Below are 71,620 nucleotides of genomic sequence, written 5' to 3' on the forward strand. Positions count from 1 at the left end.
AGGAACATGCTGCATTTCCTTCTTCATCTCATTAGTAGAAGGGCATTGCTTGGTGCTTAACTTGAAATGAGCTGCAAGTGGACAGCTCATAGCTTTTGCATTGTCTATCTTGAATCTACAAAGTACTTTCTCAATATACTTCTCTTGAGACAAGTATAACTTGTTGGAGTTTCTGTCTCTCTCAATTCTCATCCCGAGAATTTGCTTTGCTAGCCCCAAGTCTTTCATGGCAAAAGACTTGATCAACTGTTTCTTCAGCACTGCAACCCTAGAGATATTCCTGCCAACAATCAAGATATCATCAACATAGAGCAACAAGATGATAAAATCATCACCTGAGAATCTCTGAAAGAAAACACAATGGTCTGATCTACTTCTCTTGTAGCCTTGCTCCCCCATAACTGAATCAAATTTCAAATACCATTATCTTGGTGCTTGTTTCAGGCCATAAAGACTCTTTTTTAGCTTGCACACATAATCTTTTTTGCCCTTCACAAGAAATCCCTCAGGCTGCTCCATGTAGATCTCTTCCTCTAAATCACCATTAAGGAAGGCTATCTTCACATCCATTTGCTCAACCTCCAAGTTGAGGCTAGCTGCCAAGCCAAGGATCACTCTAATTGATGTGAATTTCACCACAAGAGAAAATATTTCACCAAAATCAACGCCTTTCTACTGGCTGAATCCTTTCACAACAAGCCTGGCCTTGTACCTTGGATGTGGTGTGTGCTCTTCTTGCTTGATTCTGTAGACCCATTTATTTTTTTCCAAAGCTTTCTTGCCCTTGGGCAACTTCACCAACTCATAAGTATGATTCTTATGCAAGTGTCAGATTTAGTGACCGACAGTCCACCAGGGGGTTACCCAAGTGGTAGATTTGTAGGCAACGGAGATCGCAAGACTAAGAACTCGAATGGTAACACAGAGGTGCAAGGTTTAGACAGGTTCGGGCCTCTAGACAGTAATACCCTACGTCCTGTGTTTTGGTGGATTGTATTGCTGGTATGGCATGCGAAGAGTTGAGATGCCCTTGGGAAGCGCCCCTGACTGCCTTATATAGGTTGACGACCTAGGCTTACAATTGGATAGGATCTAATCGTAGTCGGTTGTTACATGGAAAGCAATCTGAATCGGTTTACAACAAGTATGCCGTGATATCCTGGCAGAATCCATTCTCCCGGCCTTCTAGCTTGTGCTCCATGCGTTTTCATGCCTTGGTCCGCACGGTACAATCGGGCGGGCCCACTTGCTAGGGCCGACCAGTATCCTGGTCGGTGGGGACCCGTGGGTACCCTCATCCCTCAAGCCTCCGAGCGATGAGGAGTCGAACAAGAACCTGACGAATGCACAACAAAGCTTGTAGTGCTCGACTAAAGGTGCGGTGTCGTCATAGTGATGGAGAGGCTGCGCAGTGCTCAAAAAAGGAAAAAAAAATTGAAGGTTCCAAAGACGGTATGACCAAATGCGCATGGCTATGCGATTGCCGAGCTCCAGGATGTCTAGCATCCTGTAGATTAAAGGGAAGCACATGGAGGGCATCGCAAGACGCACTCCATATGGAGTAGACTCCGAGCATTGAAGTGATTAAAGTAATCGGTTCAATGGTCAAGAAAATAATATATTGTTTCCAATCAAAAAGAATCTAAATATAACACCCAACCCCTGAGCATGAGGACCGGCGGAGCCCTCGAGCGCAGTGACTGGCGGAGCCACAAAGCCACGTTGACCTGAAATAGGCACCCAGCCTTCGAGCACGAGGAATGATGGAGCCACGGAGGCATGCCGACCTAAAACAGACGTCCAGCCCCCGAGCGCAAGGACTGGTGGAGCCATGAAGGCACGCCGACCAAAGTAAGGCACCCAGCCCCCGAGCTTGGGAGCCAGTTGAGTCGCACAAGTACGCCGAGTCGCCTCCCACCCCGAGCCAGAAAGGTCGGCCGGGCAACGGGAGGCACACTGAGTCGTCTGTGGCGCCCAGCCCCCAAGCCTGGGAGCCGGACGAGCTGCAGAAGCATGCTAAGTCACCTCCCGCACCCAGCCCCCAAGCCTGGGAGGTCGGTCGGGTGGCAGGAGTCAAGCCAAGTAGTTTCTGAGCTGTAAAAGTACAATGCAAACATTATGTAGCATATTATAGAATATTTAATAATTGAATAACTCGGAGTTTTATTCGGCGTATAAATAAATCCTTGCGCGTCCTGCATTATGGCCATGTAATTTTCTCAAGTAGTTAGCATGTTACGTTTAAGCACCTAGCCTTGCTTAGCCAGCAGTCTGCTGAAAGCGGATCTCGAGGTTGTAGATGGGGCATCACAAGATGAAGGTTTCACGGATTAAAGCGTGTGCTACCCAAATACTTTAGCAACCGTTAAGAGAGACGGACAAGCCGCAAAGCAGTTGGAGCTATGCGAAAAAGCGGAAGCGTGCGCTAGGCACTTGTAGGGCGCAGCCCCGACTGCCCGTTTAGTGGACGGAACAAGCTGTATGAGCAGTCAGGGTATGACCAGAGTGGTCGGCAAAAGTCACAGAGACATAGGAGAATCAAGGTGTGTGGAGATATACGGAAGCCGTAAAATATTTAATTGAGAATAAGACTTAGCTTGATTCGTGCCGAGTCGGAGTGATCATCGTCGTGCCCGAGCGGGCAGCTAATGATCATCATCTTTGTCGTCGTGGTCAGTGAACAATTGTTGATGAAGTTAATGTCGAGTCCGGGTGGCAGCGGTGCGTGGAGCTATGGTTGCGACCATGGGACATCGCTGATGAGTCGTGAAGCTTAAAGCCGAGTTTACCCGGTGCCCATAGCTACATGAAACCTCGGCCTACCAACAAACGCGATGGCTACCCGGCAGTTGAGTGTGAATGAAGATCGCCTGCTCGTTGCTTCTCACAACACACAGCATCATGACGGTAGCAGTCATGCATAGAACAAGTTAAACGAGAAATTGATTGAACTAATCCCCATGAATGACAAAAACAAGCAACAGATTGCATCGGTTGAATAAAAATTAAAAAGAATATCATCCGCCATGTATGTCGACCGATGCATGCAACATGGGTGCACCGATCCGCCTTGCACACTCATAAATGCCACCGTCGTTGATCGTCATGGCGGACTGACCGCCTTGCACATCGAATTAGCCAGTGCCCTCGATGTGCGTGCGTTTGCCGATGTGGGAAAGTTCTTGACCAGGGACGAAGAGCTCACGCGATTAGATCGGGAACAAAAGGTATAACATGTAGATCAGTTAATCAGAAAATTAGATCGATCTGATATAGAACATTGAGAACGACTCACTCGATCTTTGAATGACTGCCAACAAATTCGCTGGCTGGGTAGGTGACTTTCATGTTGTCGGGAAGATGATGCTAGGGCGAGATGCCATCGAGTTCGCTGGGGAGGATCTTACGATCACCCCTACCTAGCGCGCCAACTGTCAGATTTAGTGACCGGCAGTCCACCAGGGGGTTACCCAGGTGGTAGATTTGTAAGTGGGGGAGATCGCAAGACCAAGAACACGAATGGTAACATAGAGACGTAAGGTTTAGACAGGTTTGGGCCTCCGAAGAGTAATACCCTACGTCCTGTGTTTTGGTGGATTGTATTGCCGGTATGGGATACGAAGAGTTGAAATGCCCTCGGGAGGTGTCCCTGGCCGCCTTATATAGGCTGATGACCTAGGGTTACAAGCGGATAGGATCTAATCCTAGTCGGTTGTTACATGGAAAGCAATCTGAATCGGTTTACAACAAGTATGCCATGATATTCGGGCAGAATCCGTTCGCCCGACCTCCTAGCTTGTGCTCCACATGTTTTCATGCCTTGGCGTGCACGGCATGGTCGGGCGGGCCCACTTGCCAGGGCCGACCAGTATCCTGGTTGGTGGGGACCCATAGGTACCCTTATCCCTCAGCAAGGAATCCATTTCATCTTGCATAGCTTTCATCCACTCCTTGTGCTCATCTTCCATTGCATCTGCAAAACACTCAGGTTCTAAACCATCAGATAGTAACACCACATACGGATCTGAAGGATACCTGGTGGAAGGAACTCCATCTCTGCTAGATCTTTTGAGTAGAAGTGTTGGTGGATCTTCTGGTACTAGTGGCTGCTGATCCAGATTATCAATTTCAGGCTCAAACTCATGCTGTTGGGGAGCATTTTCATCACCTGTACCATGCACATCATCTGGTGCATCATCTACAACATCAATTTTAGCATGTACTGGAGCTGGAGCAGCAAAAACTGGGTCTAAATCAACCAATAGATCTTGCTGAGGAACCTACACCTTTGTCTTTACAATATCCTCAATTGTTTGGTCTTCAACAAACACAACATCACAACTTCTCATAATCTTCTTTGCAATTGGATCAAATAGTTTATAGCCAAACTCATCCAATCCATAGCAAAGGAAGATACACCGCCGTGTCTTAGCTTCAAGTTTCAACCTTTCATCTTGAGGAATATGAACAAAAGCCTTGCATCCAAACACTTTCAGGTGATCATAAGAGATGTCCTTGTTGTACCAAACCCCGTTAGGAACATCTCCCTGCAAAGGATAAGACGACGAGAGATTAATAATATAAACTGCAATCATCAAAGCCTCACCCCAATAGTTCTTAGGTAGCTTTGCATGTGATAGCATGCATCTCACTCTCTCCACAATTGTTCTGTTCATCCTCTCAGCAATACCATTCAATTGTGGTGTCTTCGGAGGTGTGAATTGGTGCATAATCCCTTGCTCTTTGCAATATGCATCAAATGGCCCAATATACGCTCCTCCATTATTAGTGCGAATGCACTTGATCTTCTTCTCAGTTTCTCTCTCAACTAAGGCTTGAAATTGCTTGAATACACCTAGCACTTGATCTTTGGACTTCAAGGGAAAAGCCCAAACTTTTCTACAGACTTAGCACCACCCGTTGATCTTACTGACATTTTGCAAACATCAGAATGCACCAAATCCAATAACTCTAGCTTCTTGTGAGGAGGTAGACCCTTAAAAGTAACCCTGTGCTACTTCCCAGCTAGGCAATCTGCATATTTTTTCAAATGTACACCTTTCATCCCTTTTAAGAAATTTTTCTTCACTAGCACAGTCATCCCCTTCTCACTCATGTGCGCAAGTTTCTTGTGCCATAGAACACAAGTGTCTTATTCCTTTAATGCATTGACAAAAACACTAGAGAGGTTAGCAGAAACACGGTACAAAAGTGAAACTCTATTACCTTTTGCTACTACCATGCTGCCTTTGGTAAGCTTGTACTATTCATCTCCAAATCTGCTAGAATATCCATCTTCATCAAGCAGTCCAACTGAAAATATGTTGAGCTAAAGCGCCTCAACATACCTCACAAACTGAAGGACTAATTTGGTACCATTTGCTGTCTCCAAATGCACATCTCAAAAGATGGCTGCCCTATCATTGTTGCCCATCTTCACAACACCAAAATCACCAGCTATGTAGTTTGTGAAGTACTCCCTATGAGATGTAGCATGTATGGTAGCACCGCTGTCCGATATCCAAATTATCTCATCGCCATTCACATGGTTGATGGCTGCACCATCAGAAGCTATAGTGATCTGCTCAACAGTGAAACAAGAACAACCCTCGTTACCTTCATTTCTAGTAGCAATGACAATCATCATCTCCTCAACCGCAGAAGTAATATGGCCAGCATCACTGTCACTATCACTATATTGCTTCTAAGCTTCCTTATTTTTCTTACCCTTCTCTTTTTTCCATTTACGGCATTGCCACTTTTTGTGTCCTTTATCATGGCAATAAAAACACACCATTTCGATGTTTCTACCTCTCGACTTGCTTCTACTTTCAGCTCCACCTTTCTTCGGACCTAGGCTCTTGCTTTTCCCCCGTGACTTAGTGACTAGCACCTCAGAATGAGAGGAGCAAGTTATCTTTTTAGCAATCCTTCTAGTATCTTCATTTAACACCTTTGTCTTGACAAGGTTCCAAGTAATAGTACCATTTGGGGCTGAATTGCACAAAGTGACTTTCAAAGTCTCCCAAGTGTCCGGCAATGAGCCAAGTAGCAGCAAGGCTCTAACCTCATCCTCAATGAGATTCCCATAGAAGATAGCTGACTAATAATGCCTTGAAAAGTATTCACATAATCAGCCACAACCCTCTCGGTACCTCAGATTCATCAATTGTTTGATCAACAACATCTTGTTAGTACCTTTCTTTTGGGCATACAACTCCTCTAATTTCTACCATAAGGTATGTGCATGTGTCTCCTCACTGATATGGTTCAAAACATTATCATCAAATCATTGTCGAATGAACCCACAAGCTTGACGATGAAGAACTTGCCATTCATCATCAGATTTATCATTTGGTTTTGCCTCAGCAAACACTAGCTTCCAATACTCCTTGACATAGAGTAAATCTTCCATATTACCCTTCCAAGCTTGGTAATTTGTACCATTCAATAAGATCATTCAGCTGCTATTTGCTTCCATCTTCAACACAAGGCAAATTAGCAAGTAAATCAAGTTTAAATCAAACTAAACCAAATACTCTGATACCACTCTGTTGGGATAAATGGCAGCAACAATATACCAATTAGTCCATCATCTTGTGATGAACAATGAGAAAAACATCTACCAATAGATATGCAGCGGAATAATAATAATCACATGCACAAAGACACAATGATTTACGTAGGAAAACCTCCTCAAAGTGAGGAGTAAAAACCCACGGGACCAATCGGTCCACTCCAAACTTCCACTATAATTAAAAAATGGTTACAAGAAATATTCTCTAGGACCTCTAGAGGATTACACCAGAAGTAACACATTCACCATAATGCAACTTGGCATTTGCAACAACAACCACAACCACTAAAAAGAGGTATGACTACTGTCAAATAGAGAATGCACAGATTCTGTTCTCTTCGGTAATCAGTTTGTATCTCACAAACTACATGTCCACTATACATAAATAGCATTTCAATTCCTCAAGTCCCCAAATCATTGACAAAGTTTCAAATCAATCGGACACCATTTCAGCACCCAAACTGATCATCTACCGAAATTGCACAGTACTAAAACTGTAGTCACCTGAACTAACAAAACTACTCCTAAATCTGATGCTCTGCTGAATCAAACCTCAAACCAACTAAACGATCAAAGTACTCTAAGTTTAGAACAATCTCACCAAGTTTGGTGCAAATCCAAGCTCGTTTGAGCCTCCAATCACGAGCTTGAGGTCGATCTGCCTAGAGCCACCAAAATTTTGGCAGATTTTCTTCTCCTTCTCTTTCCTCTCCTCTCTTAGTTGTGTTGTGAGTGTTCTGCTCTCTCCCCCTCACCAAGTGATGTCCAGCACTGGGAGAAGATGGGGGCTAGAGTTTTCTTTGCTTCCTTTCTCTTGCAAGAAGCGATCTTCACCATTGATTCCAACCAAAATCAATGGCTCACAAGAATTGGGCTTGTGAGCAGCATTTGGGCTGTTTTCTTGAACATTGCTGGGCTCCAAGTCATCCTCCATGTGGAGGGATAGCCCAACAATAGGCGCATGAGTGTGCTCATGCAAAAAATTTTAATATCAACTGCCTCAATATTCGGTCACAAATATCATTTCTACATACGGTTAACACATCCGATCAAATTTAAGTATTCAAATTTACTCCAAGGTTGGTTTGAAAGTCTTCAAATTTACTTACTCCAAGATCACTCTATCCCAGCCCATAACCACCCCCTTTTTGCCCGCCTGCGTTTTTCTCAAGTGCAGTTAGAGTTGACCCTTGGACGTTGGCCGATTGGACTATGGTGGGGAATGAAATGGCTACTGGGCCACATTCCTGCCTGGTGGATGGCTCAGGATGGGCTCCAATTCTTACAGGCCTCGTGTTATCTCCGCTGATGACGATGATGAGGGGGCTGCCCGCTATGTCCGCCAGCAAGAATCATGCCTACATGATTATTTAAGTGAAAATTTATATGGTCTTGGTAAAGTATGCTTGTTTAATACTTCATTCGTATTTGGTTGTTTTGACTTTTCTAGATTCATAAATTTTATTATGAACTTAAATATACCCTATATCTATGGCCCTGTTTGGCATGGCTCCAACTCCGGGTGGAGCTGCTCCACTCCAGAACTCCACATGGAGCCAGCTCCGCTCCAAAACTCCAGAACAAAAATGGGGTGTTTGGCTAGATGGGTGCTCTCAGCTCCAAAAAAGATCGATTTCAGTGTGGATTGCCATTGTTGCCCCCCAATTAAGACCCCACTTGTCTATCCCATCTTCTTCTTCCCCTTTTTCCACTGCACTGTGCCGCACATGGGAGACCCTCCACGGGCGGCAGGGTGGGCGGCGACAGGGGCGGCGCGGGGCGGCGACGGGCGGCGGGGCTGGGCGGCGGGCGGCGGGGTGGGCAGCGCTGGGCGGCGACGGGCGGCGGAGCAGCTTGGGCGGCGACGGGCGACGACCGGGCAGCGACAGGCGACGGGCGCGTCGCCGGGCGGCGACAGGCGACGAGCGGCGGGGCCGGCCAGCCACGGGGGCGGCGACGGGCGGGGCTCTGGCGGCGAGTGGGACTCGGGAGAATAGAAGGGAGAATAGAATGAAATATTTTTTTTGTAACCAGTGGTATTGGTGGGTAATTACCCACCAACTCCACGAGGAGGTTCAAAAGAGAGGTTTCTAGAGCAGCAAAAGAGGTGCTCCAAAACTCCACCTCCATTTGCACTACAGCTCCATGGAGTTGGCAACTCCATGGAATTTTGGAGTTGGGGTGTTTGGCTGAATTTTTTGATGGAGTTGCTGGAGTTTAGGAGTGGAGCCGTGCCAAATAGGGCCTACCTGATAGAATTTAGGAATCTACAAAAGTTAAAAATCTATAATTTGAGACAAAGTGAGTAGATCAGATACGTGCACTTGTTTGTAGGTGACATGTTCTAAATAAAATTTTAACAATCCGCAAGCTTTGTAACCGCCTATCATTCACTCTTGATGCGGACATTGACTTCACAATGTGCACTATGAAGCCATACCATTGATGCTCTCCAACAGACGGATGGAAAATCATAGGGAGTTTTTTTTTCCCGTTTGTGGTATGACTCTTTTGAGGCAAATAATGACGGTCTGAGGCTGGACATATTTTACAATAACCAGTCAACTAAATGTAGGATAAATGATTGTAATTATCGTGATCTAATCCAGCCTCGCTCATTGAAAAAATTGATTCCGTTGTGACCAAGACCGGTGACTTTGACAAACCTCCATCATGTCACTAACCCTTATTCTAAAAATGCAGCGCATATCATATCCTTGTCAGCAGTACATCGAAAAATCACGCGCCACAACAGTACGCTTTGGCAAGCAGCATTCGCCATGCATGGCAGCTCCTTCACTTCGAAGCAAGAAGGAAATTAAACAGCAATATAATCCGCTAGCCACTCAAGTGTTAACACGCATCGCTGGCCAATCAGCTGTTTTTTCAGTTTTTTTCTAGGGCGATAATAAGTTTCTTTTGTTTGGTCAGATGAAAGGCACAACACAGTATAAAAAACGTACGGTGATTATACTAGGCCCGGATCCGGCGCCTGCTTAGTCTTTCATCGCATTAATCAATTGATGGTGATGAACGACGACTGTGACCATGTGTTAGTGAATATTCAAACAAAGATAAGAAAACGAGCACACAGTGCTTGGCAATTGTCATGAGCTTGCCCGGGGCGTATATGTGGTGAGGTGTTTACCTGGTGTGGTGAGGGCATGCACAGGTGGTATGTGGTTGGGGTAGTTTCTTAGCCAGTCTCCAGCACTGGTGGTATCCCTTGATAACGTGCCTAATAAAACAAATTACTTTTTCTGACTTAAAATGCACGTCCATTTAAAATTCCTGTGATTTATACTTCTTCAACTTCAACCATAAAAGTATAAAGAATTATACATTGACAACAATACACTTCTCATCCTCAAAATACAAGGACGTAGGATTTCTTATGTTGTTGAGGAGAGAGGAAGGTTGAGAACGAGGTTGTTCTAGCCGCCTATAAGGTAAAATTTAAAACTATAAGACTACAGCCTCATTATCGTACGAATTGTTATTGCAACTCGCACAATTTTTTTCCTTTTTCTATGCACAAATTAATATATTGTGTAATTACTATATATAAAACAACTTAGAAAATTGAATACAAAAGGTTTTCTATTAAATCGTTGCTATTATGTGGTAATGTACGTGCACCTGCTAGACAACTTCCATGTACTTCTCTAAAATGTTAAATTATTTTCTAATGGAGTAACCATTGAATCAAGACTTGTTCTTTTTTAAATTAAAAAAATACACATTATATTTTTAGACGGAAAGAGTGCACGATATATGCAACTAGATATATCGTGGAAAGAACTTTCAAATATGATCTCCTTTTGAAATTTTCTAATTCTATTTTAATATTTAACCAAAGCAATATCCTACACTGCACGTATTTGGAGTCGGAGAGAGATCATTCTTGTTTTTTTATAAGAGGGGCGGTCATTCTCATTGAGAAAGGTATCTACTCCCTCCATCCCAAAAAGACTATTTATTTAGCCTTCAAAATTTGTCCCATAAAGAGTGTTCATATAATTTTCAGACCATCCAATAAAAGTCGTCATAATACTTTCTGACCCAGTTAACGAATTAATCATTTACTCCCACAATCAATGACTAAGCCAGACTCGCTAAATAAGGAAGACTAATAGGTCCGACAATTACTGCAAGCGTGCATGCATAATTAATTCTACTCGGTAATTCATCCGATTAAGAAGAGTTATTAAGGATATTTTGGACTTTTAGCATTGTTATTATCTTGTCAAAAATTTTCTAAACGAACAGCTTTAGGGCATGTTCAGCAGTTTAGATGGCTATCGTCTACAAGACCAATGCCATGTCACATACAGATAGTGAAACAGACAACCTGTATAGAGTTCTGTCTTTTAGGTTGTCTGCGAAGTATTTAATCCATTTGTGGGCACATAAATCATGATGATCTAGTGTAAATTTGATGTGTGTAGCCATTTTGTTACTTGTATAATAGAATGCAATTTGGGTATAATCATTGACACATGAATTTGACATAGAAGCATAAATATAATATATATTTATAATAATTGATATTTGCAATACATAATATGATTATATAATAAAGACTCAATATATTAGTCATAAAGACTTAATAGATTACTTATGTAGGTCTAGTTTTCCTTGCAGCAAATATGCTCAACCAAATTGTTCTTGAGCTGCTTATGTGTAGAGCGAGCACGGATAACCTTGTTTCTCTGAAGTACCTCTACGAAGCATGGGTTAGGATCATCACTTGTCCTCACTTCCAGTGGTAGCACAATTGTTGCGCTCAGATTGTCATTCAAATCCAATGGAATTTTGACCAACTCCTTCTCATCTTCGACTATCATACAATGGAGGATAATACAAGCTTGCATGATGTTAACAACATCATCCCATTTCCATAATCATGCCAAATGTTTAATAATATCAAAACGAGATTGCAAGACACCAAATGCGCACTCGACATCCTTCCTTGCCCCTTCTTGATGTTGTGCATATAATTTGTGCTTCTCCGTTTGAGGTTTTGATATTGTCTTCACGAAGGCAACCCACTCTAGATAAATCCCGTCAGCAAGATAGTGTCCTGTGTCATATTGCGTTCCATTTACAATATATTGTACTCTAGGGGCTTCTCCTTTTATCACCTCAATGAATAGCGTTGACTTATTCAGCACATTCATATCATTATAGGCCCCAGTACCAAAAAATGCATGCCATATACGAAGATCTCGTGATGCAACTGCTTGAAAGATCATAGTAGGAACACGTTTGTCACCATGAGTAAACATGCCGGCCCAACCTTTAGGGCAATTCTTCCACATCCAGTGCATATAGTCAATGCTTCCTATCATACCCGAAAAACAACGGGACTCTTTATCTTGTAGAATTTTTTCTAGTTCATCACTTCTGGAGGGCACATGTACTCCGCACCAAAGCACTCTATCACTCCATGGGAAAATTTTCCTAAGCATAGTAAAGATGTGCTCGCTGCAATCTTCAATACCTCATCAAGTTGGTCAGCCGGTGACCCATATGCTAGCATTCGAATAGCTGCAATACACTTTTGAAGGGGTGAGTGTCCATCTCTACCAGTTGCATCCACTCTTCGTGTAAAAAAAGATCCCAATTACTGAGCTCTGACACAATTTGAAGGAATAAAGGTTTCGACATCCGGAATCTCCTACGGAACATTTCGTCGGTGTAGATAGGATTTGCAGAGAAATAATTTGCAACAAGATCATCGTGACCAGCTTCTTGGTTACGTGGTATATACCTTCTCAACCCACTTTGGCAACGGCGAGGTGGTTTAGATGATTCCCCTTAAAACTTAGCCTTAATCTTGTCGCCGATTTTTCTCCAAAATTTTTCTAATCTTGGGTCCTCGACAATGAAATCTTCAAGCGTGTATACCTCCACTGGATCAAAATCTTCATGTTCAGCGAACAGGGCTTCACCGGATCGGGCTTCAGGTTCCCATGCTTCCAGTTCTTCATCAGTGGATTTAGTCGACATTCACAGGAACGTGGAGAAAAGAAGTATCTATGCATAGTGCCACCGATGGTCATGTATTTATACTGGAATATGTCACAATAAGAATGTATGCATTCATTTTCACACGGTGCCATTCCACCAGCCATTCACATAGGATATCAGCATAGTTCACATTGAATATATGATCAAGTTCACATTCAGAAAATAGCAGCACACAGGCTTACTCAAACTGAAGATAGGATAACAGTTTGTAGATAGGATAATATCTGCTAGATAGGAAAAAATAATTTCTTCTTCAAAGACTTCATTGTTGCTGCATGATCAGCCTTTTCTTCATTTGACATTAGTCCTACATCTTGCGAGAGAAGATGGTTATAGGTTTCAAACATCCTAGCTTCAGCTTTATACCTTTTTGCTTCCTTTTGGTCTTTTGCTGCCTCCTTTTGCTCTTTTGCTGTAAGATGAGCAAGCTTTGCTCCTTCAAACTTGTCAGATGATAACTTTTTCTGTACTTCCAATACCTCAACCCGGTTTGCATGATCTTCATATTGGATTCTTCCCAGTGTATCAAGCTCCTCAATATCACTATCACAAAGCTTGGACTTAGTTTTATTTTTCTTGGCGGCCTTTTGAGCTGATTTTTGCCCAATTGGCCTAGGGCATTGTACATTCTCCTCAACATCTACAACATATGGATCTTTACCTGCCACTTTCTTGTCTGACCCTTTCTTTTACGTGCTGCCTTTAGCCCATCATTCTATGCTACCCACTTTGCCTCATTTTTGACAGCATACCACACATCCATTAAAACAAAAGGTCCAAGTTCATTGTCTTCCATATAGAAGTGATGTGTCTTATTAATCCACATTTGATCGTTATATCCACTAGTGAAAACTCTTTGAGCCTTAATCCAAGCATTGTGGAAAAGGTCGGTCCATCTATTTATCTTGTGCCATCTGTTCTTGGCTTGCTTAAGATTTCTTTTCCTATTGCCAAGAGTAGTCTGGTTGTACGTATCAATAACATCAAACCAATATTGCTCATTCTTCCTATCAGCTCCTTGGGATGAGACCGTCGAATTAAGCAACCAAGAGCTCATTTACAATCGTATAGAAAGTATTATATTGCTGTAATTGAATTACAATGTAATTGAAAAACAAAGCAACTAAATTAAGTAACTCACTAGCCTAACATCTTCTTCTTGTGTCCACAGGATTCGCTTCTCACTCCTAACAAGTTCATCCCCACTATCGACATTAATACACTTATCATTAACCAGTGATGAACGGGGGTGTTGCTGTTTCTTCTTGTGATGGTGAAGTGTCCAAAGGCTGTGGCGGCTTGAATGGGACAAAATGAGAAGGTCCCATTAGAGACATCTGAGGATGATTCTTGATAAAGTTTGTGAAGCCACCAGGTGGTGTTGGATCATGATCCCTGCAGAACATAGTACAATTGGATAAAGGATTAAATTACTAAACCACCATTGACACATTAACATTTGTATTTTGAGAGAATTCCCACTTCTCAACATTACAGGACTGATCAATATGCTAATAAACAAGGTTCGATGTAAGGACATATTATTTCCTTATTGAATGGGTTTATGTCTAGAGGAGACATATGACAGACCAATTTTCATAATCAGGTAATCTTAGGTGGACAAATCATTGGCCACAGCAGTTGGTTTACACAATTATTTCATAGAGAGTTTCTCTTAACTACATGAAAGTACTTCAAAAATAATCCATTCCACTAAAAAATGAATTAGGTAGGCCCCAATGAAGTATCAGTAACTACTCTGAGCTAATGCTTCTTATCCATCGTGCTTAGGCTATAAAGGTGGAAATATTTTGAGAGAAATTCCTACTACTCAAAATCACAGGACTAATCAAAATGCTAATAACAAGCACTTATCAAAAATTGAGATTGATTTGTTACCATGTTGATGGATCTAAAGCTTGAGGACGCATCCATGGATGAGCAATCGAACTACCACCAATTTCTTGGTTCTAGAAAGCTCCATTCAGCAAGACAATGGAGGTTGGGGGCGTCGGTGAGGTTGGGGGTGCTGAAGGACGATGGAGATTGAAAGGAGCTAGTACCTTCTGCTACTGCTGCCGGTGAGGTTGGAGCACCGTTGAGGTTGCGGGCGCCTTCCTACTCCACCACGATGGCCGCCGCCACCCCCTTCCCCTTCCGCAATGCCACCGCCACCCCCTTCTGCTGCTTTTCCGACGCCGCCCCCTTCCACTCCCGCAATGCGGCGGCCTTCCGCTTCCGCCGTGCCTCCGCCTCTAGCAAATCATGGGTCGCCACCGTATCTAGATCTCGACTCATCTTCGATTGAGCTCGAGGGTTGAGAACGGATTGGAGAGCCGGAGGGGAAGCAGTTTTATGGGAGAAATTGGCGTGGAGGGAAGGATTTTTACCCGCGTGGCCCCGCGAAATCACCAGCGCCGCAGGGGATCGAGCTTCACCGTCGTCTTTGAGAGCGGGGGCGCACAACGGTACTGGAGCAAGCGATATGGCTTGGGAGCACGAGCCCCAATTGTTACTTCGCGAGGTGACGGCGCGCCCGTCTCTCAGCTGAGTCGAGGTGCCTTTTACAAAATTAGCGTCTTCCAGACAGTAAAAAGACGGGCGTTGTACATGCTCTTGTGGGGCCAAATCGATCACTTTTTTCACGGAGGGAGTAGTTATCTTTTATAAGCGTGTTTGACTTTGACCCACCTGCAACCCGACCGGCGAATCCCACAGGCACCGGGACCCAGCAACCTCACGTGGGCCCCATGCTGCTCGTGTGCTATACAAATACCACCCCATCCCAGCTCGGTCTTCTTCGCTTCCTGCGAACCAGTCCGCCGTCGCATTCCATTCCCCCCGGCCGGAATCCCAAGCACACACGCTACTGCGCCTGTACGCCACCATGGCCCTCCGCGTCTCGGCCGCCATGGCCATCTGCCTCCTATTCTCCCTCGTGGCCATCGCTCACTCCATCCCCCTCAAAGAAGCCGGCCTCACCACCAACGCCTCCTCCGCAGCCGCGACCGCGGCGGAGGTGCACGCGGTTCCGGATGGGGAGGAGCTCCTCATCTTGCCGCACAGCGACGACATCGTCGTGCCCGATGAGGTTGAGGAGGCAGTGGAGCCCGTCGCGGAGCCGGACCCCGATCGGTCGATCCCGTCCAGCGACAGCGAGGAGGAGGAGCTGATGGACAAGAAGTTGCAGGCCGCTGAAGGTCAACAGGGTGATGAAAATACGGAGGAGAAGATCGAAGACGACGATGAGGAGCAGGAGCAGGAGAAGACAAAGAAGAAGAATCACGACGGCGACGACAAGAAGGAGAAGGAGAAGCAGCACGGCTGCGACGGCAAGGGGAAGAAGGAGAAGAAGATAAAGAAGCACCGCCGGAGCAACGACGACGACGAGGAGGAGGAGGAGACGAAGAAGCAGATCCACCGTCACCGCCGCGTTGAGAAGAAGATGAAGAAACGGCCGCATCACAGCAAGAACAACAACGGCGACGACAGCGACGACGAAGACGAGCAAGAGAAGAAGGAGAGGCGGTGGAGGAAGAAGGCCATCAGTAGGAGCATGTTCGGCCACGGCCGCCGCTCCCAACGCGAGGAGGCTGCCAAGGAGGAGGTGAAAAACTAGCTGTTCTACATAGCGGCGACTGGGCCACCTCTGTTGTGGTCAACCTAGCACTGCGTTTTCATGTCATCGGTTTACTCTGTATCAGTATATATCATCCCTCGCCTTTCAGCTTAATTACCTTTGTGGGGGTGTCTGGCTTGCTTGCTCCGTCCATGTTGATTCTGTTGGATGTGTTTGGTTTGAGGAGCTCAGTGTGTTGATCATGTGATGTGATGTGCAGTGTTGTTGTTGTTGCTTTTGAGGATTAGTTGTCGTCTTCCTGTTGGGGATAGTTAATAAAGCTATGTATGCTGATCCTTCTGCTAATTTCTGGTTACTTGGTACCACGATCAAGCAGATCTTCTTAGATCAGAAGACTGGAATGTAATCTTCAGAGTCACATATATAGAGGTGCCACTCAGCATGGATGTGTCATGATGCTGAAGAAGCACGGATAGTTAGCTCCATTTCTCCGTTTGCATGGGTGGATTAGTCGGTCAACTTACCAGCGCACTGTCAAGCTAGAGAAGAAGTGCATTGTCTGACTCTGACCTGACCACGTTTGTGGTTGCGCTTGGTACTCAACCGATTCATATCTCCTTGCTGCCACAAATGTTTCGATCGATCACAAGAGGAAACCAACTAATAGATTGAGTGCTTGATACTAATTTCTTTCTTTTTCATATTTACGAAGCATCGCAAAAATACAATTACATACAAAAAATTTTATGACTAAAGCCCACATATCAACCTGAACAATGAATATGTCAAGATTCTAACCTTTAGCTTTGCAAACCAGATCATTTGACCACTTCGACTCAATATGATGGTACAAGTCCTTTAATACATGTTAATTATAAACCCAAATTATCAAACAAATTATAAACCCAAATTTAGATCTTTTCTGTTTCCACCCCGGATTATTATTTAATCCAATCCAATCTTATAATCTATAAGCTAGGGAGGGATATCCTTTTGGATTAAAATAATTTGGCATGTGCATGCATTAGTATAATCTCGAGCCTATTTGTTTTAGGTTATAGATTAATAAGCTCAACTATATAATCAAGGACGAAAACAATAAGCCCACCTTCCTCCCACAATGGTTTTGGGTCCAATCGAGGCTCATCTTCCTCGCACAAATCTTCTATTTGCACTCCACAAGTTCACACCCGAAGGCACCTCATCAAGAACGGGCCTTTTGTCGTATTTCCTAGAGTTTAGCAATATGCATATAAATTCAGGATATATACTTGAAAGCATGTTTAATGTAGTCTTCAAGTGGTGCATACTATATGAATGATTATATATGATGAACAATACCCTTTTTAATACAACAGGCAGCTCTCATGCCAATTCGTTTAAAAAAAATGATGAACAACACCACTAAAATATAGAGTAAAACTTGGGCATAACTACCGCCAACAACTTGTCTGGTGACAGTTGGCGGTATCTCTCTTAAAGCTCCATAAAAAAAGTTATATGTTCACGCATTATTGTGAAGCACACATATTGTGCTAGTTGACTCAAAAAGTACAGCTATTTAGCTCTTGTGAATCATGTTTATGGTTTTTGTACAAAATGATCAAATACAATTGTGTTTCAAAGCTAACTGGACAATTATATAAATGCAGAGAAAATTGTGTCTCCTCTAATCCTAAAATAAGCGCTCCGCTGATATGCACACGCTGCAAGAAGTCGTCTACAACTCTACACCGATGGTAAGGCATCTTCAGCCGGCAGTCCCTCTTCACCAGCCGCCGCAGCAGCAGCAGCAGCTTTTACCGCAGCAACTTTCCGCTGCGATCGTAAGAGGTTGCACCGGCACACAGGGCACGTCCGGTGCGAGTGCAGCCACATGTCGATGCACTCCACGTGGAACAGGTGCTTGCACACCGGCAGCTGCCGCACCATCTCGCCGGCCTCGACGTCCTCGAGGCACACCGAGCACTGCTCGCCGCCAGCTGCCGCCCCGGACTCAAGGTCACCGCCGCCACCGCCCTCGGCGCCGTTAACCGTGTAGGCGAACGTCGGCAGCGCGTCGATCGCGGCCTTCGGCATCCCGAACCGTCGCCGCGCCCGCGCGGCGACGACTCCCGCTGCACCCGCGGCCGCGGCCTCGCTATCGGCGCTGACGCCGCCGTCGCTCGGCCCGGCGCGCCAGCTCGCGGGCGCGAGGCAGCCGGCGACGCCGAAGGCGACCAGGACGAGGCCGCCGAACGCGAACGCCATCCAGACGCTGACGGAGGCGGCCAGGGCGCAGAACAGGAGCAGCGCCACCGTGCAGGCCGCGATGCCGTAGCACGCCCTGTTCCCAGCCCCGCCGCCGGCGGCGCGGGTGCCACGTGACCTCGCCGAGAGCAGGGTCGGCATGATCTTGATCAAACACACTTGTTCGGACAATCGGACGTGCCTGTGTAGTGTGTACTAGCTAGCAGGTTGCAGTTCGTATGGTTTTCTGTATGGTTGTGCAGTTGTGCTGCGGTGCGCGGCGGGAAGAAATTAATAGGCGTCGCCGGAGCTCGTGGATTAGCGCACGGCGACGGCGTTCTCATGTGGAGAGCGCCGGCGGCGGGGCAGAGAAATACGGTGGTTGTTTGACGGGAGACACGGAGGGTCGAGGCGTCAATTCCGGTCAAGTTTCAGGCGCCCGCCGTCTGCTAATTTTTATCATGGAGATGGAGGTCTCTCGTCGTGGGATGGTAAATGATTTTGTTGACGGCAGAGCGACGGAGAATGTTCGACGGCGACGCATTGCCGTGCAGTGTAAAAGTACGGCAACATGGCAGGTCAGCAAGAGCTCAATCTGGTCAACTGAATAATACTGCTAATGCAACCGAGAACGAATGTTAGGTCCTCCACATTGGTGAACTGGTGATCTAAAGTGAAGCTTCGAACGGAGAGAGAAGGTTTGGGCACCGGTGCACACACTGCAGCTAGTGAAGCCAGTGCTAGAGAATTTGGGAGCTATGAATGTATAGGCGCCGGTGCCAACTAAATCAAAATTTCGACGTGCAGTTAGGTTAGGTGTTGCAACTTCATTTCATTGATGTTCAAAGTGCGGCTATCCATGGTCACAAATAAATCAATTGATGTTTCTTCTCTTTCTACGTGCAGTAATCAATGGTTTGTAAACGACTAGAAGATTTTAAAAAAAATGCACGGTGCCAGATGTTTCTGCTTATAAAAATAGCTTAAGCGGCCTTTTTACACATTACCTCTTGACAGTTTAATCTAACAAAAACACTAACAATAAGTACCAATTCAGGCTTTGCAAAGGTGAAATTGCAGGTTCTTTGTTTAAGAATACATGCTCTTTCAAACCGAGTCATCACCACAAATGAGGGTGTTGCGATCCTTACTTATTTTCCTTTTTTATGGACATGCAGCCATGAGGTTTCTGATTTCTACTGTTTTTAACACCATATCAAAGTTATATATTTATTCTTTGTAAAGTCCAAATTACCTGGCAAATTAAACGCTCTAATGTTCAATTGCTTCCAACATAACTACGACCTCATTGACTGGTTCATGGATTTTTCTACCTTTTGCGGTCAAATTTGATACTGTGTACTAATTTCCTACTCCTACCTTTGTATAGCAGTTGTTCCAATAATTTGCCATGGTGCCGTGCCAACATAGGTCAAGATGCTAATTCTTCAACAACCATAACAATGTATTGATACAACACAAAGTTTTCCTCTTAAGGGCACGGCATAACAAAAAAGTAACAAACTATGCAGAGGGAGTTACCATTTCCTTCAAGCTGCATTGCAGGTCTGTGCTTTCTCACTCTTCTTAATTCTTGATTTCACAAACTTTCATATGAGCATGTGACCAGCAGCCACCATATCAATATGAAGGAAGTGTTATTTCGTGCAGCCTTAATGCACGAGGAAACCAGTCTTGGTGGTATCTTTGGATGCACCTCTTTGAAGAGGACATTGTTGTATCTGGTCCAGGTGTTTGGTCAAAACTACAAAATCAAGGTTAACCTTCTACTGCCAATCCAACTTGAATATGTTTATCAAGCGACAGCATGTAATGTGTAACTCCTAAGTTATATATGCAGGTATTGAATTCCGGAATTGGACGTTCATCCTTCAGCCCTAAGACATGAAGGAGCTATTAGGAGCAGTGACGGATCGGTAGCATATATCATGTGCTTATACAAAACTAAAAATCTATTAGAAACCATTTTTGAAACGGTTAAAGATCTTAGTGGTTGCAATATATATGTGGTTTGTTTCCTGAAATTTATGTTTCCTTTATTAATAACACCACTGCACTACCAATGTCAGAAATTTAGGTATGCAGGATAGACAGCTTCTTAATAGAGCCTCAATTCTTACCCATGCCAACCATGTATACGTATTCAGTAAGCCAGGCAAAATATTATGATGATGAAATTTCTTCCCCTGATTCTTTTGTTGCTTCAATTTCAATGAGTTTCTCCTCTCAACCAGAGTGCTTTACTCATACTGCAATATGAAAGAATTTGATTCTTGCCTTTGCATTCATGTTCTAATATGATAAAACCCAAAGTACTGACTCTTCATATCTTCCCAGTGTACCCTACTTGATTTCACTCATTCACTATGTTTAACATTCAGACAATAAAATAGGAAGCACGTTGCTTTGAAGCGGGCGCGCCAATCTTCCTAGTATGTACATAGCCACACTAAGCTGGTTACACCGGCGGCAATTCATGATCATCAGACGACTCCAGCGCCACCTCCTCGGCCGCAGCGTCTTTCGGTGTCGTCACCTTAGCCACCGGCGAGACCTCGCAGCGGCACATCGGGCACGTCCGGTGCGAGTGCAGCCACATGTCGATGCACCCTACGTGGAAAACGTGCCTGCACGCCGGCACCTGCCGCACCATCTCGCCGCCGCGCACGTCCTCCAGGCACACCGAGCACACCACGCAGCTCGCGGACGCCGCCTCACCCCCGCCGCCGCCCGCCTCGACCGGGCACTGGAACGCGAACGCCGACGGCGCATCCTTCACCTGAGCGCCACACGGGTAGCCCGGCCGCACGGCGCCCGCCGCCGCGACCGTGACGACGACCAGCTCCGCGCCCGCGCCCCTCCGACCGCTCCGGCGGAACCACCGCCTGGGCACGTAGCAGCCGGCGGCGCCGAGCAGCAGCGCGGCCAGGATGGCGAAGGCGCACGCCTTCCAGACGCTGACGACGGTGGAGACGAGCACGCAGAACACGAAGATGGTCACGCACACCACGGCGATGCCGTAGCCGTAGAAGGCGCTGTAGCCGTCGTCGTCCACGTTCTCGTCCTCGCCGTCGTCGACGGAGCTCGCCTGGAGCTGGAGCCTCGGGTACATGTTGAGCATGGTGATCGGCGACGGCGTGTGCAGACTAGAATGTACAAGTTCGTTGCGGTTCAGCTTGCTGCTGGGACTGGGAGTAGTCAGCTTGAACCAGTATGGAGTGTCGCCGTGAAGTAACATTTTGGCCCCAATTTATAGTGTTCGCCTCGCGGATTCGGCACAAGGATTTAGAGAGTCGCCGCTGCTCTGCAGCTTGGTCAATTTTGTAAGAGCAAATTTAAATATCAAACAATAAGTACTGGTAATCATCTTCTTGTTCAAAATATGTTGCTTTATCTGAATGAATAGTTAATGGAATAAAGGTGTTATTTCCTTCTTTCCAAATTATAATTTCCAAATTATAAGTTGTTTTGGTTTTTTAGATTCATAGATTTTATTATGAACTTAGATAGATGCATAATAGCATCTATGAATCTAGAAAATCCAAAACGATCTATAATTTGAAACGGATGGAGTATTTAATAACCGCCGCACGGCAGAGTTTAATAACCGCCGCATGGCAGAGCTGAGACGTACAGCGACGCCATGGCGTGTTGGCTCCGCGGCGTCCAGATGAAGGCTATATAGGAATTGCATTTCCATGACCCTTCGGTTTTCCTAATGGCAACTGAAGAGGAGTTTAGACAAATTGATTGACACGAATAAACGTAAACAGTTAAATACACTGAAAAAGATGATTCCTGAAACTACACTGCGTTTGGCAAAAAAAATTATCGCAAGGTACAAAAAGAGCAGATGAAGCACATATCAGCTAAACATTATATTACAAAAATTATATCTAAAGTTTCCCTGAACAGGCAGTAGAAAGCCTAAGAAAGCCCAAGACAGACATCAATCCCAAACACAACTACTAAAACACAAGCCCAGGCTAAAAACAGAGCACATTGATTCAGCATCAATCCAGCTAACTAAGCACTAACTAGCCGCAGGACCCGCCCGCCGACGCGAAGCTGGTGGCGAGCTCGGCGCAGGGCCACGGCTGCACGCCGAGTGCGGCGCCGCGCACGTCCCTGCACCGCCACGCGGCGCCGGTCCTCCACCCGAAGAGCTTCACGTTGTCGAGGCAGATCCGGGTGAAGGGCGAGTTCCTGATCCCCTCCAGCGACCCGGGCTGCTGGATGCCGACGCCCCACACGTTCCTGATCCGCACGGCGTCCACCATCGGCACGGCTCGCTGGCTGAACCGCCCGTCGGGGTGGTCGCCGGCGTCGCCGGCGATGCGGACGCCGCTGCGCACGCGGCTCATGCGCACGTTGTCGACGGTGACGTTCCGGATGTAGCCGCCGCGGCCGACGCTGGTCTTGATGTGGATGCCGTAGCCGCTGTCGAAGATGCTGCAGTCCTCCACGAGGACGTCGCGCACGCCGCCGGAGGCCTCGCTGCCGATCGCGATGCCGCTGAACGGGGACGAACCGCGCACGCGCCGGATGGTGATGCCGGAGCTCGGCCGGCCGTAGGCGATGCCGTACTCGTCCCACCCGCTCTTGATCGCCACCAGGTCGTCGCCGGTGGAGATGTACGAGTCCTCGATGCACACGTTGCTGCTGGAATCTGCACGAGGACGTCGGCCAAATGAATCATTGCAGGCAAAGGCAACACATTTCTCTGAGCACGGGCCACGAAAAGATGGAGATGGAACAGCATACCTGGATCCACTCCGTCTGTGTTCGGGGAGTCATGTGGTGCCAAGATCATCATGTTGGTTACGACCACATTCCTGAAAGAATGAAATGCATATATAGTATGATAAGTGTTTCATTCTCTGTGGCACACATGTCATGGTTGTATGCAACTGAACATCGTCAAATTAGTAATGATTAGGATTCATATTACTAATTTAAGGCGCCTTTTGAAACATCCAGGTGAAGCTACCTAGGATAGGATTCTAGATGGACACTCTATGAAAAGAAAGAAATTCTAAAAATTCTTAAAAAAAGCAAAACATTTGACCATCAATCGGTAAACTCAAATCATCATAGCCATTGGATCTATTATGTTTTCTAAAAAATTATCTACCTATGCCATTATGAAAATAGCCTAAAGTAACCCCCTAAATCTATATCTAAATTACCCACCTGCCATTATATAAAATAAATTAAAGAACCCCCTAATATTCATCAAAATTACCTACTTATGCTATTATAAATAATATTTAAAATAATTTCTAAATTTGCAACTAAATTTCCAACCACTAATACTCCAAAAATAACTTAAAATAACCCCTTAAATTTGTGTATATATATATATTACCCACATATGCTATTATAAAAAATAACATGAGGTAACCCTACATTTGAATCCAAATCACCTTAATTAAAAATATACACCAATATATGATTCTAAATCGTCTATTTCATACACTATCTCTATTCTATTGAGAATATAGATTTCTATGTTAAAGTTGTAGCTCAAGCTTATGATCCATTAAACAAATTCAAGTGCATACCAGCGATGCAAAGTGAAAAATTAAAGATTGTAAATGTGGATGAAAACGTTATAGAGTAATTACTAAATAAAATCTATCACAATCAGATGAAGATTATAGGTATGTATCTATATAAGTACTGTGTTCCAATATTTAACAAATGAGAGGTGGCTCCAGGTAATAGTTTTGTAGCAAATGCGGCCTCATTTTTTTTTCCATTGGAGACTCTGCATTAGTTATCACGAGACTTACATAAATCATAGAAATTCTCACAATAATAAGAAAAATCAAACATCAATCCTGTAAACTCTAATAATCATAGTTATTGGTTTATATTTCCGAAAGGTTACCTACCACTATCATTATGAAAATATTCTAAAATAAACCCTAAACCTATGTCAAAATTACCGAGTCCAATATAAAAAATAATCTAAAATAACCTTATAATCATCATTCAATTTACTCATGCATATCATTATGAAGCATAACTTAAAATAATATTCAAAATTTGTATCTAAGTTACCCATGTATGTTGTTATTAAAAATAACCTAAAGTAAACACATAAATCTTAATCTAATTATCTTCATGTGCATCATACATAAATGTCAAAAAGTAAACTGATTCTAAATTACATATTTATGTCATGGTTAATGTATATACGCATGATGAGTGTCTTTATATAGACCATTTATACATGTATGTGAGGAAGTGATGAAAAATTACTGATTTTTATGCTCAACACAATGTATGGAGGTGCGATACAAAATGAAAAGAGTGTAAATATGGATGAAAAAGTGTATAGAGTAATTACTAATTAAAAATCAATTACAATTGGATAAAGATAAGTACATGTCTATATGAGTATTATGTTGAAATATTGAAAAAAATGAGAGAGTAGTAGGTATGATTGTTAGCTAGAAGTTTAATTTATAAATAATTTTTAAATACAATAGATTTTAATTAGCCCGTGCTGGAGCACGGGTCGATAGACTAGTTTGCATAATGAACTTTATGATTTTTTTTGCTCGTGGGATTTCGATCAAGTCTGAATTACTATTCTGTTTCCAGAACCACACTAACTGGTAATACTGAAAAGCAACATTTCTATTTACAGGTAGCTAGAAACGGATGATCGTGTCGACTGTGCGCTTACTCGCAGTAAACAGGATGGATGTTCCAGAAGGGTGAGTTCTTGAGAACGATGTTGGAGATGTGGATGCCAGTGGAATGCATGAACTCCACGAGGTTTGGCCTGGTGTGCTGAAGAGTCCTCCGCCTCCACATGTTCCACCACACCTCCCCTTGGCCGTCGATGACTCCCTTGTCACCTAATAATGCGGAAAAAGGGAGGAAATCACAATCCAAGGATACTGTTTCTGGAGCATCAGTTTCATGAACCCTTCTGGTGAATGTTTGATCAGGCAAGTTCTCTGGAAATAAAAAATAAAACCCTCGTGCTGCAACAATCAGCACGGAGTGAAAAACAATTAACCAATAGTTGCACTATTAGACTGGGCCACAAGCCCACAACCCACAAAAATGCTAAGGCAAAAACATCCAGGCCGTGACTTCCCAGCATTCGTGCGTGCACATGTTGTACTGGGGTGTTGAGCAAGATTCTTCATAAGATTCAGCAAACAGCAATGTCTAGGTTTCTTTAATAATTCACCATGACAGCATGGTACAATTTAGGCTCTGCAGCTACCAGTATGGGTCTGAAACTTAGTTTAACAATAACAGGCCACTGATGAAAGTGCTGTGATCCAGTGCATATTTTAACCCGTGGTACCACATCAGACATCTCCCATCTGAACTTGTGCTACCAAAACCCGTCCTGTTCCCAGTGCTCGGCTTAGTTTTTAGAACCCTAGAAGATTGTCACAACTCGGCAGGTTCACTTTGTTCACACACTCTCATCATGCAGTCCGTGTCGTGAACATTTTGACACTACGTATGGCAAAAATTCCTTTTGCGCAGAGGATGATTGTTTCGGTCTGCTCTGACGAGGAGACCTCGTGTCTACTGACCATCGATCAGGAGTTTCAGGACTCTCGAGCAAACAGTAGCGACGTGAGCACGACTGCACGACGCGACATGGACGGAGAGCAGAGGGAGCCTCACCCGTGATGACGACATCCCGGAGGCCGTCGCCGGTGATGAAGCTAGCGTACCTCGGCCCCGGCAGCTCCCGCCCCCGCCCGTACGACGGCAGCGGCTCCACCAGCGGCCACCCCCGCGTGTCCCCCGTGGCCATGAGCACGGCGCCCCTGGCGAGGAAGAGCGTCATGTGGCTGGTGAGGTTGAAGCTGCCGGTGAGCCACGTCCCCGCCGGCACGCGCAGCTCCGTGCCGCCGCGGCGGCGCTGGTGCTGGATGCGGTACACGGCCTTGCGGAACGCCCACGTGTTGAGCGTCCGCCCGTCGCCCACGCCGCCGAAGTCCGTGATGGATATCACCTCCGGCCGGCGCTTCGCCGGCGCCACGCCTACGCACGTCGCCGCACCCGCCGCCGACTGGAGCAGTGCGAGCGCGCCTAACAGCACGACTAACACGGCGAGGCTGCTACCGCGCGACGACGGCGCGGCCATGCTGCGAGACCCAGCGGCAGCTTTGCGACGAGGGGGAGAGAGGCCAAGCAGAGGGCTCCAAGAAGGGCTTTTTCTCCCCCCGGCGTGTGGTGTGGCGATCCCTAGGAAAGCGCCGGGGCGGGAGCTAGCGATCAATGCAAATCTCGGCTGGGCGGTGGTGCCGGGAGGTAGAAGAAGGGAAGCTCCAAGTGCAAGAATCCAAGGACGGTGTGAGCATGCCAAGCAGATGAGTCCAGAGGGAGGGATGGGGGGGTGGCTGCTGGCACGAGGGAGAGTGGCTAGCTACTTTCAGCAGCTTTCAGAGAGTGAGTGTGTGAGAGTGAGGAGTGAGGACTGAGGACTGAGGAGGGTGAACCGGTGAAGGAGCAATGAAATATCAAATGTCTTGTGAAGAGAGCCACTTCTGGCCTGCAGTGCAACTTTATGCAGAGATCTTGCTGGTGCACATATGACAGACATACCCCAGTTGTTATCGGTTTTCCCCCATTTCAGAACTTTGGGTGGAACATGAATAGGCCCTAAACATGTATACCAAACTTCAAGGTTGAAGCCAGTCTGACAAGGATCATATCAAAATGTAGCTGGTCTGCCATGGTTGGCACTGCAAAGAATTCACCTAGCTTAATTATAACCCAATTTCATTTACATCCGTTAATCATTTTGTAAACATGAACTTAGTTTATCTTAATGCATGCTCCTTAATCGCATCTGCTTTTCCAATTGCCTTTTTCAGCCTGGCAGCATGCATATGCATGGCAGGATAAGATCCATCTCTGCATCGGAGAATGGAGTATCAGAAGGGTTCACGGGCTCGGGAGGAGACGAGACAGCCTGGGTGAGGTCAGGTGTGGTGCGCAATCTTATGCGTGCCGTTTATGGTTTGATGCACAAGGCGTCAAAGGACTCAAAGCAGAGCCAGGGACCAGACCAGAGCCATTTCTTGCGGTTATCTCTTCTTGGACGCTTGTGTGCACACGTTCCACAGTAACCATGTACTACTCCCTCCCCCTCGGGTTACAAATGTTTGACGATTTGGATAGTGGCACGATCGTTAAATCATTAGCTTTTACCATAATTTTATGTTGTATAGTATTTGTAGAACCTGATGAAATTATGGTACTTTTAAAGTGCATTATACGTATAAGAGCTGCGCATCATTTTATTAAATAGAAAGGACAAAGTTTTACAGACTTCGCGGAGCGTGGCTCACGCTAGACACTTGCACGTTACAGAGGTATGCAAGATGGACAACCGGCTAGACACTCACTGTCCTGCTTGATGCGCTGCATAAGCTCATGGGTAGTGGCAGGAGCGAGGCACCTAGGTCGATCTCTGCTGTTTCTGGTTCTTTTGGCGATCATTTCAGAAAGTGTTGGAGCGAGTTGGGAAACGGACTTCCCATCGATGCAATTATCAATCCAGAACAGTGTGCGTGTAACACCTAAAATTTAAAAGAATTCAAATTCACTAAAAATTTGCTCAATTAGGATGTTATTTAAATTTCTAAGCATTTAATTTCATTTTCTCAAATTAAAATAATTCACTATAGGAGTTTATTGTGCATTCATGCTGGTGCATAATTTTTTGTTGCTTGTGTTTGAATCAAATTTAAATCTCAAATTCAATTTCCATTTCAAAATCCTTCCTTTTCTTTCTTTTCTTTCTCCTCTTGGGCTGCATTCTTCCTTCTTCTCCTTTTTCTTTCAGCCCAGCTCCAACTCCTTGCAGCCCAACGCCACCAGCTCCTCAGTCAATTCGCTTCTCTCGGCCCAACTCGCGCCAGCCCAGCTGTTTCACCTGCTCGCTGCCTTCTCTCTCTGTCGTGCGGGCCCCACCGGTCAACGCCATCCCCTACCTTCCTTTCTTCCTCCCCCAGCTCTTTCCTTTCCGCGCGCCGCACACTTTCCTTTCTTCCGCGCCCGAGCTTTCCTTCTACCCGGCGCCTCCTCTCCGCAACCGAGTCGAGGGCGGGCGACCTCCACCCTATATAAGCATCGCCTCTCCCCCGACCTTAGCACCAAGTCCCAGCCACCCCTCAAACCCTAGCAGCCGCCGTCGAGTTTCTTTGCTGCCGCCGCTAGATCTCGCAGCAAGGTGAGCTTCGCCGCGCCGCGATCCTTCCTGATGCGCAAAACGAGTTCGCCGCAAGCTTCTCGATCTTCCGGTGTAAACCGCGCATCGAAACGCGGCCTGGAGCACGTTTTCACGCTCTCCGGTGATGCGCCACCGCGCCTCGCCTCTCTGTCGCCGCTCACCATTGCTTACGCCAACAACCCAAGCGCTCGCCGTCGGATCCTGATCCGACGCTCGGATTCCGTCACCTCCGGCTCCAAGCCGCGGGCCGAGCCGAGCCTTCCGCAGGGCTCAAGCCAAGCCGAGCCGCGCAAATCTCCGCCGCCTACTGCCGATCTGACGGCTCAGATCGAGCCTCACCGAGCCGTCCCTGTTTTCTGAGCCGCGCTGCTAACTGTTTTGCATTTAAGCCCTCGTATTTTTCGTAAATCAACCCGCAGTCCAATCTAGTTTAAAAGCATTTACAAGCCGGTCCTATTTTCTTCTGTTTTAAACCCTACTCTTTTGTAAAATTAACCCACCATTCTGAGTTACGTTTTTGCGCGTTAAACCTTCAGTTTATAAGCGTAATTATGCATAGATCCTTGGTTTTTCGTAGTTTAGCCCTGAAAGTTTTGTTTTTCTCGCAGAAAAGCCTTGAAACTTGTTTTAATCATGTCTTTTGCATCTTAACTCTGTTTTTCGCGTTCTTTATATCCACGTGTTCGTTTTAAAGCGTAGATTAGTTTTTCAAGCTTGTTTTCTCTGTTTATTATGGTTGGTGTATTGTTTTTCGTATGTTATGTATTTGTTTGCTTGTATGTGCTCGTGTGACGCGTGTATACGGTCCGCAGTTCGAGGGATTTGAAGATCAAGCCTTCGAGGAGTACGAACAACAAGAGCAAGGCTAAGAAGGCAAGTCGTGTCCTTGATCACTTCTTTAATTCCTATTCACCTTTACTTTCATGTTCAATACAACATTGCTACGCACTTAATAGTTTAAATATGTTGGGTCATTAAGGTTCGCCTATATTTTATTTACCTTTGCCTTGACCAACCGGGTTTACTTTTATGTTGGGTAGCTCATGCTAATTGCTTACTTGGGATATGGTGGTTTAACTGAATTCAATGATTAATCCTGCTTTACTTCTGTTATACCTTTCATTAATATAAGATCATAAATGTTTAATCGAAACATGAAGCGACCACCCAGGAAAATAGTGCTACCACAAGACTAAATGGCTCTGGTTTTGGCTGAATAATTAGAAACTCTAGTTTGAAGCGGTCTTACCGAAAGGGCAAGAGGGGAAGATAGTAGTTGGTGTATAGCACTCGCTCTCTTGGGAAGTAGGATTTGCTAAGACACTATACCACTAGGGGACTGTTATACACTGCGCCGATCATGAAACCTTAGCGGACCACTTCTTATTAGGGAATCTTTGTAAAGGCCTCGTAGCGTCCCTATGCAATCACACTTCAGAAGTGTGGTATGGTGCCTTGGAAACACCGCATGGTTGGGTCCGAAGTTCTTTTGAACTTTTACACGACTTGTGGGTAAAGATGTGCGACCTCTGCAGAGTGTAAAACTGATCGATCAGCCGTGCTCATGGTTAAGAGCAGCCTGGACCCTCACATGATAGCATTATCGAAAGATGGACTTAAATCGTTGTTATTTCATTCATGGTTATGCTATTACTTTATTTATGTTCTTGTTTAATTTCGGGTGGTATAAACTTACACTTAGTTAATTGCTAATAAAATTTGACCAACCTAATTAAAAGCTGATGCTGATTAAGCCTTAGCCATACCTTGATTTGCCTTACACTACACTGTTCCCCATGACTTGTTGAGTACCAACCATAAGTGTACTCACCCTTGCAAAACCGCTGTTCAGACCAAGATAATCTGGTGGAGTACATTAACGACTTTGAGGAGTTCTAGGCGTACGGTTCTTCAGTCAGCTGCCTGTGGTGTCGTCGTCGTCTTCGGAGTCCGCTACGTAATAATTTAGGCATGTGCTTTAGTGAGACTTTCAGTCATGTAATAATTGGTTAATTACTCTCTTTATTCAATTTGACACTATCTTTGTTATTCACTTATGTCATACATGTATGTAATTTGATCCTGGCGCACATGTATTCAACGCACTCAGTTTTGTCCTTAAAATCGAGTGTGACATTGCGCTTGCCATTCCCAATGCTGACTGTTATTGATGCTCTGAAAAAGGCTTGAACTTCAGGTTCAACTTGGATTTGGAGAGCTGACCATGAGCGCCCTTCATCCACCTTCTGCAGCCAAAGCCACCGTGTTCGCAATGCGAATCCAACAAGCTTGAGATCAGTTACACCCAGCCCTCCATACATTGTCGGGCGGTAAACAATGGGCCAAGCTACGACGTTCTTCCCTCTTAGGCCTCCTTTGGAAGCATTGGGGCCACCAGCCCCGAGCAGCACATCCCCAGGTTGATTTTCCTGGGCCTCCGCATCCCTCCCCAGGTAGGGGAGAAAAGCCTCCCTCCCAGCTTCGGCTATTTGGGGCTCCAAGGGCAGCCCAACAGGGATAAAAATTGATTTGTGATTTGGCTGGCAGGATGAAAGTGAAATTGCCAGGATTACTGAAGGAAATAACCAAATTGGCTAGCTTACTGAAGGAATAAACCACAATAATCAACCAATCAAGGTTCTGTGAAATTTAAATCAGCCACAGATTATTGAAAGAATAAACCAAACTGAGGGTCTGAATAATATGCAGTAATCCATTGATTGTTGTAGCCTGAACTGAAACAAAAAAGCCAATCACATAGAACAAACACATCCAAGACAAATTAGAATTCTCTTGTCCATACATCCATATATATTGCAATTCATGCAAAGTTTAATTCAAATATCAACCAGATCCAGCAAGTATTTGCTATATAAGAAATTCTAGCATCTCATCACCCCTTCCAGTCGATGAAACCACCATTATCCACCATTATCCAAGAGATTAAGAAAATGAAACCACCATTTTCCAGTCAACACTCACTGATTTTAAAAAATAAACAATAAAACAATAATTAGGATCAATTTTTCATTATCCTGAGACAATAAACACCAGTAATTTGCTACCAGGCATGAACATTCAGATAAAATTATAAGAAGAATTGAAGTTGCCGATTCAGTTTGAAAAAAATAAGACAAAGGATAAAATACCAAAGTACTACTGTGTTCCTCCCAGGAAGCACTAGTCAGTATTATTATATATATAAACTGTACATGCACATATGGAATGGAACTGAAAGGTAAATTTGAATAAAGAACTAAGCATAAGCAGAACACATGTACTAAGCCATGAGACATGCATATATGGAATTTGTTGATGACAGACCAAATTAACTTATCTGACTCAAATGAGATATCTAGTTAAATAACCACCAAGCATCCTAGCTAGTAACTGGCTAACTGCTCCTAAGCAGCCTGCCTCCTCTAGACACATGTCAGTACAACATTTCAAATGAAGCAGATCATAGAAATAGCCTAATCCAACAAACACACCTAAGCAAAGGGAAAGGGAACATACCTGAGCAATCTTTTTCTTCAACCAAATCAGTCGGACATTTGGGTTTTTTGTGTCCACCAATATTTTTCTGTTTGTTTCACTTTGGAAAACTTCATTTGCATCAGCTTTTTTCATCCGATAGCCCTTCCATGGCATCCACAATATCAATACATTTCTCGGTTGAGAAGTCTTCTTCACGTCTTTTCTTCTCTTCTAACTTTTCTAGAGTTTTTCCAATCTAATCCTTTCTAAAGTCAATGTAATCCCCAAGTTTTGCAGCCATCTGACTTTTATGTGTTTCTTTCCACCGGTAACATCTTGGCCCTCTGAATTATGACTAGCTGGAGCAGATTGAACTTCTATACTTTCTACACCACCAAGTCCAAAACTGAGTGGATTTCTATCAATAGATGCCATGCTATGATTGCTTTGCTCTGAGATACTTGTTTGGGGAGTGGGTTCAGTTGGCAGCTTAGTTCTTTGTGGTGGTGGCTAAATTGATGTAAAATTTAAATCCCCTGTGGCCACACTTCCTATTAAACAAATAATCAAGGTAACAATATCAACATCTTAGCATCTACAATAGCAAGAGTTCAAACTAGGAACATGATCTACAATGAAGTGACTCTCTAAAGCACCATCCACACCATAGAACTAAAACAAGGAAGATGAAAGGATTACCTTCATACAATAATTCCAAGCTGTTATATAAAGGAAATGGCTTCTTGCGGAATTTGGCAACTTTGTGGTTATCTTATTGAAGTACAACAAAAACATATGATTAGATGGTTTGTATAAAAGTTAACTGTTATATAAAGGGCTGCTATATAAAGTTGATTCTCCATTTAAGGGACCTAACCTTAATCAACTTTTCCCAACCTTTTGGTTCTACGATGATCATACCCAGAGTGTCGTTCCAGCCAACACCACTTTTCCTCGCTCCTTTTATTATCTTATAGTTTCCTTTTAGCTCTTTCTTCTTTTCTTGCACTTGCTGCTTCGTGAAATGTGTCATTGGAAACATATCATTGAATTTGTTTGTGATATTCGTCCACCCTTCAGTTGTCCACCCATTTTTTCCCTTAAACATTGGGACGTTGGTAAGCTCTTTCAGAATATCCACAAGTCCCTTCTTGTACGTGTAGCTCCATGTGGCCCTTTTCGTTGACATGGCTGCAAGAAATAAATAAGATTAGATAAAGGATGTCATGAAAATAATATAGAAATAAGCAATCAAGCAAAAAAACAATGCAGGCTATCATGACAATATTTATGCTTCACCTAATTATTACGGGCAGCCCACATCTGAAGAGCAATTTGGTCTCGTAGGGTGCTTCCTTCATTTGATTGCAGTTCATTTGGTTAGTTGTTATCCCCCTCTGGCAACTCAACATAGTCAGATGGGTTGATATTATTTGGTTGGTGATCCAGCCACACTTCATCCCCATTTAGCCCTCTAATGAGATTATGAAATACTGCAGCTGCCATTGGAATTTTAATTTGATTCTCTATTGGATGAAATGTCCCAACTTTCAAGATTGGAAACCACTTTTTTAGCATGCCAAAGGTCCTTTCAATATGATTGCGTAGTTGCCTATGCTGATGGTTGAACAATTCTTTGTAATTTGCATACTGATTTCCATATCTCCTAAACTCACTAAGGTGATACCTTACTCCTCGGTATGGAGCAATGAATGAGGAAGTATTTGCACATGCACCATCTACAAGGTAGAACTTCCCCACAGGCACATGAAAACCCTTCGCACGTGTATACCATAGGACCCCTGCATCGGATGCAGATCCTTCCCAACCACATGAGATGAAAGTAAAATTTAAATCAAAGTCACATACACACATGACGTTCTGTGACAAGGTTCCCTTCCTATTTCTGTAGGGAGTAGCTCTTTCTTGTGCAATGGTGATAGGAACATGAGTGCCATCAATGACCCCAATGTAGTTCTGGAAGAAAGGCATAAAGCAAGGGTCTGATGCAATCTTTACATGTGTATGGTTCGCATTTGGGAGCTTCAAGAATCTATGAGTCAATGCTGGAATTATTTTGAAGAACTCTGTTATTTTCCTATGAATTATTTCACCACTATGTTGGAATTCCTTTTTTAGCCTATCGGTGCTTGCATTATGAGAGAGCATGAACATACACATTCCCAGCTACTCCTCAACTCTAACACCACGGGTGTCACGTAATAAGTTCTCCACTCTAAGATAATTTGTTATAATTTTAAATATCTCAGGTTCCATCCTGAACTCCACTTTGCACCAATTCTCGTGGCCTTCCAAGATTTGTATGACTTTTTTAGCACCAGGCAGAGTTGAGGTGTGCTCCGGCCTTTTATCCTCATATAAACACTGCTGAAGAGCGGGGACCATAACTAGGAATAGCTTGTCACCCTCTTCTTCCTCCTCTAGCATGAATCTCCTAACTTCATCCTACCAAGATTCCATTATTTATATCTATGTATATGGTAAGGCAAGTTAACTATGTTACTCAAATGCATATGGTCTAGAAAAAAAGAAGAAGAAACAACATAGATGCTCTCTTTGAAACTTTAGTCAAGGTCAATGGAAAACAACAAATATGCTCTACAGCCAACCAACATAGATTCTGTCAAGGATTTGTTCACACTGAGGCTTTAACCTCAAACAACCAAGCGCCTCTTAATTTTTTTGGGAAGTTTTGCTACAGTTAAGTGAATCAACTAACCAAATGAGCAGCTCTGTTGTTACTACTTCATGTGATAAAAGATAATTTTTGAATTGTACAGTACTATACTGCTCCTCCACCAAACGATCTATGCCAGGTTACTATACTGCTCTTAGTTGAGCTATCAAATGAACTGGACAAGGACCTGAACAGAGCAAATGATTGATGATTTCTAGCATTCACTTCACAACTAGCAGTAACATGACAAAAGCATTTTAAGTCGAATGCTCTGCAGCTCAAGAAATCGCAGCCCAAACTAATGAAAATAAGCACTACAGGCTGCAAATGAATTATTACAAGCAAGAGGCATCACATGATGATGAAAGAAAAGAAGAAAAGTGAAATGCTCGAGTCCAACCCCAACAGAAACAATATGTAACTTTCCATGTCACAGTTAATGCTAACAGCAGCTCTACTAAGAGAAGCATTTACCGAGTCATAGAAGTTCTTCAGATGCATTTTTAAACTAACTGCATGAATTCTGGAAAGGAGAAACAACATAGATGCACTCTTTAAAAATTTAGTCAAAACACAATCCTAAACTTAGAAACCTATCTATTTTAGTGCATGTAGTATTCTATTTTAGCTCTCACTCAAACTATTTAGAAACCTATCTAGATATTAAGATATATTTTGGGCAACTAAAGAATGTCACAATTTGTCACAATTTGTGCAACTAAAGAATGTCACTCAATTGTTTTCCTTTGTGAAACATCAAAATACAAACACAATCCTAAACAGTACATTTTTTATACACTCAAGACTGAATAAACAATCAAATCACAGCAGCACAACCCTCTCTTCATGATGAACAATCAAATCACATGATTCTGCATCAACCCTTTCACAAATAGCATTCAGCATTCAGCACATAACAGATCAGCAAGCAGTCGTCAAGGTTGTTGACGTCGTAGCTGAAGTTTACCTCGGCGAGGATGGCCTAGAACTTGAGCTGACATCAAACCAAAAAAAAACTTCAGAATTAGCAGATCCAGGAGATCTAGGAGATTGGCGCCATAATCTCCCATAGCACCTTGACTACCTCTTGCCTGCGCCCGTCTCATCACCGTATGAATTAGACCTAGGTCAGACCTAGGAGAGGAACTTGGAAGGGTTCTTGGAGCTAACCTGGAGTAGATCTTGAAGCTCGGACGGAGGTGGTGGCGATCGTGAGGTCAGCGATAGAGATGAGGAAGAAGTCGGCGAGGGGTGAGCACGACGGCAGTGGCGGGGGGTGAGCACGGTAGCGACGGCGGTGGGGGGTGAGCACGGTAGCGGCTCCTGGGTAGGGATGGGGACGTGGAGGGGGGTGGCAGCACCTTAATGATGATGCACCTGGACGTGGAGGGGGATGCGCCGCCAGGACCCTCGAGGTGAGGACGGCTCGCCCTGGGGAAAACTCACGGATGCGGTCAGGCCTCCCCGTTTGATAGGCTCCCAAACGACGAGGCGATTCGGCCCGTGGTGAGTTGCCCGCGTGGGCTTCCAGCCCGTGGAAAATGATGGGATCCCCTTGGGGTTCCGAGTTCCCAAAGGAGCCCTTACCGACGTGTCTTTCCCGGTCCATAGGAAATTTCTTCTAATACTGCCAAGTTTCTTGATCACCCAAGGCGGTAGTTTATCAGACATTGTCAAGTACACTGGCATCGCAGAGAGCATCGATTTCACCAACATCAACTGACCACTTTTATTCATTAGCGGTCCTTGCCATGCTCGCAACTTTGCTGCTACCTTCTCAACCAATGGCATGTATTGTGATCGCGAGAGAGCTCCAATGGAGAGGGGTGCTCCAAGGTAGGTAATTGGAAATTGTTGTGTTGTGCCAAAGATTGACGTGATGGAGTATTTGTCAAAGTTCATCCGTAGGCCAGATGCATCCCCGAAGAGCTCCAGGATACGACTGATTGCTCTGGCATCTCCTACCGTTGGTTCAGCTAGCAGTATCACATCATCAGCATACATACTGCAATGGTGGTTGATGCTCGGCACCCCTAGTAGCTGTAGAACACCATTTGCACTTACTCTGACAAACAACCGATTCAACACATCCATTGCTATCACAAATAGCATTGGGGAGAGGGGGTCACCTTGCCGCAAGCCCCGTCAATGTTCAATCGATGAGCCTGGCTGCCCATTGAGCATGACGCGGGTTGAGGCCATGGAAAGGAGAAGAGAAATCCAATCTCACCATCTTGGACCAAATCCCCAACCTTCAGGAACTTCCAAAATGAACTGCCAAGACACAGTATCGAAAGCATTCGAGATATCTAGTTTTAGCAACAGCTTAGGGACATGGCGCTTCTTCAATACAACTGCTGAATGCTGAACATATTTGAAACTCTCTAGGATAGATCTCCCTTTGATGAACACGCTTTGATTGTAGAGAACAAGTTCATTCATGTGTGGGCTCAATCGGTTGGCCAGCAACTTGCAGAGGAGCTTGGGAAAGCTATTGATCAAGCTAATTGGGCGGAAGTCCCTCAGCGCTTGGGCGTCCGGCTTCTTGGGAACTAAAGTGAGCAAGGCTCCATTGACATACCAGAATCCCTGCTGGTCCACCGTGAAGAAGGCATTGATCACCTGGAGGATGTCCATCTTGATGACAGGCCATGCCGATTGGTAGAAGGCACCCGTCATGCCGTTAGGCCCCGGTACCTTGTCAGGTAGCATGGCACGAACTACCTGCCACACTTCCGCTTCAATGAATGGCAGTTCCGGCAGTGAGAAATCCCTCGATGCGATTCCCAGTGCGTCCAAGTTGACAGAGCGCGGCCTGTCATGCTCTTGCCCAAGCAAACCATCGAATTAGTTGAATAGTGCTTCCACCATCTCATCCGCCGTGTAGACCATGCCATTGTCTTATCGCAGCTTGGTGATGAGGTTCTTCCGTCGATGGCCGTTTACGTGTAGATGCAAGAATTTTGTGTTTGCGTCGCCTTGGCTCAAGTACAGAACGCGCGATCGCTGCCTGGCAATCGTGCGTTCCAAAGAAGCAAGGCCCAAGGACAGCTATTTCAGCTGGCTTCTCAATTCTAGCTCTGCCTCAGACAGCATCCTCAGCTCCTGGGTGCGGTCAAGCTACAGGATTAGCTCCTTAGCAATCAGGAGCTATGATTTTATCGACCCCATCTTCCTTGCCGACCAGCTCTGTGTAGGCCCCATTAGGTGATAGTTTGTGATTTTGGTGATTGAGTGACAACATAGTCATTGGGACTAATGCTTTGTCTAGTAGGTACCTTATAGGTTTTCTAGGTCCCAAGAATGCAAACCAAATTATGGCAAGGTCCAAATGATGGTATTCTTGATATCCAAGTCATGGTATTCGAGTATCCAAGCCATGGTATTCGAGTATCCAAGCTATGGTATTTAAGTGACAAGGCCATGATATCTAGAATTATTCTATAGTATTGAAGCATCCAAATGATAGAGAAAATACAGAGAGAATAATTCTAGACCATCCAAGTGACAGTATCTTTGGTGCTTGCATTGGACGAATTGGAATAAAAAATGCACCATCGGATGTTCCGATGCCCCACCTGAGAAGCGTCGAAGCAACCATTGGAGCAATTAGTCCAACGGGAAAAATAGGAAACAATCTCGAGTGCACGGATGATCCGATGGGGGTAATTATACAAGCGTTGGAGCAATTCACTAAGGAGGCAGAGGAAACTCTATAGCATTAGATGTTCCGATGCCCTATGGAGTTGACCATCGGATGAAGCATATTTACTTTGAAATCACGCAGAGAAGTTTTGGCCAGAAAACCATCAGCACCAGATGATTCGATGGGGGCATCGGATAAAGTGTCGGATGAATTCCTGAGGAACTTATCCATGGGAAGCCAACGGCTAGTTCCACCAGATGTTCCGATGCAGGCTAAAAATAGATCATCGGAACATCCGATGGTATCCTTTTTCACTAGCCGTTGGAGCAACGGCTCTTTGAGCCCTCAGGACTATTTATAGCCCCACCACTCGCCTATTTGGATGTGCTGGAGTGTCCTAGGATGCATTGAAAACCAAGACTCATCAAGAATATATCAATGCCACCAAAAGTGTCCTAGAGAGAAGTGAGAGGAAGGTGTGCCGACCTTGTGATCAGGTTCTAGAGTGAACCATCGCTGTACAAGAGGTATGCTGGCGCCTTGGAGCCTTGGTGGCTCATCGGCAAGTCTTCGACCCTCCGGCTTGGTGTGGAGCAGCATCGACGATCTTGTGCGGGGGACGTGGAGACTCTCTTCCTTCATGGAGAAGCTCCTTAGCGGAGACAATATCAAGGTGACCGAGGGACTTGACGTGAGCTTTAGTGGCTGAGCCTTTTATGGCAAGTCAAGGGGCATCTTTGGAGAGACTTGGTGACCGGGAAGCAATACTCTTGTGTGAGTGCTTCAACAACATGGACTAGTGGTGGCTTAGTGCCTACCGATACAATGGGATAAATCCTTGTGTCAAGAGTTTGCTTCCCCCCTCATCCCCTCCTTACGTTTCCGCATTTCATTCTTGCAACTTGTGTGCCTTTACTTTTCTAGAGTAGTATCTTGATAGGATTGGCTATGGGTTGCAAAACTTGTTTTGAGATGAGGGTTTCATACTAGACCAACCGTAGATTGCACATCTAGATAGCATGATCAATTTTACATTTTGATGCAACTAGTGGAATCCATAGGTTTAGCTTTTAAGTTGCCTAATTCACCCCCTCCCCCTCTTAGGCTACGAGCACCGATTCCTCTCACTCTGTAACTCTCTGGCTACGTTCAGAATTAAGCAATTGAGGTGCCTGAAAGCGTTCATCACATCTTCCGAGCAATGCCACCCTCTGGTGAAATCTAGGCTTACTCCAAATAGATGTGTTTGCTTGCAACAGGAGTGGAAAATGATCACAATCGTCCGAGGATAGCGCTTCCAGGAAGCAACCGTTACCAAGACCCGATCCAGCTTGACCAGGGTAGGATTAGCTCGTTTGTTACTCCAAGTGTATGTGCGCCCATGGAGGTGGACGTCTCTGAGCTCTAAAGTATCAACCGTGCGACGGAACCTTGCCATGTTCCTTCTATTTACGCAAGCGTTGTTCTTGTCAGCCGGGTCAAGGATCAAGTTAAAATCTCCCACCACGACCCAAGGTCTGGCACATTCATCGCGCACCGCCTTTAGCTCCTCCAAGAACAGCGCTTTGTCTCCATCATCTTGTGGCCCGTACAATGTCGTGAGTCACCAGAATGGCTCACGGGACATCGGGGTGATTTTCGTCGTGACGAAGAAATAGCCAATGCGGGAGTCAGAAAGGGAGGCAATGCCACGTCTGCAAGTGATCATCGCACCCCCTCTAGTGTTCAATGCCGGCAGGTACTCAAACTCACTGAATTGATTACCTAACATAGATAGGATTACTATTAGAGTTGATCTTCACCGACTCGGTCCAACGACCGAGTTGGACCCTGATCCCGCTCCCTGATCGGGGGCACACAACCAACTCATGGTTGCGGCCCCCGTCGCGCAGCACTATAAAGAGAGAGGTGGGGAGCCAAGGGCACGCATGCCAAGGTTGACCGTGCCCACCAGACCCACCTGACAAAACCCTAAGGCCAATCTACTAGGCGTTGTAACAGCGGGACGCACCACCGCCACCTGCACCGCCCACTCACTGTGCTGCCGTCGCCCACACTCGCTGCCGACGTCGCCGTCACCACCATGGTGAGCTCGTCCTCCAAGCCCGATGGTCGGTGTTCCTACTCTCTCTCTCTCTCTATCTCTCTCTCTCTCTCCCTCTTGGTTATTCTTGATTAGCCACAGAACATGTTGTTTTTAGACAAAGGATCAAGTTGATTACCCGATAGATTTACACCTAGAGATCCAAGTAATATTATCAATTACATCACGGGTAATTACCCCCAATTTCATCTCCTTCAAGCAAACAATCAAAGCTCTAGAATCATCAACCATCACCCGCACGACATCGCGCTGGGCCCTGATGTTCACCCCGCACACATTCCAAGAAATCAGGATGATCTGATCCATGGAACTTCTACAACCATGGGCACAAGGGCGTCGTGGCTACACCTGCAACCCCAGAGCTGGGGCAGCACATCGTAGGGACAGTAGCAGGTCTCACACCAAAGTGCTTCCCTCGTATCTCGTCTGCGTAGAACTTCTTTATGCTTCTCTCACTTCAGAATTGACTGGAGAAGTCTCAGGCACAACGTCAAACCGATGCAGCATTACCACCTCAGCATGCTTGGACGAGGCCACTTTGGTGAGTGGGTGGTTCGCAAGGCGCTCGTAGCGTTTGGGGAGGTCGCGCTTGCCACCACCGAGCTATGTCGGCACTACCCACTTCGTCTTGACTAGCCTCGATGCAAGAGGGGAGCGAATCTTGCGCTATGCAGCCTTGGTGAATGCTGATAGCTTCGCGCCGTCATCCGTATCCCCCTCAATTGCCGGATCGGCAGCAATGGCCTATGGGTTAGGGGCCGTCGGGTCCCAGGATTGGCCTCATGGTCCTAGCTCCTTGAACTGCTTGGCCCAGCAGTCGTCTCTCTTGTAGGTCCATCGGCCCAAGCTTGTAATGGACCTAGGCAGGCATTCTCTGTCCCATTGAGGTGGCCCATCACGGGATCAAGGATCACTGCCGGTCCCTCCTCACAATGTGCTTACACCTATAACAGGGCATAGTAGTCATAGGTGGCCGCACCGATCCATCCTTGGCCACGTGGTGTCCCTTCGTTGGTAGGAACAGTATGGCCTCCAAGCACATCGGATCCTGCTTCTGGGGCTGCCAGAACACCTAGTGATAGGAATGGCGGGTGGGTTCAGACCCAAAACCCACGGCGGGTGCGGGGGCGGGTCTGGTTTCTCCCCCTTGGGGCTATGGATTCTAGACCCTGAAATGGGTCGAGGTAGGAGCGGGTTTTGATTTACGCCCACGGGTCTCACAGGCCCCCGAAGTTAAGTCCAGCCAGCAGTCGTCCCTCTCTCCCCATCTCGCCGGCTGCTCCTCCCTCCCTTCTCTGCGTTGTTCACCTCTATGCCCGCTGTTCCTCCCTCTCTCCTCTGTGCCACCCACCGATCGCCTCCCTGCGGCGGGGATGGAGGGCATGGCACGGCCGCCGGCTAGGAGGAGGGTGCAGTGGTGCTAGTAGAGGTGAGGGGCGGCGGCGGCGTTGGCATAGGTGAGGGGCTTGGGTTTCGGAGTCCCCGTCAGGTTTTGGGGCCCGCGGGGTTTGGGGGTGGGTGCATATTTTTACCTGAAATGAGGTTCCAGGGCCAGGTTGGGTTTTATTCTCGGTTTCGAGGGCGGGTCCGCGGAAGCTCCACCCAACCTGGACCCGCCCTGTTGCCATCCTTACCTTGTGGCAACTGATTTCAAAAGCACCAGCATGATGGGACAAGCCGCACAGCTGTCTCTGGTAAGTCACAGACTGCACCAATTCCTTGACCGGGCTGGGCACTCTCTCCAGGGATGATCCGACATTGTCTTGTCTTGCACGCCCGTGTTCCGCTGCAAAGTGAATTCAGCACCGACAGTCGTCATCGCGAAATGCCTGTTTGAATCCACTTTAGGAAAGTGCTTTTGCAGCGCGGGGGCAGCTGGCAGTTTGGTGCTCTCACTTGGCTGGTTGCGCACTATCTGGCGGGTGGTGATCCCCCCAGCCGTACTTCCACCTCCAGCTCTAGCATGGCCGGCCAGACTGCCACCCCTCCCACGACGAGGGAAGGCCGTCAACTGTGGTCCTGCGGCTCCTTGCCGGAAACCATAGGACCAGTCGAGGTTGCCATCAGGGCCACTGTCGCTATCATCCGAAGGGGAGGAGGGTCCTGACATGGATGACGATCTTGGCGTGAAGTCGACAATGCTCTTGAGGTGGAACTCCAGAGGGTATGCGAGCATACGCTTCTGCCTGAGGTAGGGGGTGAGGCTGCCGAAGATGAGCTGCATCTTGGGGTCTTGGAATGGCCATAGGGTCCAGGGTCCAAGCAGTGAGCATGAACTAGGATATGTCTGCTTTGCTCGCCGTCACCGGCACGAACCGCTCAACCCAACAATAAGCAACAAGGATCTTTCTCACCTTGTCCAAGTCCCAAGCGTGCGCTCGAATCCCGATGAGCTCCAACTTCATCTTGGAGAACGCAGTGACAGTCTCCGCATGAGCCAGCCGGTTCCATGGCTGCAGCGCTAAGCTGGTGGCTGCTAGTGGAATTGGACTGGCAGCAAGGACACGGTCCCTCGTGGCCTGGTTGTGGTAGCTCACCATGAAGCTCTCCGGATGAAAAGGCATGACCGTGACCTCGTCATCTTGGAGGCCCGCCGCAGCTACGATGGCACACTTGGCATCGGCCGACTGGAACTCAGAGGACATGCTGCCCACCTGAGTGATGAAAGAAAGGCACAGCCTTGCCTCCACGCTATACTCCAAGTAGCAGCACGACCACCACGCACGGTGCGGTGAACTCGTCGAGGTGCCCACAGAGGAATCCATCAAAGTGTGAGATGGTGGTGGCGAAGGGGTGGGGCTCGACACCTGTGACACCGGCGGTGTCGGTGGCCCCTGGTCATGGTAGAAGCGTCGTGGTGGTGGCGCGTGCCGTGGTGGTTGCGCCACCCTGGCCGCAACCCGAGTAGCCAGCAGCGAGCGAGGCCGGTTGTAGTTCTTCGTGAGGTGGCAGAGGCCATGACATCACAGGCACCGTCGGGGGAGCTTACATGTCGCCACCAATTGCGTGTACGAGAGACAGTTCAGGCAACGGCCCTCGAGCTCGGGTGGGATCGCCGAGGCGGCGGTGAGGGTGGTGACTGCACCGTCTCGCGGTGAAGCCACCGCTACGTTGATCGAGAGACATACTCCTGGAAGTCGTTATCATCCTCTCGAGGTCGGCGGCGAGGACCAGTGCCAGTAGCTGGGGCAAGCACAGGTCCGAGGCGGGCAGCAAGCTCGCGCGACAACGGTCGACCGTCCCCCGCGCAGGGCGAGGCGGCAACCAAAGGCGGGGGTGGGTTTCTTCTCCGAACACAGCGAAAGGGTTGGCGGTGCTTCTTTCTCGCCCTAGGCACAGAGTCTCCACCGCAGGCACCATCCTTCCCTGGGACCACCTGGTCCTCGACGGCCAGCGGCATCGCCGCAGGGGCCGACGAGCCCGAGGCAGGGGCGGGGGAGCGAAGGAGGGCGTCACGGTAGCTGGCCGGCGAGTATGAAGGAGAGAGGGTGAAGCTGTAATCAATACACTCCATCTCCTCTTCGTTGACCTCCAGGGAGAAACCAGCAGGGACCCGCCCGGAAAGAACGGTCTTGCCGCTGGAGAGAGGGGGAAGAGGTCCGAATGGGATTTGAGCCCAGGCCGGCCGCCGGAAGCCGAGGAAGGAGGGGGAGGAGGGGCACTCAGCGGTCAATTGGTGGTGGAGGGTGGTCGCCGTGGCTAGGGTGGCTGCTGACGAGCTAGGCTGGGCAGTGGTGGTGGCCGCCGGGACCGGAGTGGCCGCTGACGCAGGGGAGAGGGAAGGGGAGGAGGAGGAGGGGAGCGCCATCCTTGAAATGAAAAAGGTCTTTTCAACGTATGACATCTTAGACAAGGTAAATTAGTTAAAAAAAATTCATACATTTGAAAAATGGAGGGACTGTATAATCTTCTTGAATAATTGGTGCTTTGGTCGAGCCATCACCCATGCCCTCCATCGAAGTGAACGAGATGCGGCATCGAACAAAAAAACAACGTACATATCTGGCAACAGACAAACGTTACGAGCAAATCACGAAAGAAATAAGACACATTATTGTGAGTATAACGAGTAGTACAGCTAATTGCAGAAGGTCAGTAGGTTATGGCCAAATCCCACTTTAATAGGGCAATGCGATGAGTCTCTCTCGGTAGTGGGCTTTTAGTGGTGAGCCGGCTGCTGGTCATGTGACTCTCCCTAGGCCCATTCTGCGTGCACTTTCTGGGCCCCCAAAAGTTGGAAACGACGGGGGATATCGTCGTCCGTAATATACTGCGAGTGGTCCATGAAGATGGAATTTCGTGGACTCGTAAGTACATTTTCTGTTGCAGCACTCATTTTCTGCCAAGCCAGTTTCCAGTGTCGACCATTTTGGTTCTAGCTATCTTTTAGCTGGCAAGACGCAGAGATTTCAGCTCTCCTTTCAAAAATAAAGGCAGATCTGATCTCTTTGATAAGCAAAGAATTACTCCCTACGTACAAATTATAAGTCGTATTGACTTTTCTATTCTAGATGAATAATTTTATATATGTTTGGATATAATAATGTAAATCTAGATGCACAATGAAAACTACGTGGGTAGAAAAATCGAGACGGTTGGTAGTAGATAAGATGTTCAAAACACATGAGTTTTTAATTAGTATAGGTAACTAACGTGGTATATCAAGATGATTACTGAGAGATCAAGTGTCAAAATTGATGACCAATTTACATGGGTAAGTACGTGTGTAAGTAAGCTGAAATGTTGGAGGGGATGTGGTGCCGCTTGTGTCGGCACGAACGTCTCCATCAACTGTAAAAGATACAAATCAGCCTCCAGAGTCATGATATATTGATAAAAACAGCGTCTCATTCATGCCTGGTGACTTCTACCGGTCGTGGCGCTGCCAGCAGGATGCAGGTCACTATATGGATTTGGATGCCTGTACGATCCAAACAATTCATTTTTTTTCCTCAAAACTCTATCCAGAAGATTACAGAAGTCGACACCCTTGTAAGCTCACGTACACGTAAGTATACTCACACATGTGAATACACGCATCTTGAGAGATTGAGCCAGCTTGAGATTGACGAAGTTATCCCAGGTGCCTCACTGTTGACGGGTATATGTTGCCTATCACCGAAAGAACAATGCCAGTTAAATTCTGGAATAAATCCATAAAAATTCAAATACATGTACTAAGTCGAGGACTCAAACCCAAGTGAGTAGATTTCACCATAAGAAACCTTAACAACTGAGCTACCCTCAGTTCGCATCTAGAAGATATCTTTAGCCCCACCCTCAACCTTTGTATTTTGCACGCAAAGGTCCAAAGCTATTTAAAAGGTTGATCATCGTGCGTGATTTTATATATAATATATATATTTCTTATGCTAAAATGAATTGTAAGTTGACAATACCATCATTATTACGTTAGTGACCTGCGGCCCTATTATGTCATTCTCGCACTAGGTTGCATTTTACTATTTATGTAAAGTGCCTCAGCTCACAGGTTCCACAAAATGGTTGCCTGAGTTCGCCACTTGCATCATCAGACTTGAGAGTTGCACAAACACAGATGTTCATATACAAGCACATACACTTGCTCCTACGAACACACGCACGCAACTAAATCCTGATGCGTAGGTTTTGCCAAACCTATACAACCAACTAAATTATGTATTTTTTAAAAAATTTCAAACCTCCATCCAAAAAAGTATCTTTAGTCCCCGACCTCATATTTTGCTGGCTGAGGTTCAAAGATTTGACTATGCCTTTCTAGCTTGTGAGGCCAACGTTCATGATCAAGCATCGATCGGTCAGCCGCCAAATTAATTCCGCAGCCCAATGACTGTTTGGACAACCCATGTGATTTGAACACCACGGATCGTCCTCGCGGTGGGAGCCACTGGCAGGTGGCCCCAGCGACAATGGATGAGGCTCCCCTAGCTCATTGGCTGGGCAAAGTTGATAGGGATCATGGGCCCCTCGTGCCTTGGGCCACTCATTGGTGGTGGTAGCGCGTTGAAAGACAGCGATAGGAGAAGGCACCGTCCATCCATCATCATGACCGGGGCTGCGCGTGGGCCCGTCCAGCCCAGCTGCCCGGGAGGTCACGGAAAATTTATAAAGTTAAAAAAATGTCATGTTGTGTTTTCGTCAAACAAGAACGAGATAAAGTTTGTTTAACTTGTACTTATATATGGCCCTATGGGTCGAAATCTTGCAAGGTCAAAAGTTGGACAAAGTTTTCTTTCTGGCATTGAAAGGCCATAAAAGGATAATCATATCTTTTGGCATCATTCTAGCTATGGTGATTTCGTTTTGCACTTTCATCAAGTAAACATCATTTGACCTTTGAGAAAAATATTGGGAAATAAATTGAGGAAAATAAAACGAATACACAAACTTATAAACTGTACGAGCAACTTCAGAGAGAGAGAGGAAAATGTATCACATTTGAAAATTTTATACTAAAGTGCGGATTGTTTTCAGGAAATTGGTTCCGTCCGATTTTAGTTCTATAAAGTGTGTGTGAACAAAGCCGCAATCTTCTGTTGTGGAAGGAACGATAGGGATTGCATTCCACTTGAATTGATTTAAGTTACGTAATAAACCCTAAGTTATTCCAATGGTCATGTTGTTCGCCTATAATGAGCTGGTTTCTTACTGGAATGAGAGTTGCATAAGATAACAAATACGCCGCAAAGTCTAGTGTTTTTTTTTGGCAAAGTCTAGAAGTTATGCACAAATACTTATGAAAGTTTAGGAATTTTTAGCATCTTCCTAATAATTTAGAATTTGTGGTATTTCCTTTGTCAATTTTCTATGGTTTTTAGTACTTTCTTGACAATCAAATGACACCAATAGGACCAAGTGGAATAAAAGGACGTAGATGCAGTAGTAATGTGAATTATGGAAAAAATATTGGAAATGAAATTCAGAAAAAAAGTAATTTTTGGAAATAAATAATATCAGCAACTTCTGAAAGATCACTTACAAAAAAATAATAAAATATAAATTCTGTTCTAGAAATTGGTTCTAGCCGATTTAGTTCCATGAACTTTAAGGTGAACAACGTCTCATATACTCTATTCTTGCGACCAAATGATAGGGACTCTTTTATCAAAAAAAAAAATGATAGAGACTCTCATGTACTCGAATTGATTTTAAGTTATGCAGTCACCCCTTAAGTAGTACCAAGGGTCAAGCTACTCCCTCATGGTGAACTGCTTTCACATTGCTAGGAGAGTTCAGTTATACTATGCACTTTTAAAGTTAAGTAATATAAGAAAAGGTTCCATTGCGAAACTCTTCCAAAATTTAAAAGAAAATGTTATCCATGGATTCTTCTGAAACCTAAGGAATTGTATTATCTTCTAATTTTAAGGATTATTTATGGTATTTTACTTTACGAATTTCAATGGTTTGTTTCCGACAATCAAACAGCACCGACAAGACCGAAGTGGCAAAAGGAAAAGAGCATAGATGGAGTAGTGAGGGAATAATCCTTGGCAGAAAAAAAAAATTTAAAACGCTGTTCCTTGTGAATTCCTATGCTCCTGGAAGTAACATTTCCAAGTGGAAAGTTAACACCGCAAAACAGACTTTACTAGTGCTTGCAAAAACACATCATGAAGGCTCCACTAGTGTCCTTACGTCAAACTTTGCTGCCCACAAAAACGGTTAAGTGAAGAAAAGGGAAATCTCTCTCGTGGTGGTAGCATGCAATTGAAACCATGACGATTACCTTTCTTTTGCCACTGAAGTGACCATCAGACACTAAACGCCAAAAGATCGAGATTGCCACTAATAAAAGCTAAGCAAACAAAATATGGAATATTGTAAACAATGCTGCACCATCAACAGGTTTTCAACTTCACGAGGATTTGATTCTCAATAACGGAGAGTTTCAAATCATGCTCGATTTCTAAAGTTTCAACAGTTCCCCATTTCAGCTTCACATAATGGGCCATCTATGTTGCAATATGCGATCTAGAAGTTGCATGGAAGGCCTAGGATTTTTTTTTCCTTTTCTTTTCCCTTGATCATTGGAAGGGTTGGAACTAGGGAGAATCCAACAAAATTAGGCAGTAGAAAACATTTGGACTTCTCAGCATGCTTGGCGGCACCACCCCATCGACCACTTTTGCCGAGGTCAGCAAAGCAAAATGCTTGGGAGCTAGTCTTGTTTCTCCATGGAAACCAAGTTCAACTACAGTACCTCTCTTAATCTAAAAAACTACAGTACCTCAAGAAACTAACAAGGGTTCTTCCTCGACGATCACAATCATAGCTGATTCATGATTCCCTCTGAAATTGCACAAAGGGCATGTATTTACACCAATCTACACAACAGAGAGAAGTCAGTATGCAGCAATCTAGAGGGAAGCTAATTACAGAGAAACCCCCTAGTCCACATTGATCAGGTTGCAGATGTTCAGGGTCTCACAGTTCTAACTTTTTTTTCTCTTTTACTTCATCACTACAATAACACAGCATTCTATTCTTCTCCTTCGGCGACATACAACGCTGGAGAAGAACAGCAAACACAATCACAAGGAGGAAACATAATTTTGAACACAGCACAGCAGTAGCACTTCCTCAAAACTCTTTTTCATGCAAGTTCCAAGAACCTAGGGGCTCCATTGGAGAATAGCTCTGCACAATCTAAGGAAAGTGATGTTCCGAATCGACCCATCTCCATCACCGGTCAAGGGGCTCCGTTTGATCCCCGGTGACACGGTTCTCTGACACCTCCGCGAGCGACTTGAGGTTGCACTTGAGCAGGGCCTCCACGAAGTAGCACGTCTCGTCCTTAGTGTTGCCGTCGGGGACGTCCACAACGAAGGACTCGATCACCAGCGTCCCTGGCCGGCCGTCGATGACCTCGGGGTGGACGGTGAGGATGGAGGAGTAGTTCTGCAAAGGAAGATGACAAGAACGTCAATTAGATAAGAGTAGCTAGCGCAACAGGAAAGCTGGTGCTCGTGCTCCTCAACGAACTTAAGAGGCGCGCGGATAACTACATCATCCCTTAGATTCAGACAAGTCACAAGTGGCTTGCACTATCCAAATGCAGTGCATGTGACCATAGCCACTTGTTGCCATCGCTGATGAGAGCAAATGGATGGAGCACGACAAGGGAGTGACAGATCCTCATGCAACGAATTCGGCATGTAAGGTCAAAGGATGGTCAGTCAGTGCCATACTTGTTAGTCCAAGCAGTTGAGAACATACAAACATCACACATATATAACAACAACCGGTGCTTGTTTTTTCGTTAGAGGACAACAGTTTGTTGGGGCTATCAGATAGCATGGCAGCACATCAAGATGAATCAGGAGACGTCAGGATGGGGAGATGAGGTGGAAAATATCTCCCATGTTCAACCACCCCATAAGCTGAGACTAGAGGTGCTTTGCATTAGAGCACTATTTTATTTGCAAGCGATAGGTTAAGCCCACCATTATTTGTGCATGAGCATATTATTCTTTATCGTTGGTGGAGAAGGGCACAACAACAGATGCCAAGAACACCTGTCATGCGTTTCAAGTGTACGCCGTTTGCAAGTACAGATGCATTGTACCTAAGGAAAGGCTATTGAAGGAAATTAGTGGGAATCAACTTGTCATGTGCACACAATTTGACCTTGCAATTAAAAAGGGATTAAATCAGTTTCATGTATTCCTTCACTTGCATATTACGACATGCAGCTACTGAGCAACAACTAAGAAACCAATTTTTGCATAACTTTACTGAATGCATAAAAAAATATGCGGCAGTTAGGCCAATAAATCTGTGATAGCCACATGAAAGTTGGTGATGACCTTTTGAGATTAGTATGCCTGATCAATGAATAATCCTGACAATACATATGACCCTATGTTCACAAAGTATTTAACCTTTTGTTGAGCATATCAAATACAGAAGTTGCAAGCAAGAGATCATTATCAATATGATTGATGCAAACTACCATATCAAGAACTTTGCATCTTGGAACTACAACCAAGCCTGAACCAAACGAATTGTAAGATGAACATTGGACAGTATAGATCAAGAACAGAACATACCTGCAGCCTGTGATCACCTCCAACAAACTTGACGCTGAGTATGTGCTCATTGTCATCTAGCAGCTCCAGTCTCTCTGTGCTTCTTGTGGCTGGCAGCCCAGACTTCACATTGACCTCCCTCACACTGCCAATCTCAATGTTTCCTTTCATTTCGCACCGGCTCACAAAGGGCTTGAAAAGCTGTGGTTGATCAAACCGCCTCACCAGAGACCAAACCTGTTAGACAATTACTTGATCAGATTATGATTAGGAAGGTGACGAGGATCAATTCACACGCATACATGTAACAATCAAGAAATAAATTTCCAGCGCACAGGTCAATCTCTATTAACTGTGCTACATAAAGACCCTAACCAGCTAACTATACCTGATAACTCAACCTGTCCTATCAGTGAACAGCTGAAACGAAGCCAGAAATTATCACAAGAATGGCAGGAACAATGGTGTATAAGTCCACTAAGCACGATTGAAGAACATGACAGCTCTTTTAATCAGAGGTACACAATTATAAAATGAGGTATAGTGCCTTGAGAGTGCTATGGACTGTATACACATATTCACACTTGGAAATTGAGGCAGCATCCTTTCAGCATATGCTGGTAACTTTGGCTGGAAAGTGGCCCAAAAATGATGGTTTCCTTTCAAATAATCAACTCAATGCATCACAAGCTAGCATCTCATAATTCTGCAAAAGCTGCTTCTTTTTAAGATTACCAATTGCATCTAATCTTCTGGCAAGTGCTGAACCCACATCCAAAGGAGTGGAGTCCAAGTGAAGCATATCTCCTCCTCCACCACCATCTCTATTAGATTACTTGCCGAATAAAGCTACAAACCTTCAAAGGCCTAAAAAGGAATACAGGGCAGCCAATGCAAGAACACCTAGAAATCCCAAAATAATCTCGCGAAAAGCAGATTCAGCGGGGATCTCGAGGTGGCGGTAAGCATCTTCCCACGTGAGACGAGGTACAGAAAGGCGAATTAAAAATCCGCGAGGCTTTGCTGGCTATCATTCGCGACCAATCATGCATCTCATGTTCATCTCGGAAAGCCACACCTTACACGGGAGCAAAAGCTGGGCGACGATTCAAAAAAAATAAAATAAAAATCACAGGCTTCTTGCGAGGAAATGGAAATCTTATCTTTCAGCGAAAGCGACGTGGTTCCGATCAATTGATCCCCCCGACCAATCACAAGGAAAAAAGAGTGTCGATGAGATAAACAAGAAGGCAGGACCAGTTTAAGTCGGCCTCCAAATCAGGCATGGATGTGCCCGATTGAAGAAATGGGCCAAACGAGCGGTGACTCTGAACCAAGTCGGCATCTTTCCTAATCAAGGAGAGACGCATCAGCACTCCAGAACGGGACCAAACAAAACGGAGGAGAAATCGAGAAACCGATCGGCACGACATCGCCGCGGCGGATCGACGGGGAAAGATCCGGACGCCAAGAAACAGAAGAAGAAGAAGAAGAAGAAGAAGCAGCCGAAATAGATTGTATTCAGCGGCATGGGGAAAAAGTAAGCAGGTTCAATTCAGAGGCGCTTACGAGGTGGACGGGCGCCTTGATGTGCTTGGCGACGGCGGAGGAGCACTGGTGGTCGCGGGGCTCGTGCCGGTGGAACCGCCGCACGTACTCCGACTCCATGGCGCGCAGGTCGCACCGCTCGTCCACCAGCCGCCACAGCCGCGGCGCCGGCGCCGGCGCCTGCCCGCCGCCTCCTACTCCCACGGCGCCATCCATCTCCACCATCTCTGCCGCCGCCGCCGCCCAGACGTCACCGCGCACAGCCCCGGTTAATGGAAGGCGAGGAGGAAAAGCAGGGGACGGGGAGCGGAGGAGGTGGGGTTTTGCCTTTGCTTTTCCTCGGCTTGGTTTGTTTATGCCGCGACGAGAGGGAATGGGAGGGAGGGAGGGGACGACGACCCCTGGATGGCAGTGAGGCCGCAGGCTCAGGTGTGGTTGTCGTGTTATGCTATTGGGCGCTTGCAGGTAAGGGCCTGAAAGAATTAGGAATGACAGATATGCCCTCACGGTTCCTCACTTTTGCTTCAGTTCAAGGTTGCTTGTGAATTGATGGGTGGCCCCACGGCATTATCTCTTTGCCTTTTATTGGTTTGTTTTGGAGGAGATAGGTGCAGATATGTTTCTTTTTTCCCAAACTAGGTCCCATGCATTGCATAATGGCGGTTTTAAGATAACCAGGATGTATTTGCACAATTTTGCATGTTATCATGTCATGATGAAGTCACTGCTGCTAGTGACTACATTTAAGCTTGAACCTAACAAACTATATACGCCTCCATCTATTACGTTACGAAAAATATACTTTATTTTCATGAAATTATTATTAAAGCTTTATGTTGTGGAAAATTATATCACCATGATAACATGAACCATATTGTTGATCTTTTGGATATTTGCTTGAATCTACTTGTCCACCTTTTTATATGGATGTGTCCGTTAACCGTAAACACGCTATTTTGTAAAGTTCACAAACCAACACCTTCCTCTTGTATTTTTTAGTGGCACACACACCCCTAGTACAAAGAAAACCAATATATGCATGAGCACAAAACAAATTTTCTTACATATTATTTCAAATTTAAAACACACAAATTTAACATCCATCTATGCATCGCAACGTGTTTACCATTACAACTACATGTTCAATGGAAAATATTATCATACTATAATGAATAACAATAATGCTCATTGATATATTTTCTTAAATTCTTTTGTTCAAATTTTTATATGGAGGTTCAAGATCTAGATATTACAACATTAGAAGGTGCAACACACAAAAGAGTGAAAATGAAAATACAACAAATCATGGGAGTGGTGGGCCCACCACAAATGGCAAGGATAACAGTGTAGCCCCACTGTCCTGATGATGCTTACTAGTATTATCATCGTTGTCTCCCAACCTTTTATTGAAATTACAGTACAAACCCCCATCTTTTTTTTTGGCGTGTAGCTACCTCATATAACTACGGCCAATATGTTGGACACGTGGCTGCTCCTGATTGGCTTGGTATGTGCTACAATAGAGGCCCCACCATGGGAGTTCTCTATGCAGGACACAAATATGGCAGGTCCGATCCGAAAGCAACATTACAACTCCATTTCCGGATTCAACACATGTAAATCGATCAGCTGATAAAGATGCATGAATGCACATAAGAGTAATTATTTTTTTCCCTTCGTCCTATTTAGGATTGCATGATAACTAACGCCATTAATCTAGTGTTACTTTTAGACCACCATGCCCCCCAAGCCAGAGAGTACTTTGGAAGTTTTGCTTCATGATTATTTTCCATTTAACATCTTTTAAAAAGTAAATTGCACTCATGATACAATAACTTGTAAGATTGTGTGACTTCAAGGCTCCTAAGTTTCAAAACGTGCAATCATAGGTAGCAAATAGTTTTGTTGTGTGCATATATGGTTTCGGCTAGGTCATGTCAACGTATTTTTGCCATAATGGTAGTATGACGTAGGTTGGCGTGGTAGATAGTTTTGTAGGTGGACTGCTTGGACTATCGGTCGATATTATATAAATAACACCCTATGTTAATGTCTAAAAAGAAAAAAAAGAAAAAAAAAGCCTACCCGCGTCTAAAACGAGAGAGAAAAACTCAGTAAAAAAAGGGGAAAACACCTCCACTGATTTAAATTTGAGCCCATCTCTCGATCTCTCTCCCCTATTTTTCACGTACAGGAAAATTTCCCACCACGGCACCATCCAATCATTTGAAGTCTCTCCTGCCTGCTCACCCTAGCAGCAGACCGCAACCATCGGCAACTGAGTGACAGCCGGCGAGAGCCAACAAACACAACTGCGACACCACCCTCTTTGACGAAACCACGTGTGCCCTGCCTGGCCTCCTCCACCATGCACTGCACTCACGAGCCACCGGCCCTGAATGACGGGCCATGGGTAGATCGTGCTTCGTACTCTCCAATCCCGTGTCGTTCCGTGTCGGTGTTTAGACCCGACAATCTAACAAAAGATATCCTCAAGGTAGTAGATTGGTTGGTGGGGCGCGCCGAGATCAAGAACTCAAAGATGAATGCTGCACACGATTTAGACAGATTCAGGCTGCTGAATAGCGTAATACCCTATGTCATGTGTGTTGTATTGCATTGGTTGTATTGAATTATTTTGGAGGGGTCCCTGCCTCGCCTTAAATACACAGGGTAGGGTTCCATTTCGGTTGGTTACAAGGATACTAGTCGCATACGACTAGAGTAGTCCTACTCTTATTACAGCGAGTACTTTTCTAATTCTCGACTAGTTTCTTCTATTTCATGTAGACTACGTCGCCCTGCGCCACAGTCTCCATGCCAGACATCTTGGTGTCCAACCCTATATTTGGAACTGTCTATACCTGCTGGAGGGCTCATAGATATATATGCGACAATCCCCTCCCCCCGACCTCAAAAAAATGTGGACGGACCTACTATCGATGCCTGCCCAGCCTGTCGGCACCAGTGACACCTCTTCTAGCGCACCTAGTGGACGTCATCGATACTATAGCATGAGAAGGATACAAATCCCCAAGGTAGTCCATTGCTTCGACGAGATCTTGTACCAGGGCGGCATCCTGCAAGTCCATGCATTGACACCAGTTTTGGCTTCGATGCTGCCTACTTACAACCCTTGAATCTATGTAAGTTGCAACTTCCCTTCAACCCACATGGTGAGAATTGCTATCTTGATTGCAATTTGACTTTCTTCCCTTCCCCATTTATTGTAATTTTTTAGTAATTTTCTTTTCATGCTCTCTGAATTCCCCACCAAATTTTAAATCAAGAATGCGTGGAAGAAGAAATAGTTTTTATCGTTACATTGCTAAATTCTGTTAAGAGTAAATTGCACACATTACAACCTTTTTATGCACATAAACCTCTACACCCATTAAGGCAAACAAGATGTGAGTGGCGGCAGCAAGGTAGGTCTGAGGGGATTGGCGGCTGGAGGTGTGGGCGCAGGACGATTGTGCAGAACTTAGGGTCTACTCCTGCTTCAACGATTGTGATGGAACCACGGAGACGTGCGCCAGATGGCCTTTGAAAGAAACATGGCCCCATAGGCAATAGTTTGGGATTTGTGTGATTGAGTGACAACATAGTCATTGGGACTAATGGCTTATCTAGCATGTACCTTGTAGGTTTTATGGCTCCCAAGAATGCAAATCAAACCATGGTAAGGTCCAAATCATGGTATTCAAGTGATCCAAATCATGGGAAGGTCCAAATCATGGTAAATCATGGTATTCAAGTAAGCCAAATCATGGTATTGAAGTGTCCAAGCTATGGTATCTAGTCTTATTCTATGTATTCAAGTGTCCAAACGATGGTATTCATGGTGCTCAAATGGCGGCATTGAACTCAGAAAAATTAGTTGCACCAAATGATCCGATGGTCCATTGGAGCAACCATCGGAACAATTAGTACAATGGGAAAAACTTCAAGTGCACCGGATGATCCAACGGGGGGTCTTTTTACAAGCGTTGGAGCAATGCGCAGAGAAGACGGAGAAAATCCAACAGTACTGGATGTTTTGATGGCTAGAAGTTGAAGCATCGGACGAAGCATAATTACTTTGAAATCATCCAGAGAGTTTTCATGGAAAACTGCTTCAGCACCGGATGTTCCGATGGTGCATCGAATGAAGTGTCAGAGTAATCTTAGGTAGGGGGTCCAACGGCTATATGCGTTAGCAGAGGGCACCAAATGATCTTATGCTTACCCAAAGTGATCCTCAGATCATTCGATGCTCACAGATTTTACTAGCTGTTAGAGCAACAATTCTTTGAGGTCCTTGAGCTATTTATACCTCCTCTACTCGTCCATTTGGAGTTGTTGGAGTGTTCACACATCCATTGAAGACCAAAACTCATCAAGAACACATGCATGCCACCAAAAGTGCTAAAGAGATAATCCAAGACTTAGCACAAGCTTAGAGAGTGATTAGTGCTACGATAGGCCTAGAGAGAGTGAGTGCAAGTGTTGCTTCAAGGAGTGAACCACCATTATAAGCTTGATGTGCCGGCATCAACGACCGTGTGCGGGGGACGAGGAGACCCTCCTTTGTGGCAATCTTCTCATCCAGCTTAGCGAGAGCCTTTGTGGCGAGCCCAAGACCTTGACCGGAAGAGACTTCGTGACCGGGAGCATATCCTTGGTGGAGCTCCAACGTGGACTAGGGGTGGCATTTGCCTATTGATACCACAGAATAAAATTGTCGTGCTAAGTTTGCATCCTTCCTAACCTACTCCTTTACGTTTCCGCGTTTCATACTTGCAATTTGAGTGCCTTTACTTACTAGAGTGGTATCTTGATAGGATTGGCTCTAGGTTACAAGACTCCTTTTGAGTGGGAAGGTTCACTAGATCAATTGTAGTTGCACATCTAGATAGCATGATCTAGTTTATATTTTATGAAAAGTAGTGGAAGCCATAGGCTAGGGATTTTAAGTTTGCCTAATTCACCCCCTCCCCCTCTTAGACTACGAGCACCGATTCCTTATAGCCTTCCTCCAGAGTACCGTTAGTTTATGTTCCATGCTTTTGGTCCTTGTAAATAGTGATTCTGGCTTCACGTTGATAGATTGCAAAGAAAAGGAGTTTGATGATTAAGGAAGTTTATGAGATTGGTTTAGCAATATGCAGATGCAATTTGAATTGATTTCATGTTAGGGTTAATGCTATGTTCGTGTAGATGTGGTATACATAAAGCTTGGCTTTTTAGGGCTTGTAGTGATGGTGCGCATATGATTGGTACAACATCAATAATTTATTCTGACATGTAGATGTGTTGTGTGATGTTGTCCATAGGTTCATGTGATGAGTTTTTCAGTGTGGAGATACATCACTCAGGGTTATTTTGTGGAATTGGGAAGAACATGACATACCTAAGGGAGAAGATCGATTGATTTGATAACTACGGCAATAATACTTGATCTCTTTTATATGTGGAAGATTTTTTGAAGCAATTGGATATTGTTTTTGTTGGATATGTGAGGGTGTAATAGTATTTGCCAAACAAGTCAGTTTATATACATATCCGTAAGAGAGTACTATCACGTACTCCCTTTATTTTTAAATATATAAAGTGCAAAATAAGATGAACCAAGGTGGTAACTAAGTTGATGTACGTACAAGATTCGCTTAGGAACACATACTTTTGGTGGCAGCGCGTACCCCGTATATACGGTGTTAAATGGGTGCTCAACAATTCAGTAGTTTGCAATGGTGCTCAGTTAATCATTTTGCACAATTTATGCGCATAGTCTTTGTAATCATGCATTTTGCAGGCAGAGCTTCAACATGGGGATTTCACTTTCATAAATGCTTGAAAGTGCCACGTGAAGAATTGATGAAGGGAACAATACTGAATGATGGCAGGTCGTGGTTAATGTGTTTTTAAAAAAAACTTAGGATGAAAAACAAAGTGTAACAACTTGGCTCGAAAAACACCAATTGAATGTAATAATGCAATTTGTGGCTTTTTCTTTGCAAGACATCTTGACTGATAAGGACAATTTTTTTTTTGTATATTAACTTTCATCCCACGTACCATTTAGGCGCATCCAGTGTCAAATGGAGCTCAACAACCTGGCGATTTGCAATGATGGATTAGTTCATCATTTGGATCATTTGTACACGCAGTCTCGTAATCATATTCACACTGCAAAACTTCATGATGGAGTTCCCCAATAAATGCTTGAAAATGACTCACTGAAAATGAAACTATGAGATGCGCTTCGTATATAAGGTGAAAAGGCATACCCATATACACTACACCAGAAATAATTTATGCTGGCACAGGAAAATTAGCGTGCTAGCGGGTGTGATTGGCACCCGCTAGCATAAAGCTTCCTTGGGCCGGCGAAGGAGCACCCGCCAGCACAGTGGCCACTGTGCTGGTGGGCGACCTAATCCCACCGCCAACACAGATGGGGTGATCTGTGCTGGCGGTTGGCTTATGTCGCCCGCCAGCACAGAGCCCGCCATAAATGCTCCTGTTCATCTTCTTCCCCAGGCAACCTTCCATTTGGAGCTTGCCCGAGAGGAGCTCGGGAAAAGCTCCAAAAACACCAAATCTAAGGGGGAAGGTTTTGCTCTTGATTTCCTTGGAGGAGGTGGCTATATAAGGTGAGTTTGTGCCATTCCAACCTTCTTTTTGAACTTCTATTCATTATATCTAGCTTTATTAGCTTGTCATCTAGATCTAGATATAGAACTAGGAGAGAGAGAGGAGGGAAGAGAGAAAAAAACTAGAAATGGATTCTTTTTGTGAATAAAATTCTATGGTCATAGTATAACCATTACAATGCTATGTTTGTCATTTTAATGTAATATAGAATTGAGTTTGATTATATTTTTCCTTCTTATTAATTATTACATCCATTGTTTTAATTAATGAAGTTGATTATCTTAATATATAATTGAGTTGAATTTTCCCTTCTTCTTATTAATTATTACATCCATGGTTCAATTGATTCTCACTTAGGGCAATATAGAATTGGTTTTTATTATATTTTCCCTACTTATTAATTATTACATGCATAGTTTCAATTAATGAAATAGATTGAATTAATATATAATTGAGTTTGATTTTTTTTCATTCTTCTTATGAATTATTACATCCTAGGTTTAACTGCTCAAAAAAAAGCTCCAAAAACACCAAATCTATGGGAGAAGGTTTTGCTCTTGATTTCTCTGGAGGAGGAGGTGGCTATATAAGGTGAGTTTGTGCCATTTCAAATCATTTCTAGCTTCATTAGATTTGGGGTAATATAGAATTGTTTAATTGAGTTTCATTTAGGGTAATATAGAATTATTTTTTATTAAATTTATTCCTACTTATTAGTTAATATATCCATAATTTAATTTAGTTTATGGAATAGCTCATTAAATTAGTTAATATAATATAGAAATCTTATCATAGTTGTTAAAGATGGATCAAAGAGCATGGATGTATGGCATACGGAGACATTCGCCTACTTTCATGTTAGAGGTAGCGAAAGGCTGCAAAGAAGAACGCTCGCATTTGCAAGACAAAGCAAATACGTTATCCGTGTTTGGACTGTAGCAACAAAATTGTATGGGAGGATATTAATGTCATCAAGAGGCATTTGATAAAGTGAGGTTTAGTGGATGGATACATAATTTGGTCCCACCATGGAGAGGCAGGAGGTACTTCCAACAACACAGACATCGATACTGGCTTTGATGAAGTGGGTGGTGATGATGTAAACGAAAATGATCATATTATGATGGATGATGATTACGATCGTAGAGATTAAATGGTGATCAAACAGATCTGCGTGTGGAACCATAGGTGGACGAGGAACGTAATGTTGATATGGAGGATATGTTGCGCCACATTGAACCGGAAGTGTTGCTAGGGAGTGCTAAAGGGTTAGAGAATTTCGAGATGCTCAAGAAGGCAGCAAAGGATCGTATGTATGTGGGATGTGGGAAGGAGTGGACAGTGTTGCGTTTCATCCTTCATCTTCTGAATGAAGGCTAAATTCAGCTGGTCAGACAATAGTTTCAATAATCTCCTTACTCTGCTGGGCAATTTGCTCCCGAAGCCTAACTTTGTGCCAAAAAACACATATGAAGCAAAGAAGATTATCAATGTATTGAAGATGCGTGTGCAGAGAATACACGCGTGCAGGAACCACTACATATTGTACCGTGGTGAGTACGTGGTATTGCAAAAGTGTCCAAATTGCGATGCTAGCCGTTACAAAAGTAATGCCGATTTCTGTGAGGACCATGCCGGTTCCTCCATCGAGAATAAGAGGAAGAAGGTTGAAAAGAAAAGTGTTGGTGCTCAATGGAGGATGAGTCCTGCATAGGTACTGACACGACAACTCAGCGCAAAGTCTTTGCCTTGGTGATGTGGTACTTGCCGGTGGTGGACCGTCTGAAATGTTTGTTCTCAAACTCAAATACCGCTAAAATGACGCTTAGCATGCTGATCGCCTAGTAAAGGATGATGGACAGCTTCAACATCCTTCCGATGCTCGCCAGTGGAGGACCTTCGATGCCAATCATCCAGAGTATTCAGATGAAAAAAGGAATGTACGGTTCGCGTTGAGTACAGACGACATGAATCCGTTTGGTGAAAGAAGCAGCACGCACAGCACATGGCCAGTGCTGATGACCATATACAACCTTCCCCATGGCTTTGTTATAAGAGAAAGTTCCTTTTGCTAACCATTCTCATACAAGACCCGAAGCAGCCTGGCATTGACATAGATGTTTTCCTTGAGCCATTGATGGAAGATATGCAGAAGCTTTTGGGAAGATGGAGTTCGGATGTGGGATGAGTACAGACATGAGCACTTCACACTAAGGGCCATTATCTTTGTTACCATCAATGATTATCCCGCCCTGTTTGCCCTGACAGGTTAGGTAAAGGATAAGACAACATGCGTAGTTTACCTAGATGGAACATCATCTATGTACCTTAAGGGATCTATGAAGATAGTGTTCATGCAGCATAGGTGATTCTTATTGAAGACGCACAAATACCGTAGGATGAAGGATTTCTTCGATGGCACCAATGAGAATGACTTTGCTCCAAAACCGGCTACTGGTAAAATAGTATTTGAAATGTGCGAGAAGATCAAGTTCAAACTCGGTAAGAAGTCAATAGGTGGTGCTGATAAGTCAAAAAGGGGAAGGAAGCAGGCTGAAACTACAGACATCGTAGATGTGCCGTTTAAGAACATGTCTATATTCTTTAAGTATTTGCCATCCTGGCAAGAGCTGCCTCCCTCCTCCCCGCTGCGACATCATGCCGCGCTACCGCTCCTCCCCGAGCCGTGCCTCCTCCCCGACCACCGGCACCTCCGTGAGCCGTGCCTCCTCCCTGACCACCGGCGCCTCCCCGAGCCGCGCCTCCGCGCCGCCGCCGGCCCTCCCCGAGGCCTCCGCACAGCCAGCCGGCACTAAGCCTTGGTGAGTTTAAAATCTGAAACGATTTAAACTCAAAGATATTTAAAATTTGAACTTTGAACTCAAAGATATTTTGCTGTTCAACTAAATAGAGGATAGAAAAACATGTTTTTGCATAATAATTGCTAATGTAATTTGATATTTTCCAATGTTATAGTGAACATAAGGTCGTGTCCAAATTTGAGTTCGAACATGTTATGAGGTATTAAAATCTCAAAGTTTGACTTGAATTATAAGAAACTATGTGAGATGTATCATTTTGGGAACAATGTATATGTTGCCACTTCAATTTGTAGAATTTTATGATCAAATTTAGATATTATTGTAATTATTATTTGGTAATTTGAAGATATAAGTTTGAACTGTCCCAACAAGATAATTGAATTTTTCATCTATCTCCAGTAAATGAGCTAGAATGGAACATAAGAGCCTAAATATAATTTTTGTGTAATTTTTTGTATCTTATTAGATGCACACATAGTTCAATTTCGAATTAATTTTGATTACCATGTAGTAATATTTTTGAACCAGTGGTGCAAAAAATGAAAAAAGAAAAATAAAAATGTTAAGTAGAGTAGAAATGAAACAAGGCTTGCATAAGAAATGCATAAGAAATATTTTGAGTGCAATATTTTGAACCAATTGAAATATTTTTCTGTTGATATGCACAAATTTGTGTTGAGATATGCATAAATTCATGAATAATTTTTAATTGCAAGTATTACAATTTTGCATATTAAGAGTGACTGAATCCGCCGACGAGGATTCTAATTCCAACGGCTCAATTGGATCGTATTCTACTCCACCTGAGTACGAACCAAGCCCACCTAGGACTCGCAGGCATCTAGATGAAGATGATCCCGAATACAATCCAACTGCGGATCATCAGGTACCTGCATGCACATCATATACTAGCTAGTGATATGTTTGTTGTTTACATGAAGATGATAAACTCCAGCTATTGTTTTCTCTATAGAACGATGACCAATCCCCGGTTCATTCACCGCCGCTACATCGTAGAACATCAACTCTGCAGAAAGGGGAGGTAGCTTCCTCTGCACCACAGCCTTCGGCTACAACTCCTTCCAGTAGTGCTCCAAAAAAGCAATGTGGGAAAAGAAGCTGAAACCAGATCCCTGAGAAAGGTACTCTCATCATAGAAATGCTTGGCTCCAAGGATGAGCCCATATTACCTGAGGGGATAGCTACTAGGTTTCGGAACATATGTGGAGCTATTATCAGGGACAAATTGCAGATCTGGATCATGACTAGTAACTGGAAGAATGTGCCTACCACTATGAAGAATGTTTTGTGGGCCAAATTGAAAGAAAAGTTCACTTTTCCTGAAGGTCAAGAGGAATCCGCAAGAGTCTTTTGGAGATGTTTTAGGAATTAGAGGTCTATTCTTAATACAAAATATGTAAATAAAGGCAAGAATGCTTGGGACGACTTCGGTAGGATTCCTCCAGAAATGTGGGAGGAGTTCGTACAATAGAAAAACACGCTGGAAGCAAAAGCCTTGAGCAAAGAAAATACAAGGAAGACTATGAAAGCCGCCGAGAACCCCATCACTTGGGTGCGGGAGGGTACGCGGCCAAGATCGCTAAATAGAGGAGAAAGGAAGAAGAACGGAGGTTAGCTAGTTTACCGGATTTGTTTGAAGGCTTGGATGAGTGTAGCAGGAATTGGGTGCTAGCTCGAATTCCGGTATTCACACCCGACGGCAAGGTTACATTCAAACGCCCAAGAACAATGGAAATTTACGAGAGGTTGGAACAGCTCGCCGAGATGCAAATGAAGGGTATTTTCAAGCCGGATAGGGAGATAGACCAGATAACCACCGCAATCAAAACCACGGAGCACTCTAGGCGTGTTCGACGGATGTCATCAACATTGCCTTAGGGTAAAGCATTCCAGAATGACCAACGAAGCTACAGAAAGCGGGACCGTTATAAGAAAGACCTTGAGGAGAAGATGAGAGCAATCGCCAAGCAGGAGCTGATTGAGTTCTTCACCTCCCAGCAAGCACAAGCGATGACCAACCTGACAGCATCCGATGCTCAACGACAGGTAGAACCACCCCTACAGCTTGCCAACAAAGGATACGTTGCTCCGAGTAGTGCTGGCTCCATTGCAAACATGAGGTATCCCGTAGATGAAATAAAAGTGGATACACACTACTAGGGATTCCATGTCTAGTACTGGTTGGGAACCCTCCTCTAGTATCGGTTCTCCAACCGGTACTGGCAATTTGGTACTAGAGGCAGGGCCTTTAGTACCGGTTGAAATAACCGGTACTAATGGGTATTAAAAAATTTAAAAAACAAAATCCCCCTACCCGCCGGCCCCGCACCCCCGCCGCCCGCCGCCGGCCCGCCCGCTCGCTCCACCCCGCCTCTACCTCTGCCCCACCGCATCCGCCTCACCTCCGTCATGTTGTCGCTGCCGCCGCCTCTACCCCGCCCCGCCTCCGTCTCTGCCCTGCCGCATCCACCCCGCCCCTCCACGCCGTCGCTCCACCCCGCCGCTACTCCTCACCACCGGTGAGGGCCAAGTGGAGGGGGGAAGGGAGGGGAGGTAGAAGAGGAGGAGACCGTGTACCGGATAAGGAGCAGCGCGGGGAGGGGTCCATACGGGAGATTTAGTACCGGGTGGGGTTCCCACCTGGTACTAATGTGTCTTAGGGCCTTTAGTACTAATGTGTCCACCCGGTACTAAAGGGGGGGGGTTACGGGAGCCCCCTCGGGGACTATCCGTTAGGCTCGGTACTAATGCTATGCAGGTTGGTGATACCTTATGGAAGGAAACAAAATAAGTTTCGAGAGGTCGCAACTGGCATGGCAGTAACGGATCATGTGTTCCCAAAGGAACCCTTGCCAGAATACGCCTGGGTCCAAGTTGTTACTGTGTTGGATGAGTCGTGCGAGCTTGACATCCCTACTGACGAGGGGATTGAGGTTCTCGGTGATGCGATGAACCAGTACATTCTGTGGCATCACCGAGATATCATTCTGAGTATTAATGCATCACTAGAAACCTCACAGCCAAGCCAAGATGAACCCATGCTACAGTCAAATGTTGACACGGCGCAGCTGACGCAGTCACATGTGCAAGTAGCTACCAATGAGGGCGGGCAGCCGACTCAGTCACATGTGCAGGGAGCTACCAATGAGGGTGAGCAGCCAATGGCGCTATCACCTGTTCTAGAAGGTCTCACTAAGGAGGAATGGACATCACTACTCCAAGGTGATGAACGGGTAGATGATGTACCAGTTATTGATCCAACATCGTCGAGGCCACCACCTCCACCTCCCCAGAGGCCAGCGGTACCTCGTATGGTCAGGACATATGATAATAAGGATCCATCGACACAAGTTGACAAGGTCTTAAACATAATGAAGAACAAGGCTTCATCTTCCGGTGAGAAATCTGTACCTTGCGGCGCCTCTCGGTGAAAGGAAATAGATGAAGGCCTCAATTTCTTTGCGTCAGATGAAGTCCCAAATAAATATAAGCATGGCAAACCATTCTTGTATTGGTGGAATCTGCTGAAGGGCCCATGGGAACTCAATAAGCTGCATGGATGGATCATGGATGCAATGAAGTAAGGCATTCTAGCAATCACCGCGGGTATCCCAAAAAAGATTTTCCTTGGCGCTCTCGATTACGAGATTGTGATCGATTTCAAAGATTTGCACAGACTTTACCATCATCAACACCTCGATGTCTAGCTCATTCAAACACAGTGCTTGTAAGTCCACATGTACCGCATACACGAGTTTTACGTACATACGTATATATTTAATATGTCTAGTACCTGAGCAACTACCTATTTTGTAGGATGCAATGGAAAGAGGAAGAATTGATGAACGGCAGGTACTAGGTAGCGTACCTTGACCCAGCATGAATTAGCGAGCCAGAGCACAAGTTCAAATTGAATGAAAGGGTCAAAGCAGAAATGGAAGCAGCACAGACACAAGCGGAGAAAAATGCTATAAAGGAAAAAGCCCACAAAGATGAAATGCACAAAGTGCCCGTGTACATTGCAAGAGTAATAAGGAAAAAGGCTCACAAGAATCAGATCATGGGGGCTTACAATTTTCAGTAAGCTAGCTAGTTTAAATTACTATATAAGTGCTAATTAATGCCATCTATAATATAAATTATTCTAATATAATGCAGAGAACACTGGATTTGCATCATGATTTACCCCAAGCAAGGATTTGGAATGATCCTTGACTCAGCCAGATTTACCAAAGATAGTAACAAGGACTTCCTAGGCATTGTACAAAAGTAAGATATTCCATGGCAGTACTTAAATGGATGTTGAGATTCTATGCACCTAAGTTGTATTACTAACTCTTATCTTTATATCTTCAAAGTGTGCACAGGCTTTACGTAATGAAAGGCGGGGAATGCCCTGAAAACAGGAAGAAAGCGATGAAAATAATAACACATAGATGGGTAAGAACATAAAAACTTGGTTTCTTTTCATGTAATGTAGACTTGTCATTTATAACAACTCATCATTTTTGATTTGATTGCAGTGCCACAGGCAACCTCCCGATACTGCGCATGCGGATATTACGTGTGCGATTTTCTCAGAAACAATGGGAGGTACCGGACGAACCCCGAAGACGTAAGTCTCTTATACATTGCCATGTGCTAAATTCCTAATGGTAATACATCCTAATCTTCATTTATTGCATATCTGCAAATGCCTAGGATCGACACTCGCGATGCGGCGCTCGAAGGCCAAGGCATCGTCAACATTTGTAGGGACATGACGAGGTTCATCCAACGGGAGATTTGTCATGAGGAAGGAGAATTCTTTGATCCAAATGGCGTGTTGGCGGCGGACGAATGCACACGTCTTCGTAGATGGACGAAGTCGTAGATGGACGAATAGCTCTATTCCAATTATTGAATTATCTGAATTATTTATTATTCAAGTTTGTTGAATAATGTGAATTATCTATTATGTACGATGCAGTTTTTAATAATATGAATTATTTATTATTTAAGTTTGTTGTTATGTGGTTGGAGATACATATTAAAATTTGGCGGCTAAAAACTGGCGAAAAATAGAAATTATAAATAAACCACGGGAAATAATATATAGGGTGGGAAAATAAATATTTCTAGTAGGTGGGCACAGACAGCCTCTATGCTGGCAGGTAGCTAACGTCGCCCGCCAGCACAGAGCGGTCTGTGCTGGCTCAAAGTTGCTGGCGGGTGCTTGGCCCGCTAGCACAAAGCTCTTTTAGCCGCCAGCACAAATCGTTTGTGGCGTAGTGATAGCAATATGAGTTAAAAAAAAGGCATGTGCTTTGTATATGACAGGAATAAAAGGTTTCAACAAGAAAAAAGAGAAAAAGGGGGTTAAGACCGAGCATACCCATAGCAATCATTCTATTTGCATTGTGGTTCCTATATGCATCTTTCATCTTCTATGGAAGCAAGGAAGCACATGTGGCAATAGGTATTTAGTTGGTACAAATTTATTTTAATTCAATGCAAGAAAAACAAACTTTCAATTCATATTTACGTAATTTTGTTTACTTTATTCATTTAGTTTCAATGTGCAGTTACACGAAGCGCCAGAATAGCACGTGTCACGACAAAAAACAAAAGGCCATGGGGTTTGTATATGGTAAAATTTTGTTATTTACCTTTGCTCGAAGATATTTGGTTTGAAGGATCGGATGATATTCTATTTTAAGTGCAATGGCCAATCATGAGTTCATACGATAAATTCTGATGAGCTAATTCTGATGTGGAAATGCGCGGGAACGCACATGCTCGCAGTGCTTCATCTGCCGAACCGTACGCGCCTGCCTGCCTGCTTGCCGTGGATTGACCGGCCGGCCGGCGGCTCTGCGCTGCCTCCAGCTTCTCGGCAAGCCGGCGGCCGACAAAACCAGTTGACTTGGATCGGCCGAGCGTGTGAGGTACGGGTGCGCGTGGTGTGCGTGTGGACACGCCGTAGCTATTGGCGTTGACTTTGGGTTTCTTGTCGGGTTGTGTACTCTTCTCTGACGGACATGAAACCCAAAGATGCACAGATAAGAGCGAGGCTCCGGCAACAATTAAAATTGAGGCCAACTTGTGTCTCAGTGGCTCTACTCGCAAATCATTTTCTAGACATATAATACTCTTTTCTTCCCGAGAAAATAAGAAGAAAAGGAGGAAAAGTGAGTTGCGTTGTGGGCTTGTAGCGAGGGATTGAAAGAGGAGACAAAGAGACTGTAAAATCAAAGGGCAATAGGAAAAGCGTGTCGCCCTTCGTGTTATATAAGTGCTCAATTGGCACAAGATTTACATGAGCAACAACTTAGAGAGCCGGCCAAGAGTTCTAATTATAACATCTATCTACATTAAATTCTAGAACCCTTGGCCGATACTTATCACAAGTGAATAGTGATAGAGAGGCACAGAAGAACAGGCAGCAAATAAGCTACCTCCGTCATATATTTAGAATTTGGAAACTAGTTCTAAAATTTTATTTACTATTATAGAATTTGGGAGCTTTTTCTGTAAATTTAATGAAAGCTACAAAATTGAACTCGGGAAAAATTTGAAGTAACTACAGTTCGAGACAGACAGCAGTTGGCATTTTATCCTGGCTCCACAGTCAGTCCATACATCCCCGTGCCTGCTAAAGAGCCTTTTTTAGCTGTGATGATAGAGCGAAAGGCACATTTTTCACCGGTTATTCACAGGCAAGACTACGTCAAATCGCACTGACGGGAGGACGATGTGGACGCCAACACAAAAACAAGCAAAATGTTGCGTCCAGCGAAGCGACAGCCCGGGACGACGCAGCAGCACCCGGCTGCGATTTTCTTTATTCTAATTACCTGTCGCTCTGTCTCCGGTATAGCTCGTGCGTCGTGTAGCCAGGGCAGCCATCGACGCAAACACACCGTGCTCTCCGTCGCTTCATCTCACACTCACCTAATGCACTTGGATTAACACGTTAATACACATACACATGTGTCGCGACACAGAACCGTGGGACCTACCTACGGAGCCCAACGGACGATGGCGACGCTCTTTTTCTTATATAGGTTGTGATCTTGTGAGTGATGGATGCATTATTGTCGTGTGAAAAAAATGTTAACGTGAGATAGCGCTTTGTTTGCCTGGGCGAAAATGACCGTGGGGTTGCTGCCAAAACGTAGTCATCGCTGAGAAGGACGAGGGCGTGCTGCGTGCATTGCCTTAGATTACCGGAACGATGATGGCTGGTGTTCCACCTACCTCCACTTTTTCAGTACCATACCCGAGCACTTGCGTCTCTCCAGTACTCGAATTTGTGACTGTTTAATTTTCATCCTAATTTGTGGTAACGCGATTCGAGCATTTCGATCTATCTCTCTGGCAATCGAATTTGTGGCTGCCTAATTTGTGCTAACGTGGTTAGTCGTCGACTTTGGTGAGATCTAGCATGAGTCACGAAGGCCCAAGGCCTAGCGAGTTCTTAGCATGAGGGCGGTTAAGGAGCTAGGGATTCCAGATACATGCTCTTGTGAGCTCCCCTTAGATAGCGGAACTCATGGACGAAGAAAAACGTGGGATGTTGGATCACGATCCAACGGACGATAGATACTTTTTTAGTCATGAATGATGGATGCATTATTGTCGTGTGAAGAAATGTTAACGTGAGATAGCGCATTATTTGCCTGGGCGAAAATGACCGTGGGATTGCTGCCAAGACGTAGCCATCGATGAGGACGAGGCGTGCATTGCCTTAGATTAGCCGAGTGATGATGGCGGGTGTTCCCTCTCCCTCCTCTTTTCCGTTTCGGAAATGCTACTGTTCATTTTAGCTTATATACATCAAAGAAATATATATTTAGAAAAATCAAAACGAATAGTAATTTGAGATTGAGAGAGTATACAGTACCGTGCCCGAGCATTTCTAGGCTCACGGCACTCGAATTTATGGCTGCCTTATTTATTCTCATCCCAATTTGCTCTCGCGCCGCGACTGTCCCTTGGGATTGATGATGCTCCAGTGAGCTCCCTCTAGATCCCGGAACACTTGGGAGGAAGATGAAGGGGTGGAGAAGAAGCACGTTGGATGTTGGATCTTAATCCATTGGCCACGCACCTAGGGCTGCATATGGAAGCAGTATTCAAACCGCGTAATAGCGATAAGCCCACTACTGAAAAACTAAGCATTGATCCTACCTTTTAGTACCGGTTAGTTTTTGACCCGGTACTAATATGAGTATTAGTACCGGGTCTAACAGCTAGTTCCCCAAGAACCTCCCGTGACCTCCTTTGAGGGATATGGGTACCCCATAGGTCCCCACCGATCAACATACTGGCCGGACCTGACAAGTGGGCCCTCCCGACCAGTGCGTGCGGGCTGAGGATATGAAGTTACTTGGAGTACACGTCAAGGCAATTAGACAGTTCAAATTTGCCCGGATATCGTGGGACGCGTGTTGTAATCCAACTTAGATTACCTCCCATGTAACAACCAAGTAGATTAAGTTCAAACCGACTTGTAACTCTTGATCGTCAGCCTATAGAAGGCGGCTAAGGGAGCCTGCCGAGGCATCAGATCAATCTTGAGCAATACAATCCAACATACAGGACGTAGGGTATTACTCTCCGGAGATCCGAACCTGTCTAAAACCCTCGTGTCCCCTTCGTGTTCTCATGATCACCTTCGAATTCTTGGTTTTGCAATCACCCTCATCTACAAATCAACCACTTAAGCAACTTCCTGGTAGACTGTCGGGCTTATAAATTCGACAGTTGGCGCGCCAGATAGGGGTAGTTGCAAGATCCTCTTAGCGACCTTGATGGCATCCCACCCCGACGTAGTCTTCCCCAAGAGCACGAAGGACTTCCTCACGCTCGCCCACCTACCTGCGCCGCACCTGGTTTTCATCTTCATCGACATCTGATCCAAGATCGGAACTCTAAGATGCTACGGCGATTCGATCTACTCCGCGCGAGCGTGTCTCGTCGTGTTGTTATCTTGGTTACCGAGGCGAATTCATCAGCATTTATCACCGCATCCTGATCGAGGTCTCATAGCTGCTTTAGGCCTTGTTTAGTTCCCCCTTTTCCCAACTTTGGCACTATGCAAAAAGAAGATTTCCCATCACATGAAACTTGCGGTACATGCATGGAGTACTAAATGTAGACGAAATCAAAAACTAATTACACAGTTTTGTTGTACTTTGCGAGACGAATCTTTTGAGCCTAATTAGTCAATGTTTGGACAATAATTCATAAATACAAACGAAATACTACAGTTGCGCATTTATGGCAAAATGCAAACTTTGTCACTCCCAATTTGGGAACTAAACAGGTCCACAGGCGTGGTGTTCGAGACGGAACAGAGTTCCGTATTCTGGTCGGAGACACCGACCGTGTAAGCTGCCGCCGAGTTTTGGATTGTCGCTGACGATTTGGCTCCAAAGCTGCATCATACAAGGCTGCAGATTCATTTGTCAAGTCGGGACACATCAACGTGTGATGCAAGCATGCATGCATGTATACGCGTGTGTGCTCCCTCTACAAGAAAAGCCATGCAGACAAGTCCGAAAGAAATTTCAGATCGGATAACGCGTGACATGATGCACTTCTTCCTTTTCTTTTATTTAAAAAAATCATATTTGTTTGTTCGTTCATTCATTCAGTTAACAAGGATTATATCAATCTCGATGTTTTGCATGTCGTACGTCTACGTCATCCTGATGCATCGAGTGCAGAGGTGACAAGCACCTACGATCATCCAGCGAGGTACCTAACGACTCCAATAGGCGGACGGCTCAGGCACCCCCAATTCATGGAACATCGAGCACCTACGGCGCTTCTACCTTCAGGATTTAAAAGCTACATTCTGTTTTTTTTCCTTTGTTATTGAAAAAATAAAACCTCCGATGTTCTTTGCGTACCTACTGCCTTACTGTTCCTTTTCCCGAGCTGTTCCTGACGCTCGGGGGGTTATCCGACCTGTTCAACAGCCCG

General features: G+C 45.0%; 5 protein-coding genes, 1 long non-coding RNA gene and 1 pseudogene across 6 annotated transcripts; 2 read left to right on the forward strand and 5 right to left on the reverse strand.

Moving 5' to 3' along the window:
* Window positions 1-11,205: 11,205 nt before the first annotated feature.
* Window positions 11,206-12,268, reverse strand: LOC140221286 (uncharacterized; annotated as a pseudogene).
* Window positions 12,269-15,400: 3,132 nt separating this feature from the next.
* Window positions 15,401-16,535, forward strand: LOC117833825 (uncharacterized). The gene has a single exon (XM_034713457.2). It carries the CDS (start codon window positions 15,498-15,500, stop codon window positions 16,227-16,229), a length of 732 nt encoding a protein of 243 aa, XP_034569348.1. The 5' UTR covers window positions 15,401-15,497; the 3' UTR covers window positions 16,230-16,535.
* Window positions 16,536-17,918: 1,383 nt separating this feature from the next.
* Window positions 17,919-18,581, reverse strand: LOC117847002 (uncharacterized). Its single transcript, XM_034728138.1, has one exon. It carries the CDS (start codon window positions 18,579-18,581, stop codon window positions 17,919-17,921), a length of 663 nt encoding a protein of 220 aa, XP_034584029.1.
* A 3,595-nt stretch (window positions 18,582-22,176) lies between these two features.
* Window positions 22,177-26,954, reverse strand: LOC117850025 (probable polygalacturonase). Its single transcript, XM_034731834.2, has 4 exons — window positions 26,106-26,954; window positions 25,138-25,312; window positions 23,205-23,275; window positions 22,177-23,109 (listed from the first exon to the last, which is right to left on the reverse strand). The coding sequence occupies exons 1-4, from the start codon at window positions 26,569-26,571 to the stop codon at window positions 22,478-22,480; spliced, it is 1,344 nt and encodes a 447-aa protein (XP_034587725.1). The 5' UTR covers window positions 26,572-26,954; the 3' UTR covers window positions 22,177-22,477.
* A 1,139-nt stretch (window positions 26,955-28,093) lies between these two features.
* Window positions 28,094-30,820, forward strand: LOC140221315 (uncharacterized). The gene is made up of 2 exons (XR_011897077.1): window positions 28,094-28,665; window positions 29,478-30,820. It is a non-coding gene; the product is annotated as an uncharacterized lncRNA (long non-coding RNA).
* A 2,702-nt stretch (window positions 30,821-33,522) lies between these two features.
* Window positions 33,523-34,746, reverse strand: LOC140221316 (uncharacterized). The gene is made up of 2 exons (XM_072290778.1): window positions 34,471-34,746; window positions 33,523-34,185 (listed from the first exon to the last, which is right to left on the reverse strand). The coding sequence occupies exons 1-2, from the start codon at window positions 34,588-34,590 to the stop codon at window positions 33,523-33,525; spliced, it is 783 nt and encodes a 260-aa protein (XP_072146879.1). The 5' UTR covers window positions 34,591-34,746.
* A 14,271-nt stretch (window positions 34,747-49,017) lies between these two features.
* Window positions 49,018-52,577, reverse strand: LOC117850185 (abscisic acid receptor PYL3). The gene is made up of 3 exons (XM_034731994.2): window positions 52,191-52,577; window positions 50,643-50,858; window positions 49,018-49,491 (listed from the first exon to the last, which is right to left on the reverse strand). The coding sequence occupies exons 1-3, from the start codon at window positions 52,392-52,394 to the stop codon at window positions 49,276-49,278; spliced, it is 636 nt and encodes a 211-aa protein (XP_034587885.1). The 5' UTR covers window positions 52,395-52,577; the 3' UTR covers window positions 49,018-49,275.
* Window positions 52,578-71,620: the final 19,043 nt, after the last annotated feature.

Source organism: Setaria viridis, chromosome 1 (assembly GCF_005286985.2).
Source record: "Setaria viridis chromosome 1, Setaria_viridis_v4.0, whole genome shotgun sequence".
In the NCBI taxonomy this organism is placed as follows: Eukaryota; Viridiplantae; Streptophyta; class Magnoliopsida; order Poales; family Poaceae; genus Setaria; species Setaria viridis.

Excerpts from the sequence above, each read along its gene's own strand:
- LOC117847002 (XM_034728138.1), bottom strand. The coding sequence starts at position 18,581 with ATGCCGACCCTGCTCTCGGCGAGGTCACGTGGCACCCGCGCCGCCGGC.
- LOC117833825 (XM_034713457.2), top strand. The coding sequence starts at position 15,498 with ATGGCCCTCCGCGTCTCGGCCGCCATGGCCATCTGCCTCCTATTCTCC.
- LOC117850185 (XM_034731994.2), bottom strand. The coding sequence starts at position 52,394 with ATGGTGGAGATGGATGGCGCCGTGGGAGTAGGAGGCGGCGGGCAGGCG. Across the intron at positions 50,859-52,190 it reads TCAAGGCGCCCGTCCACCTC|GTTTGGTCTCTGGTGAGGCG; the intron begins GTAAGCGCCTCT and ends ATTGTCTAACAG. Across the intron at positions 49,492-50,642 it reads GAGGTGATCACAGGCTGCAG|AACTACTCCTCCATCCTCAC; the intron begins GTATGTTCTGTT and ends CTTCCTTTGCAG.
- LOC140221316 (XM_072290778.1), bottom strand. The coding sequence starts at position 34,590 with ATGCTAGAGGAGGAAGAAGAGGGTGACAAGCTATTCCTAGTTATGGTC. Across the intron at positions 34,186-34,470 it reads CTCTGCCTGGTGCTAAAAAA|CTCCCAAATGCGAACCATAC; the intron begins GTCATACAAATC and ends AGATTCTTGAAG.
- LOC117850025 (XM_034731834.2), bottom strand. The coding sequence starts at position 26,571 with ATGGCCGCGCCGTCGTCGCGCGGTAGCAGCCTCGCCGTGTTAGTCGTG. Across the intron at positions 25,313-26,105 it reads CCGGGATGTCGTCATCACGG|GTGACAAGGGAGTCATCGAC; the intron begins GTGAGGCTCCCT and ends CCGCATTATTAG. Across the intron at positions 23,110-23,204 it reads CACAGACGGAGTGGATCCAG|ATTCCAGCAGCAACGTGTGC; the intron begins GTATGCTGTTCC and ends GTCCTCGTGCAG.